Raw genomic sequence first — 51949 nt, 5'->3', positions numbered from 1 at the left:
AAGATATCACAACTACCCTGAGCCGCGCTGTCGACATGACTGAAAGCGAGGAGGAAAGCTTTTCCGAGACCAGCGAGTCGTTAGAAGACGACTCATTCGACGATTTTGGACTGGACGAGTCGCCTTTCAGGTATGATCCACCGCCGCCCGAGCCAGCCGAGTCACACCACAGGCCGCGTCACCTGCAGCATGGAGGCGGTCTGAACTCGGAGAAGTGATTACTTGAGTCATTTCTCGTGCATGCATTTGTGGCAGAGTCGTCAGAACAAAAGTTAATGAGATGCTCCCGCCGACAGCTGTTCGTGTGGCCAGTGCCGGCCGACCCAGCCTGATGAAAGAATCTGCTGCCGGAACGTTGCCGCGATGCACAACATCCTTACAGGGGCATGCATCACCAACAGTTCTTTCTGCGAAGCTTTCTCGATGGCGAGCTATTGGAAGTGAGTTCACGCCAGCTACAGTTCTACAATCCAACATACCGCTTCTTCTTGACGGTGGTGGTGGTGGTGCAGAACATTTATTTATACTATATACAGAGGTATTGCTTGGACCGTGCCTGAAGGGCCCGGCCCTCACATTCACTAGGAGGGATCCCTAGTCCAGGACCCCTGTGGCCTCCGCGGCGGCCTGGGCTCGTTGGTCCTGGAGAGTTTAGCAGCCGAGCAGGGCAGCCTCCCAGTCCTCTCGGGTGGGGTGGGAAAGCAGGATTGGCAGGGCATGCCCACACCATGTTATACGTGTCCGCAAACACTTCCCTACAGTGTGGACACTCGCCCGAAAAGGCCGAATTGAAATGTTTGAGCACTGCCCGGCACAGTACCGTATTGGCGTAGAGGCGAAGTAGGCAACGCTCCTCTGCCTTCTTCAGGCCTTTACAGGGGGGTGAGTATCGGCCGTGAGCGTTTTGATACAGGAGAGAGATCTCCCGAAAAGTAATAGCGGGATTAAAATCAGTAGCCGGATCAGGCGGCGAAAGAGGCGATGCCTGGTGGTTAAGCGCGCGGGCGGTAGTGTCCGCTACCTTATTTCCCTCTATCCCCGCATGTGCTGGGGCCCAGATGATGGTGCGCCGGGTTGGGAAATCCCGGTACTCACATCTGTGTAGCACTATCTGGAATTTGGCCCTGTTCAAAATTGCGGCAAGCTTCCCTTGAGTCGGTGATAATGACTCGGGACGCTGGATCCGCAGCTGCAAGTGCGATAGCAACTTCCTCCGCCAATGTAATGTTGGGGGCACGGAAGGTGCGGCCCTGAACTGGGTTGTTTTGGTGGACAACGGCAGCCGTGTACCAACCCCCCTGGTGTGGACCGGCCGCGTCCGTGTAAAATACCCCTCGTCGAGCCCCATACTGCTTGGAAATGGCCTCCGCTCGCGCGAGCCGGCGGCCATCATGGGCATCTTTTGTCATGTTATTGGGGAGGGGCGAACCTTTAGTGCGAAGCGCCAGGCCTCGGGCATGGATACCCGCTTCTCCTCTTGGGTTGTGTAATTGATGTGGAGGCGGGTCAGTAGGCGGCTACCTGCACGTGTTTTGCTTAACCGGAAGTATTGATTGCTGAGATGAGCCTCGCGCAGCTCCCCAAAGGTGTTCGTCATCCCCAGGCCGAGGAGACGTTGGTTGGATGTTGCAATTAGGAGGTCGAGAGCTCTCTTATAGATTTTTCGGAGAATCGCTTCGAGTGCGTTCTCATCGCATTTGCGCAGGTGGAGGTACGTTGCCGAATACAGGATTCGACTGGTTACGAATGCATTGGCCAGCCGCAGGGTGCCTTTGCATCGCAACCCCCCTCGTTTGTTTGATACCCGCGGACCATACGGCCCACCTCATCCCCCACCTTGCGAAGTTTGTTCAGCGTGGTGTCAATCTTGTGGTTCTTTTGTATGTAGAGTCCTAATACTCTGATTTCATCGTGGTCAGGTATCGGGCCACTAAGCACGGAGAGGGCAATTTTGGTTGTGCACCTTGGATTGGGACGTATGTGCACGAATTCCGATTTGCTCGGGGAGCATTCAAGGCCGCAGCGGTGTGCATAATCGTCCACAATAGCCGCCGCTTGCTGCAGGTTGGCCTAGATTTATCCAACCGAACCGTGTGTTGCCCAGAGGGTTATGTCGTCCGCGACAGGGCATGCTGCACACCCGGGACTTCACCCAGCAGGGTAGGGAGCTTCATCATGGCCAGATTGAAGAGAAGAGGCGAGAGAACTGCTCCCTGTGGAGTTCCTCGCGTACCTAAATGGTACGGGCCATGTTCACTGTCTTCGAGTCGGATATATGATTGCCGATCTGTGAGGAATTGCTTAATGTATTGGAATGTGTTGTACCCACAGTTCACTTGGGACAGGTGGGAGAGGATGATATCATGCGTCACATTGTCGAAAGCACCCCGCAAGTACAATGCGAAGACCACCTTGTCATCGCTAGGGTGCTCGACAGCCGCGCTTCATTCAGCTGGCCGCTGCTATAGACGGTTGTACTAGAATAACGTTGGCATAGAATATGCCTTCAAGCGCCAGTTCAACGAAGCATTAGCGAGTACAAAGCTCTCTTTGAAGTACACGCTGACTTCATAGCAATCTGGGCCGAAATGTTCCGAGCACAAGCGGGAATGCTTCCTCGGAGACCAGTTTACACGGCGGACAGCTCTCACCAACTTGTCGCGAAGGTTCTTATCGCTAGGAAACCTGCGCTAGATCACACCCGCTATCACAGATAGAGAATTTGTGCACCCCACAGCACAAAAGAAGTTGCCGTGACCCATCACTCTGGCGTACACATTACATCAGCAGAGTGGTTTCTTGGGCGAGTTGGTTTACCATATTGAAATATACCTGCGCTTAAAAGACACGGACTGAAAGAAAGAGACACACAAGCAAAGCGCTGGACTTACAACTGAATTTTTATTCGGGAAACACTGCTCTTTATGCACACCAGCATCTGATAAAAAATGGAAGATGGTAACACCCGGATGATAAAAATTCGACAACTGTCTCGTCACATGTCCAGTCCTACCTTCCCTTTTGTAAAAATGCCCTCTCCTTTGATAGTAGTGAAAGGGACGTGCTACTCACACATGCAACCCCACTTTCCGCTATGCTGATGGCTTCAATTATTTCACGCGCCGTTTGGTCACGGTTCCTGCTTACTATCTTCGTCTCGTTATAGGAAGGTACACATTTACACTCTTGACAATGAACAACCAAATTCCCATCGCACTTCCGTTCCATGTTCTTCCGATGTTCACGGAGCCGCTCGTTCAAACATCGCCCCGTTTGGCCTACATATGCTTTGCCACATGTAAGCGGCAACCTGTATACCACACCTTCTGCGCATGCGACCATGGGGACTTGGTGTTTCTTTTTACACCCCTTAGCTTTTCTTTCTGGGTACGTTACTATTTTGCATAAGTTTGCATAAATGTCCCTGATGGGACATTTTGGATGTACCATCCTAGAGGTAACAAAGGTTTGCTTCCGTTCAGCTCTGCACATTCAAAATTAGTGAAGAGGGCAATCGTGAGGTTATGTTTTCAAAATGCGTTGAAGAAATCTTGCCCGGAATTAGTCAAAGAAAGTTTTGAGCAGCAGGTGGTGAGGCTAAAGGAAGCAGGTTATCCGGATCAGGTTTTGGTGCCGGTGGCAAAAAGCATGCTCAAGAAATTTGGCAAAAAGGGTACGGTGCCTAGCAAGGAGGGAGCAAAACAAAAGGAAAAAACGGTGGTGATTCCGTACATTCATGGGGTGTCCCATAATCTTAAAAGAATTGCTTCGAAGGTAAAAACTAACGTCGTTTTTTCAGCCCCGGAAAAATTGGAAAACTTATGCAAAATAGTAACGTACCCAGAAAGAAAAGCTAAGTGGTGTAAAAAGAAACACCAAGTCCCCATGGTCGCATGCGCAGAAGGTGTGGTATACAGGTTGCCGCTTACATGTGGCAAAGCATATGTAGGCCAAACGGGGCGATGTTTGAACGAGCGGCTCCGTGAACATCGGAAGAACATGGAACGGAAGGGCGATGGGAATTTGGTTGTTCATTGTCAAGAGTGTAAATGTGTACCTTCCTATAACGAGACGAAGATAGTAAGCAGGAACCGTGACCAAACGGCGCGTGAAATAATTGAAGCCATGAGTATAGCGGAAAGTGGGGTTGCATGTGTGAGTAGCACGTCCCTTTCACTACTATCAAAGGAAAGGGCATTTTTACAAAAGGGAAGGTAGGACTGGACATGTGACGAGACAGTTGTCGAATTTTTATCATCCGGGTGTTACCATCTTCCATTTTTTATCAGCTGCTGGTGTGCATAAGGAGCAGTGTTTCCCGAAAAAAAATTCAGTTGTAAGTCCAGCGCTTTGTGTGTGTGTCTCTTTCATTCAGTCCGAGTCTTTTAAGCGCAGGTATATTTCAACATTACATCAGGCACGTTGAGATGGCGCGAAATTGCAGAGGTGGTCGAAATAATTCCGGAGAGCTCCGCTACGGACCTCTTTCTTTCTTCTTTCACTCCTCCCTTACATCGCGGTTAGGGTGTTCATTACTGCGTCATTTACTTTCCTGAAAACCTGTTTTCAGTTTTCCCCTGCACTGCCAGCACCAGCGCGCACCCAACCAGCTTGACACGCCACCCCGCCAGAGAGGTCACAGAACAGGGTGGCCTGTAGAAGTTGCTCGATCAGTGGGTGCCGCTCGCGTCAGCTCGCGTCGAGGAGCTCTTGTCTTCAAAATTCGGTTGCGGAAAAACTGCGCCGGTTTCAGGTGCGAAATTTTACATGAGGCATCAGACTATCATATACAATACAGACTTAAAATTTCATTTCAATCGATGCACATCAAAAAATCGCCGGAGTTGCCCTTTAAGGGCCCAAGGGGAGTCAGGCTGTGAAAGACACCGAAGCAGAGGGCTCCGGATCATTTCGACCAGATGGGTTTCTTCAACGAGCCATTAATGATACTACAAAGTATATGGCTGTCACGCTTGCCGCCGAAATAGAAATGCGGCCGCCGAAGCTAGGAGCAAATCCTGGTTCCCCGACTCAGTAATCAAGCCACCGCCACTAAACCCCTAAGCCACGGCGGCGTGGAAATAAGGAAATAAATAAATCAATGAATAAAGCATAGTTTTTTTTTTCTCAGCGCGTACTATAACCCATAGCTCATCTGTGTCGCTGCTCCAATGCCGCAGTTGTGTACTTCACTCTGCAATAGTGAATGAATAATCGGACACCAGCCGTTTCTGCACGAACCCAAGCCCGACTCGGGTCCGCAGCTTTATACCCGATCCTGGCCCGGGCCCGCAACTTCAGGCCCGGGACCGGCCCAGGCGCGGCAAAACAGACCATGTACCGGCCCGGCCTGGCCCACGGGCCGGGCCGGGCCCGGGTTTTCGAGCCGGCCCGAGCCCGTGCAGTGCACTACACCACGCTGTCACCACCTGCCCCTCGGTTACTCACCTCTGGCGGCACGTGGTCACTCGACGCTCAGGTCTCCACGAGGCTCACGCGTGCCGAGTTGCCCACGCGCTGGCCCTCAACAAGGTCTTGAACTTTGCACCCTACGCTTCCTTCACTCAGGCTCAACGCTCTAGAAACCGCCCATGTGGGCCTCTACAAGGCAGGTCTCGACTTCCCTATCACTACCTCTACCACTAAGCTCTTGGCCACAGGCCTCTTCCATCCTTTCCCTTCTCTCCTCACTCTCCATCGTAACTCACAAGGGATATACATTTTACAAAATTTCGCATTAGTTTATCCCCAGTCGTACCGCTCGAGCGCTATATTGAAAGCTGCTCCCGTCCATTCACCTCGAAGCAACACACAGGGTCAGCTTTAAATTGTATTTGCAAAATACTACTTAAAACAGCGCAAAAGGCAGGGACGCAGACCTAAGAGACAAGGCAGCGTTGACTAGCACGTACGTTTATTCTTGTAATTTACATGTATATATACAAATGGCGTGATTTGCGAGAGGAGGCAAATTGATACAGTGTGCAAAAGGAAGTCAAAACGCTATTTACATGTAGCGCGTTGTCAAGCATACCGGTTCTTTTCTAGATAACGCAAGATACTGGGTTTTAAGAAGCACGGAACTCCACGTACCCCACATAACTGCCTTTGTAAGTTACAAAGTCCTTTTATAAACGTTCCCATTTCTCCTAATTTCACTCGATTAGACTCGCGAATCCGTCCAATGTGTATCCAAACAGCTCGAAGTCGTACATGTATATGGCGTACAACATAAGCACCTGCTGTCGCGAGAGCTCCGCGAAAAAACGCAAGGATGTCCCTCTCGAGTCGTGCATGCTGCTTTTGGCGTTCATCTTCGGAAACGACCAGCCGGCCAGTCCAATTTTGGGCAGGAGGTGCTGCAGGTCAGCGCCTAATGTCTCCATTTTTCCGATGATACTGTACCTGCAACAAGAGCAATTTCCTATGAATATTACCCATCTGTTTTGTTCCCAGATTGTTAAAATATGAGCAGAGAAAAAGCATAAACGCAAGCAATTTCGTAAGCACCTCAAGATTTTTTGTTTGGCAGGGCGCGTACAGCTGCTTCTACCTCGCTAGTATAAACGCTCTCAATAGGAAGGAAATAATCGTTTTGTTCAGGAAGGAGTAACTTTTGGGGGTGACTGGAGCTTCGGCATACACGTTAGCTAAATAATCGGCCAATTTATTACAGACGGCCTCGCGGTTGCAAACATTTTCGGAAACGCATGAGTAGTTCTTGTATAGGGCCTTTTTGCCCTAAACCTGATCGAGGTAAAGGCGTTCTTTCTCCGATCGATGAGCACTGTATCTTGCATACCACTCAAAGTGATGTTAGACGATACCATCGATGACAACGCAGTTTTTTTGCGCATTCTTTTTCCTCAAATAGGCACAGAACCAGTGCGGATGCCTTGAGTCTCTCAACACATTTTTGGAATGTAAGCGCATTGCAGTTGCAGTTATGTGGGTGACCTTTTGTGCAGCTGTACGGGCACAGGTTTCCGAAAAAAACTGCCTTTCCCAATCAGCATTTCCCAAGTAACTATACCGTCCTATGTAGTCCCCATTGCCTCAGCCTCCGTAATGCCCTATTGACGTAGTCAGGTTAAGTACAGTTGAAGATTCAACGACATCCTCACATGAACGGTGCCAACCTAGATCGACGACAACACTGATAGAGGTTCCGAGATTGTGGAATTGATGGCGTTTGTCAGAAGCAGGTCTAGCAGGCTTCTTTTTGAGTGGGGCAGGCAACTTTTTTAGTTGGAGCCGCGCAAAGTTCGAGAATTCGAGCAGGTCATTAGCTTTTTCCCGAACCTCACAGCTTCATGGAACGCAGACCATAGTCAACCAGGTTAACCCTGGGAAGTAAAGTCACCCATTATATGTACAGTATATTTGGTAAAATCAACACGATCCTAACGAAGGCTTAGACCGTTTTTGAAAGTAAGAAAAGGCGAATAATAAAAGAAATTTAAAGAACTGAAAATAAAAGAAGACGCATGAATGAAAGAAATGCATGTATGAAACAAACTATGCCTACTGTATTTTTTACCCACACATATGTGACCATTAAAGTGGAAGGAAATAAACACGGCTGAGACTAAACAGTCGTGGTAACTAAATATAATATTATTAATGACAATAATAACTAGTTTTTGTGGAAAAGAAATGACGCAGTACGTCACTTATCTGCGGACACCCGAGCCGCGCCGTGAAGGAAGGGATAAAAAATGCAGTGAAAGAACAAGGGAAGAAAGTAGTACCGTAACGGAGGGCTTGGGAATAATTTCGACCCCCTGGTGATCTTTAACAGCTCTGACATTGCACAGCACGCCGGCGCCTTTTGCGTTTCGCCTGCATCGAAACGCGGCCGCCGTGGTCGGCATCGCAACCGGGAACTCCGGCTTGGTAGCCGAACACGCTAATCACGGTACACCACGGAGCGTAAAATTTGAAAGCCGAATATGAGACAGGTTGATTAAGCATGAAGGCCATTCAATTGCTCTGTCATCGTAGGAAGTAATCTCTCTCATTTATATGGACTTATATGCATGTATTGCGCAAAAAGTGAACTCAGTTTTAATACCCGCTCTACAATTTTACTACAAAAGTGAAGGTAAACAGGAATATCTTTCATTAGACGCTTGTTTCTAAGAGTGCTAATTACCATGCAAACGCTAGCATATTTTTTCTACGTAGGCAAGGAACGACTTACCTCATGGTGCAGGGCTGGCATCGGGGCGTGTAGGGTGTCCAGTGAGGGTCCCAGTACGTCACGGGCTCGTTCAATATCTTGTCTACAAACTCTGCGAACGTGAATGTTCCGTTTGGTCCGCTGCCTACGAAACCTCGATTGTACATCTGCTTGGCTCCCCACACGTAGGGATTGGTAGTCCTGACTTTATCTAAGTACGCCGAGACCAGTCTTTCAAACGGATGCCGCACTATGATCACCTTGGTGTAATCGGACCCAAGCTTATCTCTCCAGTAGGCCCCGGGAAGGACGGCGCGATATATTCTCCGGAAGTCCATGAAAATGCTGTCTGCGGTGTGATTCGAACCCAAGGCCTTTTCGGCTTTCAAGAGGAGTGCCTTGAGACTAGATGTGGCGGCCTTCGGCACCGAACAAAACGCAAAGTGATGTGACTTCACCACATAGAGGGAACACGTTCTCCACGTGCAATTCGGTTCCATTGAGAACCCTTGGGGACTTCTAGTATGACGTAAACGCAGCGATTCGCCGTATTTTTTGCAGGCTGAGTCCATTCTGGCGAGCCTTGACGCCAGATCGTCCACAGTCTTTTCCGAGAGGGCCTCCACACTGCGGATGAAGCGGTAGCTTGAAGCGCTGCAGTTACACGCTGAATGCTGCAGCATGAAAACGGAAATATTTTTGCGTGTGAACTAAATTGCCTTGACTCCTTAAATTACTGCAGCCGTGTTATTTCCAGGCACACCTGCATATGACATTCCAAACTTTCTCAGTTCATGACATGGAGAGAGCTTTACATACGCAAGAAACAATTCTCGAATTATTTCAAATCCTTGAAGTCTCCTTATGAAGAAATGCATTTCCGCGACACCTTACACAAAATTGAACCTTTAGGCAAAGCACTGTGCATAGACTCAAAGTTAAGTGAAATTCTATTAGCGTTTATCGCGTCTCAAGAGTTGAGACGTTAACCACTTTTCACATGCGAGAAAACTTAAGTGTGTGTTCCACTTTAGCAGCAGCAAGCGGCGGTGATAAAGAGGGCCTTAACTAAAGAGGGCAAATAACTGCGGTTTTTGGTGACATTGGTTACTTATTTTGTCGTTTTATTTTTCCCCTAGTCTCCTTGTGAAACACCGTCACGGGTGAAAATGACCAACACGTAAAGATCACCTGCCCTGCGCCTGTCGCAGCGAGTCTTGTCACACCTCGCCTCTTAGGCCACATTTTTAACACTGCATACACATGGCGGTTGAGCCTTCAGCACATGCACAAGAGAATACAGGACTATTCCTCCAATATACGACGTAACACTAACCGTGACGACCTCAATAACGGTCAGCATTATTCAGTAACGTCTAGCAGATGGACACAGCATTTCCCAGAATTACATAAATTAGATGGCATTCTTTGTACACAGTTGTCGAGCACCATTCATTATGATTTCTTACCCTTCGTGTCAACAGACGATGTAAGTGTAACCAACCACAGCAAAGCCCCGACTGAAATCGAGACGCTTTACTAAGAATGGAAAAGCGTTGAACTGCAGGGCGACAGTATATTTCCGTTTTAAAATGTGCTGTGTGCTTGATTCCACTCTTTAGCTTCAAAGGAATCGAGAGAAGTTCAAGAATCACAATTGCCTTAATCTCTCTCTTAAAAAGGGAGCTACGATGATCTCAGCCGGGTCACGATACCCGTTTCAAGGAAGAAAAAGCAATCAGTAATAAGTGCGAAAGTAAAAGCGTAGCTTTTCAGACGAAAATTTCGCAATTCGCATTTACCAGTCGCGCGGTTTCAGTTCTTACGTTTCTGCTAAACATTTCACTAAAGGTTTCCATTGCGCAGTCGGCTAACTCGCTCTTGTGCAGGCACTTCTTCTTCGCTGCTTCTTCGCTGAAGCAGTTCACACAAATTTTGCATCGAAACAATTTCATAAATGTGTTGGCAGATTTTTTCGAAGTGCCATTCAACCCATCTACTAATGGCTCAGCAGCATTTACCGGAAGTAGCACCTTCACTGTGCGAATAACTTCATTGTTATTCTCGCCGAATAGTTGCTATCAACGTCAATTGAGTTATTCTGATTTATAACATAGCGGGACCAGAGATTGCTGCTGTAAGCGAATATTAGTTCAGGGCAGGCCGCCACTAAAAGTGAAGGGGCAACCAGCCGTGTATCTGTGTCACTGGCAGGATGTGCATGGCGGCGTCGATGGAATTCTCACCCAATCACAGCTGCGTTTCAAGAAGCGTGCAAATGTTGTCACCACAGCGAATAATAATTCTTGCCTCAGAGATGATCAGCGAGCATAAAAAGCACGCGCAGAGTCAAAGTAGAGCTACGACTCCTTATGCCTAAGTGAGGGGCTGAAGGCACGAAAGACCTACGTCGTCTAAATATGCGCTCAGTATCTATGGAGTCGCTCAGAAACACGAATACTCCCTTCATCGCGTGGTTTGCGAACTCCTTCCCCCTACGGTTTCAGAAACACCCTTGTTAAAAAGAGAAGTTAATGTTTCTTGCAGCCTAATTTTGAAGCCTTCTGCATTAAAATGAAATTTGTCATGAGTGTCATACGGCTACTATAGTAGTACGGAAGGAAAAGGTACAGATTTTTAATCCTTTTCGTAAATGTTTTCTTCACGATTATTAGTTTGCGTGGTTTTTCTCTGGACACGTATAACAGTATCATTTCTTATTTATCTTAAGTTTTTTCTTCGTTTTCCTGTATTGCTCGTTCGTCTCCTCGCGCATTTCGAGTGCCGCAGTAAGCGCTTTAGTAGCACTCCAGGCTTGATTATGTGGGCTTTGGCAGGGCTATGGCATGGTGGAAGTGGCACGTCTGAGCTATTTGTGGCGCCACACTTTTCACAATGGGAGCGCAACGCCGAAAGTAATAAAACACAGCTCAAGCTTGGCCTAGTAGAATTTTGATATTCCGAGGATACTGAAGCAGAGTGCATATAAGTATTTTGCCGCAAGTTAGTTTGAAAGGAGCCACAAGTGGCTGGAAGGAAAAAGTGCCAATAACTGCCTTGTGCACGTGACATATAGCTCATCATCATCATCAGCCTGACTACGCCCACTGCAGGGCCATATAGCTACTCCCGCCCTTTTGAATAGCCAGCAGAGAGCTCCGAGAGTAGCGACCACTAAATTCCCCGCTGAGCCTGAACCGCTAGAAAACATTCTAGAAAGGGCCTTGTGAGCATGAGCGCCATGTCGAAAGTGTACTGTGCTGCGAAGTCGTGCCACAACTCTGGCTAGTGAGGAATACAAATTTCGTTTAAATGACCCTTACTATCCTTGTTTATCTCATTTTGCCGATATTTGTTAGGGACACCGTTTTAAAGGGTTGGCGGTCGTGAGGCAAATGACAGATGTGGTTTGATGCCCGTACGACAAAGCGACATCATCCCGCCAGTAACGAAGGAGGAAGTAAACAAAGCCTTAAGAGCAATGCAAAGGGAGGAAGCAGCTGGTGAGCATCAGATAACAGCAGATTTGTTGATGGATGGAGGAGAGATTGTGCTCGAAAAACTAACCACCCTGTATACGCAATGCCTTGTGACCTCGAGCGTACCTAGTGCTTAGAAATTCGCTAACATTATCTTAATTCATCAGAAAGGAGACGTCTAGGACTTCAACAATTACAGACCGATCCGCTTATTGTCTGTTACTTACAAGGTATAATGCGAAGGTAATCGCTAATAGGGTCAGGAAAACCTTAGGCTTCAATCAACCAAATGATCAGGCAGGCTTTCGCAAAAGATACTCGACAAGAGACCATACTCACGCTATCTATCAGGTGAGAGGGAAATGCGCACAATGTAACCAGCCTCTATATATAGCGTTCATTGATTACGAGAAAGCATTCGACTCAGTACAAACCTCAGCAGCCATGCAGGCATAGCGGAATAAGGGTGTAGAAGAGTGCTATGTAAAAATATTGGAAGATATTTACAACGATTGCTTAGCTGCCATAGTTCTCCATAACATCAGTAATAAAACTCCAATAAGAAAAGGTGTCAGGCAGGGCGACACGGTATCGGTTATGCTATTGACTGCCTGTTTACAGGAAGTTTTCTGGGGCCTGAAATGGGAACGGTTGGGGATAAGAGTTAATGGAGAATACCTAAGTAATCTGCGATTCGCTGATCACATTGCCTTGCTAAGTCACTGAGGACAAAAGCTGCAAAGCATGATAAATGTGTTACAAAGGCAGAGCAGAACGGTGGGGCTAAAAATTAACATGCAGAAAACCAAAGTAATTTTCAACAGTCTAGCAAGAGAACAGCAGTTCGCAATTGATGGCGCGGTGCTGGAAGTAGGAAGAGAATATGTCTATTTAGGGCAGGTTGTGACAGCTGATCCGGATCATGAGAGGGAAATAACCAGAAGAATAAGAATGGGGTGGAGCGCATATGGCAGGTTCTCTCAGATCATAAATTCCAGTTTACCAATATCCTTCAGGAGAAAAGTATACAACAGCTGTATCTTACCGGTACTCACCTATAGGGTAGAAAGGTGGAGGCTAACAAAGAGTGTTCAGCTTTAGTTAAAGACAAAGCAGGGAGCTATGGAAAGAAAAAATGATAGGTGTAACGTTAGCAGATCGGAAGCGGACGAAGTGGGTGAGGGAACAAACGCGGGTTAATGACATCGTTGTCGAAATCAAGAGGAAGATATGAGCTAAGTCAGGTCTTGTAGTGCGAAGGCAAGATAACCGCTGGTCCTTAACGGTAACAGAGTTGATTCGAAGATAAGGCAAACGTAGCAGAGTGCCGCAGAAAGTTACATGTGGGGGGGGGGATGAGGTTAAGCAGTTTGCTTGGATACGGTGGCCGCAACTGGCAAAGGAAAGGTTTAATTGGGGAGACATGGGAGAGGCCTTTGCCGTGCAGTTGGTGTAGTCAGGCTGATGATGATGATGACTCAGACGGTGTCTCGCTACGGTTTCTGGCGAAGAGGGTGTGCATATCCAGTGTCAATGCGATGACTGGTGTGAGACACGGGAATGGCGCGTGCACTGCAGGGCTGCGAGAAATCAAACAATTTTATTCTGACACCGACGCATGGCGGAGCCTCCACAACAGATGAAAAAAATACGCACGCGATGTGCCTACTGAAGAAAATTCAGGGGCGCACTTTGTTCACCTAAAGTGCTGTGAGGCGAATGCCTTAAGCGCGGTGTTGCTGCTTGTGTCACTGATGTGTTAAGATGTTAAGCTTCGTCTCTAAGAGGGAAACGCGAAAGCGCCTTGCAACGCTGCCAGGGAGTCCACAGAACGCCATCGCCCATTCGGCTCTACGCCTTGCTCGTCGGTAAATTAGTTTTTGAGGAAAGGAAATGTATCTGTCTCGCATACCTCGATGGACACCTGAACCTCCCCGTAACGGGAAGGGAGGAAAATTGGAGTGAACGAATACACCCTATTCACTGGACGCACCTTTGTTCATTCCAAAGCATCCAGCTGGCATGGCGGGGTGGGAGACGGTCGTGTGATGGGAAGCTCTGAGCGCGCTTCGTTATCGGCCATGTCTGGCCGAGGTTTCGGTGAGCGACGCCCACCAGTGGGCTATCGCTTAGTTTTGCCTACGCTGCTTTCGGGAGACGCAATGAAGAAAGCGGTTTTCCTTCACTGCGATATTGCCGGGCGGCCTTATCGCATACAGGATTTTCGTGAGCCTTTGGAAACTGCCGGTGTTCTACCTTTCGTGGCTGGCATTGGGGCCTTTCAAATGTCGCATGTGTGGATGTTGAAGCTGAAAACTGCGGAAGCGAAGGAACGACTGCGGACAGAAGGAGCACTTGAAGTGAAAAAACGCTATTGTGCGGTCATAGACCCCAAAAAACGTGAGTTGGCCTTCAGGGTGCACTGGGTGCCCTTCTACGTGTCGAATGATTCTGTGCAGAAGGCTTTTGAAGAATTTGAAGAGGTGACAGACGTCAACCGCGAGCAGTGGAACAGTCCCGGGTTCGAAGACGTCGAATCGACAACCCGTCTGGTGCGTATGGTTCTGAAGGAGGGGCTCTCTATCGATGATTTGCCCCACATGCTCAAGTTCTACGGAGGGCAAGTGTTAGTGGTGGTGCCTGGACGTCCACCAATATGCCTACGGTGCAAAAGGACGGGACATATTCGACGCGACTGCCGCACGCCAAGATGCAGTTTGTGTCACGCCTTCGGACACGAACGGGAAGGATGCGTTCGCACGTATGCGCGTGTAGCCACGGGTACTGCTCCGCCGCAAGAAGACGGCAGCAAGCTGCTCATGGACCAGGAGGAACTGGAGAACGCCGGAGCCCCGCCCCCTTCAGGACTCAGCGACGGCCCTGCTTGCCAGCAGCCGGAGCTGCCTGCTGGCGACGAGAAGTCACAAGGTGACCCCGCTGCCGAAACGACTGGCAAGAAGGCGGATGGTGCTGCGGCACCAGAAGAGCCAACGAGGAAGAGCACTTCAGGCGACCACGACTCCGAGGCGCCGATGGATGCGACAGTCGCTTCCATTAAGCGGCCTCGTGACTACGAAAAGGCACCGGCTACGGAACGAGAACTACGTCGGCTAGAAAGGCATTGGAGAGGGGAGGGAGCCAAGAAAGGCAAGTTAACCTTGTCGCGGTCCTCGTCGCTAACTCGCGACGAGTGGCCGAAGCAGTGAGCTTTAATCACTGTTGTTTGTTTGCTGTGTGCACGCTATGGCTTATTTGAAGAAACCGCTAAAAGTTGGCACTCTGAACGTACGAGGGCTTGCCTCGAAGCGTAAGCAAGTGCAGTTGAACCGACTGTTCGGGGAATTAGATCTAGATACCGCGGCTATTCGAGAAACAAAAGTTGAGGATGAGCAGCAAACAGATAACAAGGTGTTTGGTTTTCGTTCGCATTTCAATGTTTCTGTAAGCCATGCGGCTGGTTTGTCGGCGGGATGCTGTCTTTTCCTGAGGAAAAACATAGGCATAGTAGAGGAACAAATAATAACTTGTGCAAGGGGGCGGTTTATCGTGTGTGACTTCATATATGAAACATTCGCGGTGAGGGTTGTTGTCCTGTATGCTCCCACGATACAAAAGGAACGGCGCGGTTTTTTTGAACAGTTAACCTCGTTCCTTGATTGCAGTCGAGTGCTCATACTATTGGGAGACTTCAATTGCGTTTTGGACCCTAAAGATCGTTCAAATGTAAAAGATGTAAAAGACCCGAGTGTTGATTTCTTGAAGAGTGTCCTCAACGAGTGCAGCTTGGAGGATGTAATAGGTCTGGCGAAGAGTCAGAATCACGTGCATTTTACGCATTTTCAAGGTAGCAGCCACGCACGACTGGACAGAATATATTTGTCGCCAGAGTTTTCACCTTCCTGTGAGCAGTATGAAGTGAAGCAAGTGTCATTTAGTGACCACTGCCTAGTTACGGTAACTTTGGGAGGAAGGAAGCAGCGTAAAGCAAAAATGAACTGGGATATGTGGAAACTAAACTGAAGGCTTATAGAAGGCGACATATTTTTAAGAAAAGTTAAGGAAATCATGGATATGTTTAATAATAGGGAAACAGGATGCATTGAATCTTGGGAACGCTTTAAGCAGGAGGTGAAAAGCTATGCTATTGAGCGTTCAACCATAAGAAAATATGAGGAAAGAAAAGAAGAAAAGCAACTGCGTGGACTTTTGACGAATTTAGGGCGCGAAGAGGAAAAAACGCAGGCCATGTTCATGCATGACCTAAAAGGCGTCAAAGTTAGGCTAGAAGCTTTAGATGCTCAGAAGTACAGAGGGGCAGCGATAAGAGCACGCACGGAAAAATGGCTTACTGGTGAAATGCCAACAAAACGCGCTCTTTCAGATGAAAAGCGATACGCGCGGTCAAACGAGATATCAGTTATCGAATACAAAGAACAAATCCTCAGTGAACAAAGTGGAATTTTGAATGCATTCGTGGAAAAGTACCGTGAGCTGTTTGCACGCAAAGCACCAAGTGAAGAAGGGTTCCGGGAAAGCTTTTTGCCACTTATGCCAATATTAGGCAATGAGATTACTGGAGAACTAGAGAACGAAATAAGTATTAAGGAAATAGAGACAGCAATTGATGAATTGAATGCCGGATAGTCGCCGGGACCTGACGATTTGACTGCGGCCATTTATAAGAGCATTAAATGTGACCTTGCCACTATGCTCTATAAGCTTTTCAAAGAGTGTTTTGAAGTTGGTAGGCTGCCACCTTCGTTTAGCAATGCTCATACGGTCTTAATTCCTAAGACAGATGACCCTGCTAAGCTGGTAAAAGTAACAAGCTACAGACCGATCACGTTAACAAACGTTGATTATAAAATTCTGATGAAAGTGTTCGCCAAGAGATTGCAATACGTCATAAAGGATATTGTAGGACCTAACCAAACGTGTGGAATAAAAACAAGAAGCATATTTAAAAATATTCATGTTGCACGCAGCGTGCTCGAGTGCTGCGATGCTTTAAATAAGAAAGTCGCTATCGTTCAAATTGGCTTTGAAAAAGCATTTGATTGGGTGTCTCATGAAATACTCTATTGTTTGTTGGAACATATTGGTATTGGCTCGGTTGTTCTCAAAGGGGTAAAAATGGCTCATGCATGTTGCTCGACACGTCTTATGGTAAACAAAATGTTATCTGAAAGAATTGATTTGAGGGCATCTGTTCGACAAGGCTGTCCACTGTCCCCTTTACTTTTTGCAATTTTTTGGAGCCTTTTTGTTGGTTGGTTGGTTTATGGGGTAAACGTCCCAAAGCGACTGAGGCTACGAAAGACGCCGTAGTGGAGGGCTCCGGAAATTTCGACCACCTGGGGTTCTTTAACGTGCACTGACATCGCACAGTACACGGGCCTCGAATTTCTCCTCCAAAGAAATTCAACCGCCGCGGCCGGGATCGAACCCGCGTCTTTCGGGCCAGCAGCCGAGCACTATAGCCACTGAGCCACCGCGGCGGCTCGGAGCCTTTTTGTAGGATGATAACTGCGAGCGAGCGCATCCGAGAGTTTAGGTTGGGAGCGTGTGAGGTGAGAATACTGGCATATGCAGATGATGTGGCCCTCTTTTGTGAAGACCGCGAAAGTATTGTAGAAGCGTTACAAGTAACCGAAAGGTTTTGCAGGCAAACTGGTAGCGCTGTTAATATAGATAAATGTCTCGGAGTCTGGCATGGGCAATGGGACTTGGAACCAGAATCGTTCTGCGGGGTCCGATCGGCTACAACTCCCGGAGTTTATTTGGGAGTCCCGCTGGACAAATATGGGGAGAATACCAATTACTGGAATGAGAAAGCGGAAGAAATGCGGGACCGGACCAAAGGATGGATGGGCCGTAATCTTTCTATTTTCGCGCGTGCAACTGTATGTGACGCCTTTCTTGTGGCAAGAATCATGTATTTACTCCAAGTATTATATTGTGACTACTGAAAGTGATGTTTTACAGAATGACCAGATTATGTTATTGGGCCTTCTAAGCATTTGGAGGAGTAGAATGGCTGTTAGACATTGTGACTTGGATGCACGATCGGTATGTGATTATTTTGTGGAACATGTGTACAAATTGAGAGAAGTCTTGAAGCAACAAGATTACGCGGAGGATGTATTGAGCCTGATGGACCAACTTGCGTTAATGAAAGTCCATTAGACACGGTTGTCTGCCAAGGGGCATGACAACTACGATATTTTATTGATGTATTCATTCATGCAATAAAGAAAAATAAAGCTGGCATGGCGGAGTGGTTAGCATGCTCGTCTCGCACTCCGGAGACAGGGCTTCGATTCCAAAACTCGACCAATTTCCTACTCGGTTTTATTTATTTATCTGGCCTGATTAGAAAGGTTAGTTAGGCTAATTTGGTGATTAAGCAATTAACTAAACTCATTCCCACTTACTTGGGGCATCACTATACGATCCCTTTAATTGGTTGCGTGGTTACTAGCCAAATCGCGATTGGCCACGTTTGAAATTCGCGCACTGTGACGTCACGACCGTTTCGACCAATTGAAAACCGTGACATTTTGTCGGCAACTTCTGCTTACAACATGAGGCATTAAAGGCTTCAGCCTTAAAAATATCCTGATCTGCTACGTGAAGATATTAGGCGACAAAAAGTGTAGCTGCAGAACCAGCACACAAGCGCTCGCGCTCTGGCGTGTTGGATTAGATAACTGCTCGTTGCGGGGCGAGTGGAAAGCAAGCTTTGAGGCCGGAGTCAGTGCGCTTTAGTAATGCTATGGAGTTCCTGAAGGTCATGCGCGTTACTGATAATGGCTTCACCTTTGTAAATTTCCACATGTATTGAATAAAAGTACAAGTTGTCTGATACTGCTTAAGCGTAGGCGTGGTAAATTTTTTAGCGATTAGAGTGTTCTGTTAGCAAAAAAGAAAAAAAACGTTAGGGATCACTGCGGCAGCCTCATTAGATAAATACGTAATCATTGGCGATACTTTTTCGGTGCGTTATTGATACCAGAATTTATTGTCTTATTTATTCATGTTCAATCAATTGCCCATCTGAGCTTTCAAACTCCATGCCACGCTTCGTCTTCAAACTTGGCGCCACGCGTTGTCTCAGTCTGCACTTTCGGTCATGTGGTGCCACACTTCCGGCGCTTTAAAATTTGGCCCCACTTTTGCTGTGGCCCCACCCACTTTTTGGACATTTTGGCTACACATAAGTAATTAACCAACCTCAACCCCCCGATTTCCCGTATGAGATTTTTGATGCTCTGTCCAAGTGTACCATATTTTTTTTTCGCATAAACCCATTCGCCCGGACGTAATCGTGCGGAAAACCTCGTGATGACACGAAACCGCAAACATAGCCATGCAATGTTTAAGCACTAATAAACTGGAGCCGCCACCGTCGTAAAAAATTCTTTCGGCCTCTCCGCTCTGCCCTCGCCTCATGCCAATCAGCAAGCTTAATCATAAATGCCTTTTACATGGACCATAATTCAGCGGTCCCCACCTCCCACACCCATCAGGACAAAACATTTGCTCAGTCACATTTCACTAACAACTCTGCCATATCCAGCGGAGCTTAGTTACCTTTTCGACCATCCAATAACCAAATCACAAGCATCCTCCAAAAGCACTTCTAAGTGCCACCTGGAATATCAAAATCCCCTAACTCAACTTCGCTCTCTAGACCACACAACTCTGTTGAGTTTTCAGTGTAGAGGCGGTAATGTTACTTTCCATTCGTACTTTTCGATAGACTTTTTAAATTAGTTTTATTGAGGTTTTCTCGACAACATTGTGTACGGTTCTAGTGAAGTTTTATTTTTTAAGTTAGCCTAAGCAGGCTGCCTTCAAGGCTCTGCCTGCACTGGGCGATAGCCGTAGGTTATGTGTAATCGCTATTTTCAGTGAGGCATGTAGCAGCTCAAATCATCTGTGTTCAGCAGCTTGTGGCCAAAAACTCCTTACTTGAAGTTTACTCGAATTCCGACTACACAAAACGGCTTGAGTTGGTAAATGTTCTCCTGGTCGGTTTTGCTGCTGGCCTGCCAAGGAGGCCCTGAGAAGAGGGCTCGGAACAACATAGTAAAGGGAGAGGTGTTAAAAGGGGATAAGCTCTACGCTAGCGCACTCACTTTCGTAAAAGAGTGTGCCCTAGATGACAGCTTAATACCTTTTTATTCACATATATATGTCTACAAATGTTTAGAATCAACGCTACTTGTCAATTCTGAGGAGAATAGAAACATATTAGTGTGTTTTTGTGGTTTGTGTGGATCCGGTTTTGAAAGCATTCTCCCGGAATAAGAATATCACATGCCGGTGTTAATAGGCGAGCAATAGAGACATTGGCCCTGCCATACTCCGCAATCACCAGCTTTGAGAAAACTCAGATATTTAGTGCGGAGTTGGAAACTTTTTACTCCTTTTCTCCAGGGTTCAACAGCGCTGGCCATTTTCTCGCAAATCTCTCGTATCTGCCTTTAGAATAAACCGCAGCGGAAACTACGCAACTCTCCTCATAGAGCTAAAAGGGCAACTTCCAAGGCCCAAATCAAATGACTGCCTGAGCACATCTTTCCATTGTTCATAGCAAGGCTACTTAGTTACCTGGTTATCAGGATATAAGGTTCCGAAAAATCATCATAATGGCAGCAACAAACCATAAAAACCGAGAACCCTTGGGGTATTTTCAAGCCTGTATTACTTATAATTCAGAGAAAAGTACAGTTTTTTCGGAAAAAAAATGCAAAAGCTTCTACCGAAGAAAAGAAGACCCTGAAAAGACTCCGGACATCGCTGGTTTGGTTGGTTTGGTTTATGGGGTTTAACGTCCCAAAGCGACACAGGCTATGAGAGACGCCCTAGTGGAGGGCTCCGGAAATTTCGACCACCTGGGGTTCTTTAACATGCACTGACATCGCACAGTGCACGGGCCTCTAGAATTTCTCCTCCAAAGAAATTCAACCGCCGCGGCCGGAATCGAACCCGCGTCTTTCGGGTCAGCAGCCGAGCACCATAACCACTGAGCCACCGCGGCGACATTGCGCCTTAATGATATTGTGTGAGAGGAGATACGGTGCTTTCGTTCTGCTCTACAATGACACCAGATGGCAATACTGCAAGCGGTGTCTTTTCACAGCTCAGATATCACGTAACCTTGTTGTTTCATACTGCCTAGGATCGTAAAACACACAGGTCTGTGCGTTGTGACAAATAAATCATAAATGCACTCAAATGAATTACTGTCCACTATAGCTCTTGTATGCACATTTACGCACCTGTGGGTAGAAGCGAGAGTTGCTAAGAAGGCCGATGTGGGCGAAGGCAGCAGCAGCCACAACCAATCCGAGAACGAGGGCCTTTGTGGATGATCTTCCCATTGCCGGAACACAGGTTCGCCGGAAAAGCTTGCGGCCCAAGCAGGCCCGGCGCAAGACAGTGAAGACCGCGGCCGCCGTGTTTCTTGCCTCGTTCTGTATGTTCGATGAAATACGCACGCTTCGTGCTTCTTCTTCTTCTTCAACATATGAAAATGGCACTTCGTGCTTCTTTTCAGAGACGTCGTTCTTGTCTACGCTTCGCTCGCGCAAGCAAGCACCTGGATACGGCACGCCGCATGTCGGATGAAAAGAGGTTGTATTTTATTCACTTGGAGGTATTTTTTCTCGAACGTAGAGGAGCGTACGGCAATAAAATTATCCACGTAGAGAAATACGACCCGAATAAATTTGACAGGAAAAGGTGAAAATATCAACTAACCAGAGTGTAGATTTTCAAGCGCGACATGTAGAGATGTACCAAAGAGAGTTGCTTTTTGTGCTAAAAACTAACCACAGCTGTAGGACGGAACAGATGAAATAAATGTACGCAGGGGAAGAGAAGGGTCCTCCGAAAATAAACAGAATGGTCTGATATGTAGCCATGCAAGGTGGTGCCTTTTTTACACTGGATAATGCCTCTTATTATTCGCTCGTCAAGCCGGGAGCTTCTGCTGTGAAAAGGCTTAATACCCGGTTTTGGCGTATATTCTGGCATCGGATTTTTGTAGTACCTCTTTTACTTCTTTACTACTAGATTGTTTATTTTTGTCCTCCTTAGTTTATAATAGCCGTACATAATGATACAGTGTCTAGTAATAATCTCGCCGAATCATGTCAACTTGCATCGTTCCATCAAAACACTGAGTTAGATGAGCTGGCGACTATTCATACAGCAAAAAGGAGGCAAATGAATTGCGGACCCGCAGAAAAAATACACAGGACAAGCGAAAGTATTTCTTTTCGTTAGTAAGCCGACATTTAATCCGCGGCAGTCTTTGAAGTAACGATCTTGCCGCCATGACTCGCAGGCCAGGATAGGGCCCAACCATCGGCTGTGCTTTTCAGAGGGCTGAAAAACCCGAAGGCAGCCAGGATTTCCGGACAACTTTGTCATGTTGGTGTAGCTTATCGCCCTTTGTGTCTGCCAAGCGAGATATGTGAAAGTGAATTCCATACTTCCGCAATCCTGGAGGCATTGGGGGTTTCTCGATTTAAGTTTCAGTTAATTAAATATTGTTTTGGTTGCTTTTTGATACAAATGCCTTTGCAGAAAAAGGCCCCAAAGTAAAACGGTCCCGCGGGCTTCTTGTTAAAAAGTGCGTAGTGCCTTTGGAGCAACTGACAATTTTAGTGAACACTTAGGAAATAACCTAATGATAACAAAGTTCATGAATACAAAAGCAGACCAATAACAGAATATTATACAATTTTAGCAAGCCACAGATATGTACAAAGAAAAGTTAGTTTTTGAATAAGTGTTTGTAGAAAGCGTAGTGCGAGGCATTGTTTATCCGAATATTTTTATCCAGATAATTTATTCAATATGAGCAGTATATTGAAAAATGACACTGCAGTAAACAGTACCATGGGTTCATTTTACTTACGAGTAGATTACAAATATTGTATATTGGTCCTTTTGACGTCAGATAGAGCAAATGTGTCCATGCCTATGGTTTTCTTGCGTGGTTAATAGATAAGCAAACCTAATCTCACTTTTAGTACAGTTACTTACGGCAAGATGTTAAGGCCACAAAGCCAGGTAACTGAAGCTGATGAAAGCAAAGAATAATGTGATCTTGATCAATGGAAAAACTGCTCTGGGAACATTTATATTCCAAAATAATTGATAAAAAAAGACGAAAAATGATCAAGTGCCGCCGATCACATCCGGAGCTAGAATATCCGCATGTCGCGTGCTCGGCTCTGCCAAGTAAGCTACAACGTAAGCTCTGCACCACTTTCGATGGAATTTGTGTTGAATGTAACCTAACCATGGGTTGTTGGATGTGTGGAAGACAGGAGTGTATTCTTTGAAACGAGGTGTAAGCTGTTTTCGCCAGGCTTTGCTTTTTTCTTTAGTTCTGTTTATCTGTGCTCTAAAATGAAACAAAATTCGTAATTTCCTTTTAATGTGTTTGCAGACGTATGCTTAAACGTTATGTCACCCCTCTGCTTTTGAGCCACGAATCTTCCAACTTTTTCTTAACTTCCAAGGAACATCCATTTTTTCGCATATCTGTAAACCCGAGGGCCTCAGGAAGAGTGACTATGCGTGAACCGACGTCCAAATGGATGCCATCACATTCGAGCATGAGGTGCTGAATTGTTTCCACACATTTACCGCATACATCCCAGGTGTTCCCTGCATCGTTAAATTTATTTTTGTACCAGAGCGTTCTAAGACACCCTGACCTGGCTTCAAAGAGTAGGGCACTGCCTCTTGAGTTATCAGAGTACGATTCCTTCCTGATCTGCCTTTTCCGGTATCGATACAGTTACACGCTATCATTCATTTGCGTTGAATTGATCCAGCTTTTACAACCCCCGTTTTTTACCAGTTATTTAATGCTCTTTCTCTCTCCGTGCTCGTGTCAGGCATACTTACTGCTTACTTTCCGAGTTCTTTTCCGCCATTCGAGTCAGCACTCTTTCTGCATAATTCTTTAAATACCTTAGCTGCCCACCTGTTATCGTCCAATTTCCTCAGGCATTTTTCATGTAATATTTTTTGCTCGGAGCTTCACGTGCTTCGAACAACAGGGCTCTCTTAATGTTACCGCAATGAAAAGCAGGAACGCCCCGCCGCGGTGACTCAGTGGTTACGGCGCTCGGCTGCTGACCCGAAAGACGCGGGTTCGATCCCGGCCGCGGCGGTTGAATTTCGATGAAGGCGAAATTCTAGAGGCCCGTGTGCTCTGCGATGTCAGTGCACGTTAAAGAACCCCAGGTGGTCGAAATTTCCGGAGCCCTTCACTAGGGCGTCCCTCATAGCCTGAGTTGCTTTGAGACGCTAAACCCCAATAAAACCAAAAAAAGCAGGAAAAAAGAGTGGCGTGAGTACGTCGTGCACAATGGTGATAATTGTTCGCTTTCGGGATTTCTGAGCATATACCGTCACTGGAGGCATATTACTGAAGGCATATTTCTCATATATCGAGTGTCTTTGTGCACTCTGGAGTTTCAGAGCTCTGTTTTTTTAAAGCGCGAATGTTTGTAGTCTTAGGATCCTTGATTTATGCACGAACACAATGCCTACCAACCTAAAACAATAATTTCACTCGTAGTTCACTGGATTACTTGTGTTATAAATTGTTTCTTTATCTTTCATTTCACAGCCAGCTAAAACTCGCAGCCGCTAATGTGAATAAATTGATCAGCTAAGCTCCAAAAGTTTTAAATTAACTTAAACGTTATCAGATACTTTGCACTTCATTTCGCTTGTGCCTTAATATGGGCCAAACTCAGTTCACTGTTATTGGCGACCATCGCTCCAAAAACTCCAATGTCATTTCTGGCGTACCCCAAGGCTCTGTCCTCGGTCCACTTTTATTTTTAGTCTTTATAAACGACCTCCCTACAGGCATTTCATCCACAATCCGCCTTTTCGCTGACGATTGTGTACTTTATCGTCGCATCACTAATACATCTGACCAGTTGCTCCTGCAGAAAGACCTCAACACAATAGAGACCTGGTGCGCCACCTGGTTGATGAAACTGAATGTGTCCAAGTGTAAGAACATGCAAGTCTCCCGAAAACGCTCCAACCTTGATTATTCATACTCATTGAACTCCATGATCATTTCACGTGTAGAATCATACCGATATCTGGGAGTTATTATCACAGACAAACTGAACTGCTCTGAGCATATCACGAAACTTGTGGCGGACACATCTAAAACACTTGGCTTCATCAGGCGTTCTCTCTCTTTATCCCCCAGTAACATTCGTAAGCTCGCATATGGAGTATACATTAGACCTAAACTTGAATGTGCCTGCGCAATATGGAGTCCTCATCAACAATACTTAATTGACTTACTAGAAAGCATCCAGAATCGTGCAGCCCGCTTCATCTGCTCAAAATATGATACACGGATCAGCGTTAGTGCCATCAAATCATCCATTGATCTCGACTCTTTAACTCATCGAAGGAAGACATTACGGCTGAGTTTATTTCATAATCTATATTAAGGCGGAAGCCTTTAATGCCTCGTCGTTGTAAGCAGGAGTTGTCGACAGAAAATGTCACGCTTTTCAATTGGTCGAAATGCTCGTGACGTCACAGTGCGCGAATTTCAAATGGGGCCAATTGTACTTTGGCTAGTAGGCATGCAACCAATCAAAGGGATCGTATAGTGATGCTCCAAGTAAGTGGGACTGAGTTTAGTTAATTGCTTAATTAAGCAAGTAGCCTAATTAAGATAGAGGAGAATGAAGAGGTCCGAAGAAAGAGGAAAAGATAAGAAGGACGCGCGTCGCAGCGACAACAGCGTCCGCGGAAGGAGACGCTGCTGAAAAAACAGATAAGTACGAAGCCGCGTTCGCTCCACCACCACGCACGTCCCCACTCAGTTCGACGTTGCTCGTTTCATATACGTTGTGTCGAACATCCTAGACAGTTCCAACATTTGACAGGTGAATGACAGAACAAGACGGGTAGAAGTGCAATAAAATAAATATGAAATAGCCTAATTAACCTTTCTAGTTAGACCGCATAAATCAATAAAACCGAGAACGAAATTGGTCGAGTTGGGGAATCGAACCAGGGTCTCCGGAGTGCGATACGAGCACGCTAGCCACTCCGTAATGCCAGCTGAATGGTTTTGGAATGAACAAAGGCGCGTCTAGCTAATACGGCGTCTTCGTTCACTCCCATCTTCCCCCTTTCCCTTACGGCGAGGTGCAGGTGTCCACCCAGATATGCGAGAGAGATACATTTCCTTTCCTCAAAAAATAAATTTACCGTCCAGCAAGGCGTACAGCCGAATTGGCGATGGCGTTCTGTGGACTCCCTGGCAGCGTTGCAAGACGCTGTCGCGTTCCACTCTTACAGGCGAAGCTTAACATGTTAACCACACATCAGTAACACACGCAGACAGCCAATGGACGCGTCATTCGCTGGCAGCACTTGAATCATCATTCACAACCACATTCGTGGCAGAATGCTGTACTCAGGCTTTCGCCTTGCACCACTTTAGTCGCCAAAGTGACTCCTAATTTTTACAACCATCCTGACCTGCGAACCTCCCTTCTGGTACCACCTGTACGAACGTCCCGTCGGCTCTTCAATTCCCTGAGCATGCAGCGTATTACTGGTTCCACAAAGGCATTTAATAAATCATTCTTGCCCTTGGCTATTGATGAATGGAATTCACTTCCCGAAACTATTGTCCATGAGCGTGACAACTCAAAATTCAGGCAGTTAACATCCTCTCAATTTTCTAAATAAACTGATCAGCAGCAATAGGATTTCATTTTTGTTTTGCTTTACTTTTCTCTAATACACTGCATTTTTTTTTTGTTCAGTACCCGATTGCTTTTCCTTTTTGTGTGTGAATATACTGTTTTGTTGTTTGTTAAAAGTATGCGGACCATAACTGCCTGTATAATTTTCGTCCGTTTGTTTTCCCTATATTGCCACGTATCATTGTAGCGTCCGTTCGTTCGCGCAAGGCCGCAGAAAAGGGGTGTTATCATTTTTGTTCGTGGCGCGAGAAGCGACCAGACTAATCTCGATTGTTCGCAGCCATGCAAGGCTGCATCTAGGTTTTTCCAGATTACCGTAGATGATCTTGACCTGTTATCTGGAAGTTTCCTTGCCGGCTTTAAATTGAGCGATGCCGCGAGCGGCGGACATTCGTAGTTCGACGACCGACGAGCACGTTTGTTGCTTACGCCGCCGCCGAGTGATTCAGTTATTTTGCGGGCGCAAGTCAGCCCAAATAAAGAGCTTCGTTTCCAAGACTGGCTTGTGTCTTCTTGACCACTGTACTGCCGTCACTACAACGTGACATCTGGTGGAGGTGCTGGGTAGCCTTCCAGGTACCGGACAACCCCTGCAAGTCGTGACGCCAGCCCTTTGAGTTATCCACCGGAGGACCTGACTACAGTCTACCACGCATCCTCTGGAGCCTCCAGCCATGACTTACGCCGCAGCAGTGCGCCGTCCTGTACCTCGACGACGGTACCCAAGCCCCTATCGCCCTTAGCCAGCTGCGCTGGAGCGCCGCCCTCTCGCCCCAACTCGCCCGTCCTACGAGCATCGTACACGGCCGAGGAAATGCGTGGAGTGGAGAACACCCGACCAGCGCCGCCCACAATGCTTCCACTGCGGAGAAGCCGGTCACATTCTCCGGTACTGCCCATACAGGAGAATGGGCATCCGAGGGTTCCCTTACGACACCCCACGACCCCGACCCGGCCAGCGACCAGCCGAAATCGTGGATTTTTTGCGTCGGGAAGGATACTCATCGCCGAGCCGCCTATCACGTTCCCCGTCGCCATCGTCCTCGCGCTTTGCATTTCCTAGCCGAGGTTACGCCGTGCGTGGACGCTCCCCCAGCCCTCGAAGGTTAAACTAAATAAAGCAGCCTCTGGAGGTGAGGTTGCTTCTGAGCGCAAGAACTCGGATCCTCCATCGACGAAAACAGAAGACCATGCCCATAACGACGACGACGAACCCTACGACAACGACGAACCCTACGAGAACGACGACCCCTACGACAACGACGACCCCTACGACGACGACGACCCCTACGACGACGACGACCCCTACGACGACGACGACCCCTACGACGACGACGACCCCTACGACGACGACGACCCCTACGATGACGACTGCCCCTACGAAGACGACGACCCCTACGAAGACGACGACCCCTACGACGACGGCGACCCCTACGACGACGACGATTCCTACGACGACGACGATTCCTACGACGACGACGATTCCTACGACGACGACGATCCCTACGACGACGACGATCCCTACGACGACGACGATCCCTACGACGACGACGACTACTACGACGACAAATACGACGACAAAAACTACGACAACACCGACGACGACGACGACACGGCCAGACTTGAAGCTTTTACCGCTGCCCTTGCACCTTATTAGGAACGCTAAAGGACTCTAAGTTATCGAAGCATTCTCCATGTTTAATTTCATTTTAAAGCATCGAGACGATGCTTCTTTGGGAGGGGGGTAATGCCACGTATCATTGTAGCGTCCGTTCGTTCGCGCAAGGCCGCAGAAAAGGGGTGTTATCATTTTTGTTCGTGGCGCGAGAAGCGACCAGACTAATCTCGATTGTTCGCAGCCATGCAAGGCTGCATCTAGGTTTTTCCAGATTACCGTAGATGATCTTGACCTGTTATCTGGAAGTTTCCTTGCCGGCTTTAAATTGAGCGATGCCGCGAGCGGCGGACATTCGTAGTTCGACGACCGACGAGCACGTTTGTTGCTTACGCCGCCGCCGAGTGATTCAGTTATTTTGCGGGCGCAAGTCAGCCCAAATAAAGAGCTTCGTTTCCAAGACTGGCTGGTGTCTTCCTGACCACTGTACTGCCGTCACTACAACGTGACAATATTTCAAAATGTACGGATCATAGAAATGCTCGTACATCACCATGCCTCGTTGTGTTTTGCTTGTCTGTATAAATATGACCATGGCCATACTTTCTTGTCACCCCCCCCCCCCTTATGTAATGCCCAAACCAGGGCCCTTAAGGGATAATAAATGATGATGATGATGATGATGAAACTTGGCCGTGACCATAAATATAGCCTGCGCATGCCATTATTTTAGCGTGTAGCATATATATTATAATAACTTTCTCGGGCTGCCGGTGAATGGTGACAACAATTTAGAAGGCCGTTGCGGAAACTCGCTGATAATTTGAATTGTTAATATAAGTATGCGATCCTTCCTTCTTTCTAAATCTGTGATATCATGAACAATTTTAAGCCTGTTTTTCTTTTATGTCTGGCCCCATGTCACTTTGGTTAACCTAATCTTTACTTTTGCCTTTCAAGATATTCTGCCAACTTTCTCTTGAAACATAATAAAGCTTAGCATTTTGCCCTCATAAAAAATAAAATAGATATCTTTGAAAACGGTGCACTTGGGGTATAGCATGCGCCGTTGGGAATGGCTACACAAACATTTTTTTTTAAATTCTGCAGCTATTTGATTTGCACTCACTTAGCTCAGCACAGAGATGTTTTAGTATTTGGCCTCAGCCTTATGCGGCATCAGGGAAGTCTCGGTACCGCGACCTGCGGATAAGGAGCGAAACCGCAAAGCCAGTGTGGCGTACAGCGCGCAGTTCCCATATTCAGTCACTCCTGTCTAAGCACGGCTTTGAGAATTCAGGCGAGCGATGTTCACGGGGCGAGTAGTTTAGAGCGAGCGTCATTTTGTGTCTAAGGCGCCGCTCCGAAATCTTTCTCTCCAGCTGAAAGACAGGCGGTAATGTTTTGTCAGGTGCAGGTGCGCTTCGGTTCTGCGGTGCATTCAGAGGCGGCTGAATGGAGAACGTGACGTAAGGACGAAATTGTAAGCGGAAAAAATTCGGCATTGATGTTTTCTCGGCCTGGAGTGTTCCGATTTTATAAATATCGCTCGCAGTTGAACGAGTCCGACATTTACTAGCGGTAAATTGCTCCACTCTTCGAGGACAGAAAAGGGCTTTTGTTTTTGTTGTTCTCGACATTTATACGCATTACTTGTTCTTTGAAAATCGCATAGACAAATTTTCAACTTGGATATCGCGGTCTGTTATCCATTATATTCATAATTAAAGTTTTCAACAAGATCCCACAAGAGCAATCTACATTATTATTAGCATTCAGCCACAAACCAAGAAAGTTATATTATATATGTAACAGATTAAAATAATGGCATGCGCAAGGTTTATTCATAGTCACGGCCAAGTTTGGACCACGTTAGAAAACAAGCGAAATTATGCGTGAAGTCTCTGGTAGCGCATGGCCAGGATTCTGGTTCATGCGCCCCTAGTTCACAAATCTGCCACCACGCGCCGCATGAAGTTGAGCTCCTCCTTCTCCTCTTACATTCCTCCTTCCTGGGTTGGGGGAGAGATGCCTTCACCTTCCCGCATTCTCCACTTTGTGTGCGCTCCCCTCACGTGAACCCAGCTTTTCGGGGCCCCGGCAGAGATTCCCTTTATTCTTTTGTCACCCAGCGTACTCAAGGCGCGCTGATTGTGTCGCTCCCCTACTCGCTCCCTTCTTTGCTGGGGTGAAAGAAAAGAAGCCGGACCGTGGCTAGTGCGGTGTACGCATGCCAACTTCGTCAAAAAATTTGGGGGCGGTTTAGCCCTGCTAACTACGAAATATTTTTCGAAAGCAAGTTTTTTATGTGGTCCCGACGCGCTCGCTCGTGAGCGAGCGCGTCGAGACCGGCCGTGCTATGCTTTGGTTGTTTGCTTTGAGAGGTTGAGTCGTGCCACATGAATGCGTACTTTAATCAAAAGTGCTCCCATCGCAGTGAGGCTATACCATGGGCTGCTGCATAAATTGCGACAAGAAAGCGCGCCCGGGGTGGATAGAGGAGATTACAAGGACTATTTTGCGTGATAGGTACATTTTTTATTAAGCGCGTACAGTAACCACATGGGCATAAGTGACACTGATATGCGTACGCATTAACAATACGAAAGCAATGAAACTTCCAGGGACACTCGTTCAAGCAGTGAAATGCGTAATTCCCGACGCTCATACTTAGAGCTCACTCACGAATACTTGTATGTGGCTCTTACTCTGTGCATTAAACATATTAAAATCGTGTATTAATCACTGCATTTCAACACTCATGTTATTGGCCTCGATAGCAGTCAGCTCTTCGAAACTTCTGTCGATGTGGTGCAAATGCAGTACGAATGCGTTGAGTGAGCAAGTGCTGCAGTATAATAAGCGGCAACACCTGATGCTGCGCTTCATGCTTGTTTCACTGACTCATTGTGCGCGGTACGTGATTTATCCAATGTAACAATTAGTAGTGTGGTAGTTCACATTTTTTCTAGGTTGGTAAAGTGTCTCCGATGATTATTCGTTCACCGTCGATAAGGGCTTTACCACTGCTGCAAGCGATGCTAGTTTTGGAAAATATTCAAGTGGTGTACGCAAACTATGAAGAGCTAAAGAAGACTTCATAGACCGGCATGCTGGGAACTATTCCGAAGCGTTTCCCGTCTGTCCGGCAAGAAACTACGCCTTTACCCAGAGCAGCACTCAAGAGTCAAACCTTAGTTAAATGTTGTTGATTATGATTTAAATTTCTTGAGAAATGAAGAGAAGTTATTTTAGATAACACGACGTTTAAAAGCTGACTGGGTTTCTCAAGCGCGGCGGCTTGGCGCTACACCCAGCCCGCTTGTGCAGTGGGCCACGCGCGCGATTCATTAGCGAGAGGACGCTACGTGCGCGCGGCCCTGAATATGCAGTGAATTTACCCGTCACGGATGCGAATACGTGCAACAATACCTAGGCGCGCGCACGCGAGTGGCGCGAACATATAGTTTTTTTTTTTTTTGCATTTTGCATATGTTGTGCAAAGCTACCCCTGCCTTTTTTCTCTGTCGCTTCGCTACGTACTTCTCGCTATCCTCTCCCTTTGCCTTTAATTCCACCGGCGCAGCTCCAATGTTTGAGGTCATCATCATCATCATCAGCCTGACTACACCCACTGCAGCGCAAAGGTATTAGATAGCAATCACCGCGGCCGGCAACATTTTTAATTTCGTTATTGTATTTTTGTCAGTTGTTGTTGCCTCTGGCAAACCACTACTACTACTACTACTTCTTCAAGGAGGGACTGCAGGGGAGTTGCAGGTTCTTTTTAAGCCCACAAACGCGGGTTAAGCACAGGGAGCTATTTCAAGGGAACGATTAACATTCCCCCGCGACTTTTAAATCAGCCAGGGCAGCAGGTTGGGCATGTTGGTTATTCATTTGCATTTGTGATGGAACAGCGCAAAAACCGGTGTTCCGGTGTTTTACTCTGTTCCATCACACACACAAAAAAATTAACTGTGCCATGACTTAGGGCCGTTTCACATGCATGCGATTCTCGCCTGCGACGCTGTGACTGGGGAGGGCCGTCGGTCCAGCCGCAGACGGCCTGCGACCAAGTTCCGTCCGGTTGGAATTCAGTCGCAGCGTCGGTGTGTTCGCTCTGCGACTGACCAATGGGCAGCGCGGAGAGGGCGCGTGTCACGTGGGAGCTGTTGCCGCGGCCACGGCCGGTCTCGAGGCGCGCGTGTAGCCGCGGCAACAGCTACCACGTGACATCACGTCACGCGCCGTCTCGGCATGGGGTCACGTGGGAGCTGTTCCCGCGGCGTAATCAAAACTGTTTATTCTAATCACAACATACGAAATATTGCCTTGCATCTAAAAACACGCTGGTCATAACATCGTCAACACATTCCGTGCAGCCTTTCTGTCGAGTTTAATCGTGGGTTGCCTATGCAAACATCGACCAACCTTGCGTGTCCCTCCGACCGAATTCGCTGGGTACGCGTTGCATGTGAAAGCACTGTGCGAAAATCGCACTGCGGCGTCACCGACTAGGCTGACTATTTTCTTTCTGCGCAAGTCTGGCTCGGACTCGAGCACAATGGTTCTGTTGGAAGTCAGTCCTGTTGACAGACGCCTCGAAGGGCTAGGCCACCGCGCTTCGCTCTACGTTCATTTGTTTGACGTAAGCATTGTGCTGCTTCACCTTACCCCCATATTTCACAGCCTACGACACCAAGCACTTGAAGCAAGGTATTACATACCACGCCTTAGGCCTTTTCTTTAGGATGACTGTCTTTGGGACGGTGGAGGAGGCGTCCGATAATGGTGACCGGCTTGTGTGTAGTTTACATCCCTTCCTTTTTGAGAATACTGGCCAAGGTTTCGCTGACTTCGTCTTAATCAAAACTTGCTTGCATTTCACTGTACCCTTCGGACATGACTTTTTGGCAGTGTTCTTCCTACAAAGGCTACAAGAACAAGACGCACTGTTCGCAACATCAAACCCTACTGAAAAAAAGGTCTATGATGCAATAACCTCATAGAGGCTTCATCATAGAATATCGTGCAATTTTTATGACGTATCATACAATTTGTATGATATTCTGTGGCATCTCTATGATGACTGTGTGATTTTACAGAAATGTATGTCATTTCTATGATAATTTTCTATGATTTGTATGATAAGTATATGATATTTGTATGACAAACTGTCTGAGTTTATTGCAACATACAACTTTTTCCAGCAGGGAACTGATGAAGAAGAGGGAGGTGTAGTACCATGAAGGGCGAAGGATGATGTGACTCATGTGAGCTGTTGCATAGGTAGGGAGAAATTGGTGTTATTTTTTAAGAGCGGTTATTTTGCAACGGGGGATCGGTCGTGGGTGGTAAGGGGGCGGGAGAGAAAATGACAGTAGGGGGGCCTCCTGTTGTGCCTTTGCCTGCCTTTCTTTTTCCCCCTTTTACTTTTCCTCGAGTCGTAGAGCGCAGACCGTGGTTGCCTCTGGAGTGCGCTGTTTTTCTGCTCCCTACAGTGAAACAGGACTGAATCGGCGCCTCTCCGAAAACGGCCCGGAAAGGTCTCATACATGAACGCACTCTTGTCTCTAGGCTGTCATAAAAAAAAAAATCTTACAACCCGTAATGTGTCAGTCCTGGCGAAGGGTCACTCCATGCGCGAAAGAAATCTCCCAAAAATGACATCAGAGCTTTTGCAGAGGATCAGTTACATTCTTTAATGCCTTCCACCAGCTTTGTTATAAGCAGAGCGCGTGGTCATGGCGTGGTACGAAGAGTTGCACAAAAATAAATTTCGGACGATTTAGCGCGGTTACTCCACATGCGCAGGTGCGCCCGCACTCCGGTTTTCACTGAGGTTGCGGTGTTCGGATCCATTGCGCACGGATGCTGTTGAAGAAATGATATCCAAAACACAGCGCAAGAGACTGGTAGTTTAGGATTCGGGATGCTCGGTTGCGGCGATGTAGTTGTCTAAAATTGATCTGTTCGCGCTGGCCCGGGTTCGAAACCCACTCGCGGCCGTAAAACATTTTCGATTATTTTATTTCAGGTGAAGCAGGCTTCAGACATACAGACAGACCACGTCGAAATCGAGAATTCAAGCCTTAGTGCCGCACCAAAAAATGCGACCCCGTCAGCTGGCTGTTGTTTTACCAGTTTGTGGAGGTGGCGGTTGATAAAAAAACGGCCGCTCGATGGAACCGCAACACCGAGTGGCCGTGGTTCTCGTCTGCTCACTTACTGAAAAATACGGCATGCTGAAAGGCTTTTCCTAGAGCCTTTACTTCGTTCCTTCTCATTAAACGTGCGTGCACTGTGTTATTATGGCTTGTGTGCAGTATCAAATAAAACAAACCATTGTGAACGGGCGAGACCTTTCAGCGGCCACGTAATTGCTGAAAGCTTCAAAAACCGCGTGTTCTCGCCTTGTGTGGCTAGAAACCAGTCGAATGTAGCAAACTTTCCGTTTCTCCAGAGATCATCTGGCGACGACAAAGCGTCGAGGCTCCAATGTCACTATATCAAAAACAAAAAGAAAACGCTCAGAGTAGAACACAAAAATCACAGGACGTGATTAACACTGTAGAACGCGAGATTTCAGGTGATGAAATTCGTATTTCTTATTGGCATTTATTTTCATATTGCTTTCAATACGCATGGCCTCACTATTCTTTCACTCGTGATGTAACTGTGCTCGTACCTCTCAGACGTCAACGCCAACACCGACGATGCACAACCAAGAAACATGCCCTCAACAGCTGTCGATGTTAATACGTCGCAGAGCGTGCACTGAGAATGCAGACAACGAAGGCAGCTCCGTGGAAGATACCCGCTTTCACTGTGGGTCGCTTGGCGGCCTTGATGTCCGCTGACGCACCCTAGCATACTCTCGACGTGCCGGCATTCATTGTGTCTGAAGTAAATGGACAACTTGCAGAATTGCAGGAAAGCTTATTTACATGAAGGTCTCTTCAAACCAAGAACCCTCGTTCACAGACCGCGTTTCCACTTCCTGCTCGGCTGGCTCAAGGGGTTAGCGCGAAGGGGGATGAGTCAGTAGCCCTCCATTGTATCGTTCTTGGAAGAACGTGAGGGGGGCTGCTCCCTAATATGCCGGAACCTGAAGCCTCGACGCACGCCTCCAGCCATCGAGATAGTGTAAAAAGAAGTTGCCGAAAGGTTACCATGATGCGTTCTCTTGACAAGTACCTGTCCCGACCCGCTCCTCACATCCTTTCCACAACTTCTGTCTTATATTGAAAACGGGACATCTCCCCCCTCATTTTTCGAACGAGAATGTTCGGTTGAAAAATTGTTGAGGGCACTCGATATGCTGCAAGTGTGCTCCAAGGGCCCTTCTTTGGCGTACGCGCTCAAGGTGGGCGCTCTTGGAATGCCACAGAACCGGTATAAGCATGCGCACTATAGGAGACGTCACCGGACCACCACCGGAACGCACGGGCGCTCGCGCACGCGTAGGAAGCGGGGTCCGGTTTACGACATTCGGAGGACAGCGGGGCTCTCGGCGACTCTTTTCTTTATGGCTTGAAGCTCTATCAGGTTCCCAGAACTTTTCGCGGTTCGAGTTGCCCTTCAGAACACCCAACCTCTTTTCTTCACGGCTCGAAATTACTTCCGTCGGCTTCAGAGGGGGAGTCAGCCAGCACCAAGAACATGGAGGTGCATGCCCTTTTTCGGCGCCCGTTCGGGGTACGCCGTCGCTGTACTGCTTGCAGCATCGGTTCATGTTTGGTAAACTTCGGTATGCCGGGCACTCGGGCAAGTGGTTTGTCGGCGGAACGTTTTATCATATCCGTTCTAGAAGCCGCGCAGCAGCTGCGTGAAAGTGTGGAAGTTAAGCTGAAAACGATCTGGCTCCCGTGAGAAAGTCGGAAAGAGGAAAACATATTGCGTTAGAGCTGCGCTGGCTGGACTGTACAGAACAAAGACCCACACGTACTGGTAGTACACGAATAAGTGTAGGCCGGTTTTTTGAAGTGAGCGTAGTTCTAACATTGCAATCGCACGAACTAACCCTGTTACAAGTAGAGATGCCGTGTTTTCGGTATCCGTTAAACTCCGTTAAATTCCGAAAAATGACCCTCGCGGCATTTTGATATGAATGCTGGAAAACCAATAAACACTGATTTTCAGCCGTCCTTGAAGAAAAGAATGCCAGTTTCAAGTGAAGAAATGTACTCTACTTTTTTTTTCTCTAGTTCACCCGGAACACAGCCGCACTGAACTGTCCTTGGTACCATTCCTTTCAATCGAAACCAAATTCTGTTGTCGCGTTCCTTTGTCTTCTCTTTACCAGCGTGACGGTTTTCAAGTGTGTAGGTCAGGCATAAGTTTCCTGTAACAAGGAACGCAACAGGACACGAGAGTACCCAGGACAAGCTCCCCACCCGACAAAATCTTCTGCTCTTTCCGCTCAGCAGTGCTTACAGGCTCCAGGGGAATACGGCGGGATTTTCACATCGCCTGCACGTCTCTCTCATTGCCAGTTTGGCAACTTGCCACTGTGGTTCCCCTGAGAGCTGGTACTTTTTTTTTAGCGTTCATTCATGTTCTTGGTTTCTGGAGAACAATCAAACAAAAGGTGAAAAGCTCGAGAGCGTGCTAGCAGTACTCGCTATCCCCGAAGACATGACTGTATATATAGTTTTTGTGAAGTGTAATCACGTGGTATAGAACATCGAAGCAATAAACACAACAATAAAATCATTGGAATCAGAGGAGGCACTTGTCTGCCGCGTGTACTCAATCCTGGTTCATCTAGCCTGCACCTTCACTGGTCAATACCTTCCTGAATGGTCAGCGTTTGGTGCGAAGACCGATATATTCGCTACTCGAGAAGCTATGAAGTCCGCGAGAAATATATACGCAGCTTCCGCGAAAACTCACTTGATAGCGATGACTTATGGCATCAAGTGCAAGTTGTGGACCCGTCCATAGAGCAGGAATTGATGACAAAGAAGTCTTTAATGGATTATTTTAGCCTGCTGTGAGCTCTGCAGACCACCCGTTTTTGAAAGAAGGATCTCAGAATAATCGCTGTTCAAAATTACATCTGCTGACGTTTGCTTTCACAGCTTATGGAGAGCGCGCTGTAAAGTACGGCCGGTCTTGTTAAAACCATCTCTTGATTTTCTTGCCGTCCCCCCGTCAAGCGCAAATGTAAAACGTGTGCTTTCTGACCGCATTCCTCCGATGGCTGACAAATCTCTCAATGTACGTGTCCATTTTTTTTTTCACTACGTGTAAATATAACATTTTATACTCTTTAAAGCCTTATAGTTCCATTACGAGAAAATCCGGCGCCGTGCGTTCGTCGTTCCAAGTATTTGCGTGTGTATGTACTACATACACTGCAGACAATCCAAGCGATGCCATCACTGGCAAAGGCTCAATGCGGTGGCAATATTCCCAACTACATTCGCGCCAAAATTTTGAATAACCTTATGTCGTGCAGCGTTCCGTTGCTGTCATAGCATTTCTCTTTTATTTTTACTCGTTTGGGCATTAATTCATTGGGTAGGGTGTTTGGTATGTGTTTAATAAAAAAATTCAGGTGCGTTATATTTTCTCCAGTAACTATACAGCCGCTTTACAACACCTATCCCGATAAACGCCGGTTTCTCTCCGGCATTGAAAGTAGAAAGCGAAAATCATCGAACCAAAGAGAAAAAATTAACACCATATAACCCCCAAATGGAAAAAAAAGAAATACTGAAAACACGGAACCCTAGGTTTTTTAGTGAAACGCCTTAGCAACGAAATAAAGCACCCAAGCGCTTTCCAAGAGGCGCCATATGGTGCGTGTGTCATTATTCCAGAGGACGAGGCAAGCACAAGGGCCCCTGCCTCATTCCAGATAGAGGCAATTGCAGGCCAAATCTATTCAGGGTGTTTCACGCAACTTGAACCAAAGATTACAAAAAAAAAAAAGGGTTGCTGCGTAGCTAGGTGAAACCAACGACATGTTGTTGCTCACTGTGTGGCGCTCCTCAGAGTATTTCTTATTTTCGCTTAATTAGTTACTTATTTAAGATCAATTATACATAATTTTCACGTTTACTGTAAGGGAACGTGCATTTTGTTAAGTTGTACAGGGGCGCTACGAAAGAACTGATCCAGTTTTTTGTAGCAACGTAAGTGGCCCTTTTTTCGACTTTTCATGGAATGCTCGCTAAATATGAAAAAGAAAAAACACTTCATTGCGCTCTCGCGCTACTGCATTGTAGCGCTGCCAAGCGCGTTCTGAATGAAGCGTGCGCGCTCACCTTCTGGAAGTGAGCAGTCGACGCCGCTCTTAGCATAATCTTGAAAGTGCGATCAGCACATTCTTCCAGCATGGAAAGCGCACGGCGTGATCTGCCAATTGCGATAGGGCTTTTATGAGACATCGCGCAGGCAAACCAAAAAATGAAGTAAGCATAGGCCCTAAGCAAAACTCTGTGTGTCAGCTTTTCTTCAGAGCAAAAGCCCCTTTACCATGGCAAGGCGGACCGTCCCAGGGGGAGAAGCTGGGTGCAGCGCTAAAGTCTCCTATTCCACGCTTTATGGTCATGTACACTAGGCTTGTGTCTTAAGGTGTTCGTGCTGTAACTGAGATTGAAGCTTATGACACATGTTTCTTGTTAGCCGATATGACAATGCCCCGGCTGATTCTGAAACCGTTTCTGGCGTGCAGAAACTAGTTTCAGACAAAAAAAAATTGAGCTAAAAATTACTTTCGTAACACAAAAAACAATTAGCGTTATGTAGGACGTTTACTAAACGCAATAACGAGGCTACCTCAATTTCTGGCTCCTCAACGCAAATGTATTTTTTCGTGGCTGTTTGTTCAGTTCACTCTCCATCTAACCACTGTCCAGGCTCGTGAGCTTATCTCGTCCTATCTATGCCCATTTACCTCATCCTTCACAGTTTAGATACCTTCCCGACCATGTTGTTAATGATAGCAACTGTCAGGCTTTTAGGGCTCCGCTCTCTGATTATCGCAGCAAAATCTTGTCCCGTTGTCTCGAAAAAGTTCTGTGCCGCTTATGGGACGTTTAGTCAGGTCTTATGTGATGTGTATACTTGCAGTAATTTTTGACAAATCATCGCTCGAAGTCGCACGAAGAAGGCACAGAGCCCTGTTAGCCGCGACCCGACTTTTCCTTTTCTTGCACGCCAACAAAGGGAGCACGGAGGGCAGCCGCACAGCCAGCCCGCCTTGAACACGCTGGGTGAGAAAAGAAAAAATAAACGCAATACGGCTGGTTTTGTTGACACACAGGCTGAGGACACGTGGTTTCCGAAGCTTCCACCAATTACGTGGCCGCAGAAGGGTCTTGCTCCCCATGGCAGTGGAACAACAGCGACCTGATGCGATCAAAGTTTTTTTTTTTTACCCGGTCGAGGCTTCTTAGTGTTCGCCTAGGTCCGTCTTTATGTCTGGAGTTTTCTTGACCTTAAAGGTACCCTGCGACGTAGATAAAGCATGGGGTCTTTATTCTTTGTATGCAGAGTAAGGGACATTGTGAGTCTTGAACGCGCAATGAGATCACCGAAATCATAATATTTGATATTTTAATCTTCGCCAGAAATGCTTGCTTCGAGCCGATGGCGTCGCAACGCGGCGGCCATTTGTGGCAGCGGAAATGAGGTGGCATCCAGATAGGGCGCTGCCGTTCTCATTGGTTGGGCGTCCAGTTTGCATATTGTTCCTTTATACTTGCGAAATAGATCCAAAATATTATGTCTCTGAGTACTAAAAGCTTTTTGGATGCCACAAAAACTGGAAAGAAGCAGGGAAAGCGAACGAAAACTAACAAGAATACAGCTAGGGGCGACACTTTCCATTCCGCTTCAAACCTTCGTGGCGGCCAGCGCTGTTCAAAAAACGTTGGCTCAAACCAGGAAGCGCGCGCGTCGAGACCGGCCGTGACCATACCAAGACGGCAGCGAAAAAAAAGCCAGTCGACACACCTTGCCCAAAATTGTGAAGAGAAAGGCCGGACAGGAGACGGTAGTCGAGTTTGGGGGGGAGGGGGCTACTGCCGACAGACTTCCAGTCCGGCTAAAAAAGAAACTTCGGGGAGCTTCCTTTGTTATTAGCCACCCCTGCCCTGACTACGGTGCCGCGTATACGAGGGGGGAGGGGGGGGAGACGCCGTCAAAATGCGCGGCTGTCTACAGCCCCGACAAAGCAACTACTGCATGCACGCTTCCGCTGCGTGTGCGCTAGGCGCGGTTCTGATTGGTAGCGCCCAATCTGGGCACTGGGTGAGTTAAATGGGCAAGTGGAATGCGTTTTCGCCTGAGCTTTTCATTTTGAATTTTCAGAGTGGAATAACTTTCGTTTGCGTGTTCCGATTTCAATAATTCTTTTTGCTCTGGTCTCTGGAAAGCATGGCGAATCTATTTAATGATATTAACTGGTACTGAGGAAATCATCGCGGTGCCCCTTTAAATAAAATTAACTAAAAGAAAATACCTTACGGACTGAGTGGGTTGCGAATCCGGACGGCGCGATTAGATTAGTTTTGCTGGCCACTGCATCAGACCACTACATCACTGCCTTTTGTTCTATGTACATGAACCATGTTCAAACCATATGGAAAGCAGTAGCAGATCGACATGACACGTAATACGACACACCTCAGCAGCACAGCACTCGCTCTTACATCACCGCAGCCGAACATCCCGTGTCCTAAACTACCCGTCTCTCGCGCTGTGCTTTGGGCATCTTCTGCATCAACTTGCAGCCGTGATCAGTGGATTCGAATATCGAAACCGCAGTGCTAACACACCTAATTCGCATTTGCTGTAGCCACGACAAATGGACCAAAATTTATTTTTGTGCCACTCTTTGTGCCGTGCACTGCTCTCTTCACAAAGCTGGTGGCAGTCCTGCGTAACCAGGACGTCAGAGAATGCAACTGATTCTCTCCAAAAACTCTGATGGGATTTTTGGGAAATGTTTGACCGCATCAGTCAGGAGTGGCACATTAGCAGCTGTAAGGGTTTTTTTTTTTTTTTTACGTGAGCCGGCAAGGATGCGTTCATGCATGAGACCTTTCAGGACCGGTTTGGCAGACACGCCAGCTTTGTCGTTCTTCAGCGTCGGAAGTAAAAAAAACAGCGCACTTTAGAAGAAAGCTCGGCCTGCGGTCCACGGCTCGAGGAAAAGTAAAAGGGGAAAAGGAGAAAGGCACACAGAAAGGTACAGCAGCAGACAGCGCCCTCTCCCTACTGCCCTTTGCTCTCTCCTCCCCCTTACCCCCGCCACCGGTCACCTACGTACCTCTTGAAAATAACGCCCTTTTCTCCCTGTGTTCGTCATCCATTTAATTCTGCGAATCATGTGTCGCGTTGTCATAGCCTTTCTGAGAGGAACATATTGTCAAAGAGTTGTGTCGGAAGGGTAGCTTGAAATTCAAGCAAGTTTAGGTTGAAAGCGATGCCCACTCCCGCTTTGAGCATGCGGTTCGCGGGCGGTTCGGTTGTTTGATTCCCAGTGCCCCCGGGTACCTATCGCTTTCCAATGCATACAAATTTTTTCGTGGTTTCTCTGAGGTGAATTGACTCGAAAAATGTCTTTCACCAAACCTTATGTAGAAGAAAACACTGTTCCATGGCGCTCTTTGGTGCAAGGCGGCCCTTGCACCATTAAAACTTGTCAACAAAAGAAAACATCCTTATGAAAAAAAACGCAACGAAAACAATTCTACGCGTAGGCTAAGTACACGCCAGGAGTAAAAACGCGTATGCAATCTGTACGTAAAAGGCGTCAGCAAAACCTTGGCCAGCATTCGCGGAAAGGAAGCGGTGGAAACTGGGTACCAGCCGGACATCATTATCAGGCGCCTCCTCCCCTGTCCCGAAGACCCGTCGTCCTACAGAAAAGATGCAAGGCGTGGTACGCAAAAACCCTGCTCGAGTGCATGATGTCGAGAGCGGCGTTTACTTGAAGGGGTTTAGTTGAGGAATTCAGTTGAAAGCCGGTTACTGGTTTCATATAAACACCGCACAGTCGGTTCCGGGAGTCGAGGAAGTGAGTCCAGTCAACTCCGCTGCAGGGGGGGGGGGGGGGGGGGTTGACTCGCTCAATCCCAACGTAAGATAGCACGTAAACCGGATAGAGACGAAGAGTCGAGTTAGCGGGAGTGGAGAGCATAAATTACGATCCTGTTTTTACGCTTGCGCCATCGCGCCTGCGAGACACCGGTGCCGTGCCGCAATCTTGGAGGCTGCCACTGCCCTCACCCGCTGCGCTGCTCGACGCTTGGTATCGCTGCAGTTGAACCGGTCTCGACTCGCTAAAATCTAGTTCATGTAAACACGCAATCGTCGAGTCGGGCTGACCTTACACAACTTGACCCCCCGATTCGATCTACCGCAGTCCGGTTCATGTAAACGAGGCTTAGGCTGGGGACACCAACAATATGACGGAAAGAGTGAAGCAGCACAAAGCTTATGTCAAGCAAATGAACAGAAGCGCAGTGGCCGTACTTCCCAGCCATGCCACCACAGGGGTGACTTTGACGGCACTATTGTGGTGGAAACCGAACCAAACTGCGCAGAATCCTTCTACTTGAGTCATGACGGAGGAGAATGTTGAATGTTTTCTGGGAACCACTCCTTTTTCCTACATCCACGGTTTAAGCTTCGTGACCCTGCGGTCGACCTTATGTGGGCTTAAAAAAGGCTCCGCAACGCGCCCGCAGTCGCACCTTCAAGAAGTAGTAGTAATCGTTTACTGACAAAAAAAAATACAAAAAGGAAGCACGACAGCTGCAGCCGGTGGAATTCACGGAATTCAGAGCCGGGGAAGTCACAGGGAGAGGATAGCGAGGAAAAGTACGGAGGAAAGCGACCGGCAGAAAAGACGGGGAAGCTTTGTACACAATTCACAAAATACAAAAAAGTATCAAGTTCGCGCCGCTCGCAAGCTAGTGCGTAAGCATTATTGTACACATTTACAACGCGCGTAAATTAACTGCATATTCTAGGCCGCGTGCACGTAGCGTCCTGTCGCTACTGGACAGCGCGAGCGGCGCATTGCGCAAGTGGCCCGGGTAGAGCGCCCAGCTGCCGCCTTAAAGCAGAAACAGAGCCGGCTTTGAAACGTCGTGTTATCCTTCAAGAACTTATTTGGCTGGCGTTTACTTCTCAAATAAATGCAAATTATAGTCATAAAATTTTAATTGGATTTGCCTCTGGGTTGCAGCTTTGGGAAAAGGCGTAGCTTCCTGCACAGCAAATGGCAGATTTGTCAGAATAGCTCACAACATGCCGTTCTGTGAACTCTTCGTTATCGCTTCATAGTTTGCACACACTTTTGACATGAACGCGGAAATTAGCAGCGATTACGGCAATGGCAAAGCCCTTAGCTACGGCGAATGATCGAATAACTAGAGGCACTTTAACAACCTAGAAGAAATGCTGTGAATTACCACACTACGAATTGTTACACTGGACAAATTGCCTAATGAGGTAGTGAAACAGGCACGAAACGGAGCACCAGGTTTCTTGCATAGAATCCTGCAGTACTTGCAACGTACAAGCTTATGGGCGTCTATATATGTACAGATGACAGGAGTACAGCAAGAAGCCAAACGAATTCGGCTTGATTGGGCTTGTACCCTTACAGAAATAGCTTTATATTCAATAAAGAGACTACAGAGGTACACTGATTTCAACGCATCCCTGCTGCATTTTGACCGCATCGCCTAAACTTTCGAAGAGCTGAACGCTATTGAGCTTTAAGATGTAGCGATTAATGCGCTAATACCTAAGTTTCGTGGCTTTGTATAGTTAATGCGCACGCATTTCCACTATCACTCATCCTCAAGTAGCCACTGTATGCGTTTGCAATAGTAAATGTGTCTGTAAAGCTCCGGAGTTTGCTTATAATCCTCTATAATACCCATACATGGCGAGCACTTTCTTGTAGCGGCCCATGTTTGTGTGCCTACATCCGATGGGGACACTTTTAATAAAAGCGCGCATTCACAAGGCATGACTTGATCTCCTTAAAGCAAGCAAAAAAGCGTAGACGTGCGCCTAGCCAAACGCACCAAGAGAGGGCGCCACATGTTTCTTGCCGATGCTGAGGATGCATGATGAATAGAAAAATAGCCAGGGAAAAATTCTGCCTCTTTCAAATGTAAAATACTTTACATCAATTAAAAGATGGGACATTTCGCTACCTAAAGCTCCTAGAGCAGTCCGATATATTGTAAATCATGGCAGCGGTGAGTGATCAAGTGAGGACAAGTGGGGTTTTTTTCGCGACCTCGTCATAGGCATCATGTGACCATATCTCATCGCGCAGGGTAAACGCAATATTTAAGCCACAGTCATGAAACTTTACTAAAAGAAACTTTATGAGGGATTTAACCCCTCAGGGTCAGAGCTCGCTTGTAACTGTTATGCGTGATGAGATATTGATTTTTTATTTTTCATCGCCATTCAGTTACGCGCCGCCGCGCCGCCGGCTGTCGCGAGATGGCGCGACCGGTTTTCCGAGGCGCATGGGCCGGAATCCTGGGGATGTTTAAGTTAATCTTAAATTTTGGAGCTTAGGTGTTCAATTTATTTAAACTACTGGTTGCGAGTTGCGGCAGTTAAGAAATTGAAAATAAAGAAACATGTTATATCGCAAGTAATCCAGCACACTATGAGTGAGATTATTGTTCTAGTATGGTATACATTACGTTCGCGCATAAATGAAAGACCCTAAAACGACAAATATTCGCGATTTAAAAAACAACTCCGGAACGTCAAAGTGTACAAACACCGTTCATATTTCAGGAATATGACTTCAGTAGTATGCCTCGAGAGACCCGTGTATGTCCAGACATTCGTCAGCAGTGTGCACGCCGTTCTCACACGATTCCTTGTTCCTGCTTTTCACTGCGCTAATATTAGGAGAGCCTGTCCGGCGGCGTACGCGACATCTGTTTGAAGTCTGCACCCGTTAGGTGGTGCATAAAGACATTTGTCTCTGTCCGGCTGCTCAACCCCTCGTAGGAAACAGGAGGTAGACGCCGGCCGAAGAATTACTCAACAAAAATTAGTGGCGATCAACTAGACTGACGCGGAGGAAATGTGATAGCATGGTTCTTTCACTCCGAACTCAGTTGCAATTGTCATCCTATTCCAGTTCTAAGTTCAGCGTCTTTCACTCCCGTATGTATTCCTATTCTAATTCTATATTCCAACTCTCTTCGAATTTCGACTATTCCAGTACGCAAAATGTTTCAAATTCACAGATCGCGACGAGTCCTCATACCACGAAGAATGCAGTGGCGCAGTGGTCAAGCGATGCACCAGTGCTCTGAGAGGTGGCTGTTTCAAACAGAGCCGCCGGTAGAGCTTGTGAGACACAGGTTGCTTTCCCTGAACAATACTAGATGGAGTAACCAGTTGAAAATACGCACGTATTGTTTGGCGCGCGCTATTTTTGTCTGCTGTGAACGCCAGATATTCTGAAACGCTCTGGTGGGAACAGCACACTATTTTAGTGCGTTCTAGGGTCCACAGCCCATTGGATTCATGTGTGGTGGTGTACACAACCTAGTGTGTTAATGTGTTGTAATGCTCAAACCAGGGTGAGTTAATGAGGTCCAGTGTGCACACCACACTGTTTTTGGTGTGCTATAGTTCACTTCAAAGGGTAGGAGTGGGGTAATGTGCTCATGATAGGGATGATGTTCTTGAGCATGTAACATTGCCCACAGAAGCCAACTTATTCATTCTGTTTGACTGACGGGAACCTCGGCATAATTATATAATATAAAAATATATAAACAGTTACATCGCACCATAAAATGATAATATTATATCAGCATCATCAAATGCCTAATATCACGGAGGAGAACACAGTCTCCGAAGGCATCCTACGTTCCATTAAAGATAACGCTTCGATAGGTCCTTGAAACGAAAGGTGCATTTGAGGGGCTCATTATGGTCACTCGAAGAAGGTGCGACGCGCCTTAATCTAACTGCAATCTTCTCACAGTTCGCACTAATTATTTCCCGTGCACGTGCAAATCTAAAACCCATGGCCCAGAGTCTAGCGTGCTGCCCGGCGCCGTTGAAATGCAGCGCGAAGGTTGCCAAGTAACGCGGCAGAACGTAGCCCTTAACCCCTTCCGTGACATTCAGTCATCTGTCCCATTTTCGGTGCTGCTGCTTGGCTCCTGTTTGTGCCACTTTTTTCAAAAGCTTGCTTCAAGCTCATGTTCTGGGTTCACTGGTGATAGTAGGTTTTGACGCCTCCTGAAAGCATCCAGTCGTTCAGGTACTTCGTGAAAAAGCCATCGTGTGTAGAAGCATAGAGGCTTTTTGTCCTGACGACAGGTTCGACTTCAAACTTGGATGGCGCTGACTGGATCCGCAAAAGAAGACAAGAAGGTCAATAATGAAAAGCGTCGAATCTTCGTTTCGAGGTGAGACCCCTAATGCAGTGCAGGAGTGGGTGCAGTTTGCGACCGCGAAAATAAACGAGCGAGCATAAAGGCGAGAAGAAACGGAAGATACGAGGCATTTTCCTGCGCGTTTCCCCTTGATGTCTTCGAATGGAGAACCAGGCAGGCGTTATGTAAGCAGTCTAAAAGACGAGGTAAGCGGTTGTTACGCTCGTAAAAGGTTTTACCAAAAATGACGTCATTAAGATAGCGTATAAAAATGTCTCATTTCGTGCCCCGCAATACCGTGCTCATAAACACTCTCAAAAGCCGAAAGTATATTGCCGAGTCCAAACGGCATCACATTAAATTCAAAGAGGCCGTCGGGTGTTACAAACGCAGTGTTTCCTTTGTCTGCCGGATGCACTGGACCATGCCAGTAACCTGCCAGTAACAGAGGCAGTCTATGGCGCCACCAGTGTGAGGCAAAAGGTGTCCATCATTTCTGATGATGGCATTTAAACGGCGGTAGTCAACGCGAAATCTCCATGTGCAGTCTTTCTTACGGACAAGAATGACGGGAGCAGCCCAGGGATTCGACGAATCCTGAATGACCTCCTTCTTTTGTCTTGCTTGTGAATTTGTGCTCCGACGGCGACACACGATAAGGTTTTTAACGATTCGTGTGATACGAAACCAATATCGATACTGTGACGGGTGCGAGACGTGGAAGTAGAGGGTGGTCCACTGGGCTTGGAGAAGTTGGAGACTGGCGAGTACTGCAGCAGAGTGTTTACTAGCAAGCGGCGTTTAGTAGCGCTGAGCGTTTCGTTCACAATGTCAAGGACCGTGCGTTCAGGGCTGGACTGTAGGACAGGTTCAGCCGGCCCACCTGCAACCAACGCTACAGCTGGATGCGTATCAGGTTCACACAAAGCGATTTTTAATGCGCTGAGCAAAACGACAGGTTGAGAAGATGAATTAATTGTCCACAACCATGCGCTCGCGTTAACAACGAATATCAGACAGTGCGGAACTATAACATTGTGCTTTAAGCAGGTCGAACGTAAGGGCGCCACTAGAGCTTCAAACATTTCATGGTTGGCAGATGCTGCGGGCACCGGAACACACACTGCAGTCCGCGATGGTTTGACAGTACCTTGGGATACAGTAAAGAGCGTTGCTGCGTCACACGAACTTTCCATGAGGCTGCGCAGAATCATGCGCTCGAAAGAAGCCTCGCCACTTCGACAGTCGACTGCTGCTCCTCAAAGCTTCAGAATGTCCATTTCTGGAATGACGTCACGGGTAGAGCTAGGAATAACGAAGGGTTCTGCTTGAGAACGGCACCACCCAATTCAACTTCTAGATTTTTATACTCTAGTCAGACATGCATCATCACAAGACAACTTTGCGTGTAGGTAAGAATGACACCAATTCTTTTTAACAGCACTAGTTTCTTCTTGAGATAGATAGATAAGTAAATATTTTTTATTTCAGACAACAAGGTCTCGGATACAAAGCCAAAAGGCAGATGTGCTCTGCCTAACGGAGCCCAAGCACCCGACACAATGCTCAGTACCAGCAGCAAAAGAAGTAAGAACTTCATATTCATGTTCGCTCTTATCCAACGTCACAAAGAATCTTCCCATATTTCCTTCCTTTTATCTGCTTCATTAAAGTATTCTATTGAGCACTAATGTTCAGCTCGGAGAGAGAGAGAGAGAAAGGAATTTGATTGAGAGTAAAGGAGGAGAGGTCGGCGGGTGGTAACATGGCCCTTGCCTGCTACTCCACACGGAGGAAAGGGAAGGGGAGGAAAGGGAAAGTGCAAATGAAGGCTGATGATGGCTGGTGATGGCATAATAGAATGAGTTTTATGGGTGATGTCCCCACACATGCACATACTAGCTGGCACTCGCATCGCGGTGATTAGACGCACGTGAAATTCATGTCTTAAACACACACACCGACGCATGTCATTAACACACTCGAATAGGGGCTCCATAAAAACACAATGTGCACTCTCACGCGTGTCAGACAGTAAAACGTGTATAGCGTGTAGGTTGTGCACAGGCGGTCACAGAGGGGTATCGGGGCCTCTTTCACATAAACACTTGAGCACGGCCTTCGTCACACACCACCAAACAGCAAGTTTCGCCCTGGCGCCAAGGAGAGTTTCTTCAGAGAGAGGGTGAAAGTCCACTTGTCTCACGGTCGCTTCCAGTGTTCTCCTCTCATCAGTGTGGTTCGGGCGCTAGCAAAGAAGGTGTCCAATAGTTTCTAGAGTGTGACACTGTACGCAATTTGGGTTAATTTCTATTCCGACCTTGTGGAGGTAGTGTTTGGTGCAGGCCACGGCAAGCCGGAACCGGTGGAATGAAGACCCCTGACGTCGCATTACCCAAGATGGCAGATGAAATCGTGAGCCGGCGTCAAGCGTACAGATGCGGCCCTGCTGATGGCTCGAATCGTTCAGGTGCAGCTGCATTGCGGCATGCATTAAATGCACCAGCAAGGATCCAATGTCAGATCTGGAAAAGGCTATTTCAATACAAGCACCATCATCTTGTGCTAGCCAAGCCTCGGCATCAGCACGCTCGTTTCCCGCTATGCTGAAATGGCTCGGTATCCACTGAAGCTGTATGAAATGGCCACGGTGAAATACCTTGGGTTCTATTTGTATACATAGGGGCATTCAATGTGGTGCCACAAGCCACATGTGAACTGCTTACCGATAGACTAGGTCAAGACCCAGCCGTTGCTAGACGCATCAGTACAAGGATCAGCTTGGTCTTCAAAAACAACAGAAACTTCCTGTTCTCACCGTCTGAATTAGACATGTGCCAGAGGCGTAGCCTCTTGACTTCCGTCTCTAGGAAAAACCAAAACGCAGCGAGCCGTGCACTTGAAGTAAAGACTGTGTAGTATCTCAACTTTTTCGGCCTGGAATCAAAGCTTCATATATGAAAACACTTTTTTGGACTCCTGACTTCCGGCTCCAGGAAAACCGAAAGGCATCGAAACATTCACTTGATGTGAAGGCTTTGTAGTGCCTCAGCTTTTTGGGGTCTGGAATCCGCGCTTCTTATGTAAATTCACTTTCTGGGCTTCAGCTTACGCGTCTTTAACTTCACTGTGCCGGACTGATAATTTAGGCTTTAGTAACCTGTTCTTTTGCTGCAACCGACTGCACAATTTTCTTGCTTCAGCTTGTTCTTTGTGCACCTTTGCTAGTCGTTTCTTAATTGCCTCAACTTTCGCCTTTAAAATGTTCCCTTCAGTTTGAGGCATTGGTATTATGTACTTTTGTACAGCAGTCTTGACAAGGGCAGTTTACTCATTTTCTTGCCGGAAGCTGTAGCTGCAATCCCCAGTTGCACCTTGTGAAGTTATGCCATAGATGGCAGCGTGGACAGCCTCATCTGTATCGGCAGGCTGCTCCACTTGTACTACCGAATCGCTCTGATTGGGCTGATTGAAACAAGGAGGGAAATTTTATTTATTTGTGAAATAGTGTGGCAGTCAAAGGACAAGCCGGAAGGTTAAGAAAGTCAATTAGTAAAAATAAATCTCCCAAAATGAGTAGAAATAAACATAAATCATGTGTACTGTATATCACGGATGTCTAAGGCAATATTACTTGACTCTCCTGCTTATAAAACAATAAGAACTAATTGTTCAAAGCAATGTCTGTGAGGGAGCTACACCCAGATTCTACAGCTCTTCCTGGCACGTAACATATTCATGCTGTGACTACTTCATAACTCAGTCCTATACATTGTGCGTTAAATAAAAATGTAGACGTCAAATGCTTCTCGGCTTATATCTAGCTACTATATCTTTGTTGGCATCAGTGGACGTCTCTTTGTCACCTATATTGGCGTTAGGAGAAATACTGTGTGCACTTCGACCATATAGGTGTTTTTTCCTCTTTTGAAGTGGTCCCCCCCGACTCTGTGGCCTGATGTTGGAACAAACCGCGAAAATCTGTAAACAGAATTACCATATTGTTACAACCCCTCTGATGTGCGTACTAAGAGCGTTTTAAAACAATACCGCTGAAGGAGTTCATGCAGTAAGTAGGCTCTTTATTTTTAACTTGAGGTTTCCTGCCCCAAAGAGGCACATTAGCTACGAGGGACGCTTTGTATAGTGGAGAGTCCCAGATTAATTTTGACCACCTGCAGTTGTTTACCTTGCGTTTGCATATCGCTGCCATCAAAACACAGTTGCTACGGCCAGGATAGCACCCGCGACATTGGGATCAGCCGCCAAACGCCAAGGCCAATAGAACACCGTGGCGGTTAGTAAGTGGGTTTTCTCCTGACAGCTCAATATATGTATTTCAGCAATATAAATCAAGCAGTCCATCAATACACGGTTGTTCCAATTACTGTTCTTTGCAGGAATACCTAGCTAAAAACACCAGCCCAGTTACCAGCGCACTACTGTGAATTCAAATGTATGAGAATGACACAGCGTATGAGACCTAGCATCTCTTTCGGCTCCCTGCGCATCACTCAACTTCAAGCAAACGACCGCACGAAGACCACTTGCGCCCCGCCGCGGTGGCTCAATGGTTACGGCGCTCGGCTCCTGACCCGAAAGACGTGGGTTCGATCCCGGCCGCGGTGGCTGAATTTCGATGTAGGCGAAATTCTAGAGGCCCGTCTGCTGTGCGATGTCAGTGCACGTTAAAGAACCCCAGGTGGTGGAAATTTCCGGAGCCCTTCACTACGGCGTCCCTCATAGCCTAAGTCGCTTCGGGACGTTAAACCCCAATAAACCAATAAACCAAATCAAGACCACTTGCAGTAGAACACAAGCGCACCACTGGGGACTGAGGAATGACTTAAAAGCCAACAAGAACTAAAGAGGTTGTTTACTACATTCGACTGAGTGCGAAAGCACGGATCTGTTTTACGCAGTAGACGACGATAAGCGGCCAGCGCCGCGGGACGGAGCGCTCGCGCTAGGCCAGCTGCGAACAGACAACGCAGCTGACATCGGACGATTTTGCTCGGGGTCGGTACCCATCTGATTTGTGCTTATGCACTACTAAGATGCGTCATCCAATGACTCAACCTGAGGGCCTCAGAAACGACACCGCTGTGAAGCGGAATGAGTGCCGATGGCGTTTTCGCTGAGCCGCCAATCCGTTACACGCGGGCCACATCACTGCATCCAGCCTTCTTGACGCACAAACGTCTCTCTTACAAATATGCCCATACGACCGTGTAATTTATCGCACAAAACGCTACGCGCATCGCTCGTAAATAGCTTACCTGGGAGTTTGTCTCGGTCTGTTCATCTTTGCTATCCACTGCTCTTGTAGCTTCTTTTCGCTGGGCCTCGCGAAATCCGATGCATTTGTGCTTGCTGCCGTTACTGAAGCAACCCGGCACACAAGAGGTGTATCCAACCATCGCAAAATGTCAGCAAACAGGGCGTATTTAGATTGTATGCCATGCAGAAGTGCC

The 51949-nt window shown here is 47.2% G+C and overlaps 1 protein-coding gene across 1 annotated transcript; it reads right to left on the bottom strand.

Annotated features, from left to right (window-relative positions):
• Nucleotides 1-6155: 6155 nt before the first annotated feature.
• LOC149327239 (carbohydrate sulfotransferase 9-like) lies at nt 6156-23624 on the bottom strand. The gene is made up of 4 exons (XM_089564822.1): nt 23603-23624; nt 20949-21268; nt 8204-8856; nt 6156-6405 (listed from the first exon to the last, which is right to left on the bottom strand). The coding sequence occupies exons 1-4, from the start codon at nt 23622-23624 to the stop codon at nt 6156-6158; spliced, it is 1245 nt and encodes a 414-aa protein (XP_089420948.1).
• Nucleotides 23625-51949: the final 28325 nt, after the last annotated feature.

Source organism: Amblyomma mixtum, chromosome 10 (genome assembly GCF_055824585.1).
Source record: "Amblyomma mixtum isolate Tamu chromosome 10, ASM5582458v1, whole genome shotgun sequence".
Taxonomy (NCBI): Eukaryota; Metazoa; Arthropoda; class Arachnida; order Ixodida; family Ixodidae; genus Amblyomma; species Amblyomma mixtum.
Note: the sequence above shows the minus strand (reverse complement) of the source record. Positions and strands in the feature narration are given on the sequence as shown.

Coding starts and splice junctions, on each gene's coding strand:
- LOC149327239 (XM_089564822.1), bottom strand. CDS start 23,624: ATGGCGGAAAAGAACTCGGAAA. Junction 21,269..23,602: donor GGCGGAAAAGAACTCGGAAA/GTAAGCAGTAAG, acceptor TGCCGTATCCAG/GTGCTTGCTTGCGCGAGCGA. Junction 6,406..8,203: donor TGCCAGCCCTGCACCATGAG/GTAAGTCGTTCC, acceptor CTCTTGTTGCAG/GTACAGTATCATCGGAAAAA.